At 50.3% G+C, this 70,081-nt stretch overlaps 2 protein-coding genes across 6 annotated transcripts; both read right to left on the bottom strand.

Annotated features, from left to right (window-relative positions):
* Positions 1 to 4,639: 4,639 nt before the first annotated feature.
* TAMALIN (trafficking regulator and scaffold protein tamalin) lies at positions 4,640 to 11,611 on the bottom strand. Of its 2 annotated transcripts, XM_028125603.2 has the most exons (8): positions 11,271 to 11,611; positions 9,126 to 9,175; positions 7,515 to 7,569; positions 7,298 to 7,400; positions 6,044 to 6,137; positions 5,873 to 5,939; positions 5,577 to 5,643; positions 4,640 to 5,133 (listed from the first exon to the last, which is right to left on the bottom strand). In XM_028125603.2, exons 1-8 carry the CDS (start codon positions 11,520 to 11,522, stop codon positions 4,640 to 4,642), a joined length of 1,182 nt encoding a protein of 393 aa, XP_027981404.2. In that variant the 5' UTR covers positions 11,523 to 11,611. The 2 variants fall into 2 exon arrangements, with proteins under 2 accessions (XP_027981404.2, XP_027981405.2); XM_028125604.2 differs by lacking the exons at positions 7,298 to 7,400; positions 7,515 to 7,569; positions 9,126 to 9,175; positions 11,271 to 11,611 and adding an exon at positions 7,232 to 7,256.
* Positions 11,612 to 21,883: 10,272 nt separating this feature from the next.
* ACVR1B (activin A receptor type 1B) lies at positions 21,884 to 54,565 on the bottom strand. Of its 4 annotated transcripts, XM_028125581.2 has the most exons (10): positions 54,425 to 54,504; positions 53,019 to 53,168; positions 38,019 to 38,258; positions 36,958 to 37,206; positions 33,534 to 33,764; positions 30,938 to 31,105; positions 29,749 to 29,905; positions 28,467 to 28,591; positions 24,630 to 24,760; positions 21,884 to 23,114 (listed from the first exon to the last, which is right to left on the bottom strand). In XM_028125581.2, exons 3-10 carry the CDS (start codon positions 38,191 to 38,193, stop codon positions 22,989 to 22,991), a joined length of 1,362 nt encoding a protein of 453 aa, XP_027981382.1. In that variant the 5' UTR covers positions 38,194 to 38,258; positions 53,019 to 53,168; positions 54,425 to 54,504; the 3' UTR covers positions 21,884 to 22,988. The 4 variants fall into 4 exon arrangements, with proteins under 4 accessions (XP_027981382.1, XP_027981381.1, XP_027981380.1 ...); XM_028125580.2 differs by lacking the exon at positions 53,019 to 53,168 and having other exon boundaries at positions 36,958 to 37,078; positions 37,978 to 38,258; positions 54,425 to 54,565; XM_028125579.2 differs by lacking the exon at positions 53,019 to 53,168 and having other exon boundaries at positions 54,425 to 54,564.
* Positions 54,566 to 70,081: the final 15,516 nt, after the last annotated feature.

Below are 70,081 nucleotides of genomic sequence, written 5' to 3'. Positions count from 1 at the left end.
TCTCCTGCAGCCATTCAGCTCAAGTTCTCTGGTTTTGTCTCCAAGCAAAATAGGAGTGTTTCTGAATTACTCCTTCTAACGTGTTTTCTCATGTGTGTCAACAAAGCTCTTCTCCAGGGGCGCCGGGGTGGCTCAGTCCTTAAGCGTCTGCCTTCAGCTCAGGTCCTGATCTCAGGGTCCTGGGATCGAGCCCCATGTCGGGCTCCCCGCTCCGCGGGAAGCTCCTGCTCCCCCTGCTTGTGTTCCCTCTCTCACTGTGTCTCTCTCTGTCAAATAAATAAACAAAATCTTTAATAAAAAAAAAAGCTCTTCTCCAAGCCCAAGCCCCTTTGTGGCCCCCAGAGCCCAGTTTCAAGAGCCCAATCCCTTGATGAGAATGTTCTCACCTCACTCCAGCACAGCACCCACATACATGGAGGCTTGATCCCTCTGGACCTGATCTCCATTTGCTCTCTGGCACATCTCAGACCCTGCTCCCTGCGGTCCCACCTTTCATCCACTGTCCATGCTCCCACTTTCCATCCCCACAGCCTTAGAGGCTCACTTCCTCTCAACAGTCCCTACCATCTTGACATCCCGTCCTCACACTCCTTCCTCCAGGAAGTCTTCCCTCTGCTCAATCCGGGCTCTAGACACAAACACATATGAGGGAATGCTGGCTCTGCCAGGTAGCAGCTACGCTACCTTAACCTCTCCAGTTCTTAGCTTCTCTTCATCTGCAAAATGGGGACAGTGGCACATGGCTCTCAGATCCGCTGTGAGGCCTAAGTGGTCGATGGCTCTGGAAGTGTTTCACCCAGTGCCGGTACGTAGAGGTGCTCTGGGAGATAGTCCCTGGTCCTTTCCTTCAGGTACAGCGCCCCCCGCAACTCCACCTCCTGATGCAAAACCTGCCCTTGTCTCTGTGCCCTGGCTACTTCTGCTCGCCACTCCACTCCTGAGCAGAGCTCAGGCCTGGGCAGAGGGGGGGAGAACCAGGGGGCTCAGGGGCGCGCGGCCATCACGCCAGGGAGAGGGCGGGAAGATGCAGGGCTCTGTAGGGACCTCAGACCAGAGCTCCATCTGCAAGGCTGTGTCCTCACTCTACCACGCACAAGACCTACAGTGGTGTCCCCTCTTCTCCCTGGAATTGTTCGGGGGTCCCTCCTGGCCTGGGGTGGGGAAGGGCTCCCACAGAGTCCCCTGGGGCACTGAGAGGACCAGAAGGCTGGTGGAAGATGAAAGAGGGGAGGCAGGGCAGGGGGAATACCAGCCACACACTCTTCCCTGTCCCTGCTCCCTTCCCATCCACCCCCACCCTCCACCAAACACGATCCCTGGGTTAATTTTTAGCATCGCAGCTCACACATTAGTCACTCCCTGTCACCCACCTACACGGCAGGAGGCTGCTGTGCCGGTGCCGTCATCCCATCATCTGGGAGGTGGGGTCCAGCCCCCACCCTCCTCGGTGTGCGCCCCGGGCCAGGAGCCCCCTTCCACCTGGGTGAGGGGGTCCGGGCAGCCCTCCCAAGACTAGCTGCAGGGGAGGAGGGGAGGAGGGGAGGAAGAGGCTGGTCAGGGAGGGGCTGGGTATCTGCTGGGCGGAGAAAGCCGGGCCGGCCCTTGCAGACCCCGCCCCCAGCAAGGCGCCGGGCTTTGCCCGCTTGGCCGGGCTCCCGGCAGTCCTGAGTCCTGGGCTCTGGGAACAAAGGTAGGAGAGCCCCCCCCCGCCCCCCCCCCGCGCCGAGACCCGAGCCTCCGGGAGCTGCTGTTTGTCGTGGCTGCAGAGCAGCTGTTCAAACAGGGAGCTTGGGGAAGCTCCATTTTCTTAATCAAATGTTCTCCTCCTCACCCCCACCCCCACCGGAACCAGGGAGCGCAAAGCGGCCAGGTGCAGGTGCCCGGGCTGGAACTGACACCTAGCCCCAAAGGGATATCATGAGAGGCGCCCACAGATGCCAGCAGCAGCTGGAGCAGGGGAGGGACCTCTTCACTGGGGGGGGGGCGGTGGAGAGGTGGTGGTCACCCCTCTGCTGGCCTGGCCCCATGGAAGCATTCCTGTTTATGGAGCACCTGCTGTGTTAGGCCCTGGAGGTACAATGTAACCAAGGCTGAGCTTCCTGCCTTAGGGAGGCAGAAGACCTGTCTATACAGAAGAAGCCATATAATTACCAATGGGGGGTAAGTGCTGTAAAGAAAAAAAAAAACCAAAAAACAAAAACTAGAGGGCTCAAGAGAAAGAGTAACGAGGACAGGGAACTACTGATCTGGGAAAGCTCTGTGAGGAAGTATTTAAGCTGAAGCTGCAGGATGGAGGAATCGGTCTTGTAAAGAAGAGTGTTCCAGGCAGAGCGCACAGCACAGGCAAAGGGCGGAGACAAGAAAGAGCTTGGCGTATTTGAGGAGTTAGACCAGGAAGACTAGTGTGGCTTAAGCTTGAGAAGTGACACGGAAGGAGAAACAATTTGAGCTTGAAGAGAGAGATAGAGACCTCACCCCGGAGGGCCTCCTGCAAGGCATCCCAGTACAATCGCAGATGTTGTGCACTGCACAAAGTCTCCCAGTTACCAAATTCTTGGGCCCCTGTGGCTGCTGTCAACTCAGAGGAAGGGATGTCTTTTTGTAATTTGTCTGCCCAGACGGACATGTTAGGATAAGCCATAGGCAATAGTTTGGATTTTATTCTTTTATTCCAGGGGAAGCCATAAGGGGTTTCAAGTGAGGAGGGTTATGATCTGATTTCCTTTTCAGAAAGATCACCCAAACTACTAGGGGGAGGGATGGTCTGGAGGCAAGAGAGGTAGCGGGGAGCCCATTCGGGAAAGCAAGTGCAGTACCGTGCAGGACAGAGAGGGTAGGAGATGGCCTGGCTGGGGGAAGGTGCCACTTAGACCCCTTAAAGCTGCTCCTTGTATGCTGGTCACTGCCAGCGAGCACTGGCACAGGAGTCTCAAGTTCCAGGCCTAGCTCTGCTACTTGCTTTCTGTGTGACCCTGGACAGGTCACTTGCCCTGGGTCACCTCAAAGAAAGGTGGAGATGCTGGGAGCACGCACTGTAGTTATTGGGGTTCTACTATGAGCTAGTATCAGGCAAGAACTAAAGCCGCAGAGAAGACAGGAAAGGTCCCTGGGCTCTACTGCAAGGAGTGTGCATCGTCCCACGGAGGGGGGGCCAGGCCAACACCAGACTCCACAAAAGTCAAGACAACTGCAGATGGTGATGAGTCGTATGGCAGAAAAAGCCAGGGCTTCACAGTGGAAGGTGTGACTGTATTTTAGACTGGGTGGGGAGTCCTTTGGGAGGCAGAGCTGAAGACTGAAGGGGCCAATTATGGGAAGAGTGAATGCAGAGCCTCGGGCGGATGGGATCTGAAGCATATCAGATTAACAGCAAAGGGGCCAGAGAAGGAAGACAGGAAAATGAGGCAGGCGGGGGTCAGATAACCCAGCCTGGGAGTTAGAAACTTATTCTAGGAGTACTGGGGAACCAGTGAGGAGTTCTGGACAAACAACAATGGGTGGTCAGTGGTTAGGCCTGTCACAGGTTGGGTGGCCAGTGGCTAAGGCCTCCTCTGTGGGAGACCCAGGCCCAGCCCCGAGAAGATTCCAAGCACGTTATTTGCACAGGGATAGTTAAGGACTTGAGACAAACCTTGGCCACCACCTGTTGTATTTGGGAAGGGAGGTTCAAAATGCACTTAAATAAGAGGCCCAAGTTCTGAAGAGGGTGTGGGGCCTCTTGCTCAGGTTCATACATGTAAGTCAAAATCCCCCAGACTATTCCCCTGGCTGCAGGCTCCAAGCAAATAAGATGTAAAATACAGTGTAGGGGTGTGTGTGTGTGTGTGTGTGCACGCGCGCTCACGCCCAAGTGTGTGTTGGGGGGGAGGGATGCGTGGTAGAGTCAGAGTTTGCTGGAGCCCAATCCTGCCCCCCACCAGGCAGTCAACACGCGGACAACAGATGCAAAAAAACGTCAATTTTATACAGTTTGTGGTTCAGAAGCAACAATATGCAAAACGGTGGAACAGTGTGCCGCCCCCACCCCACCTGGACATGCCCACTCCTGTCCCCCAAGAGGCAGGGAACCCAGGACCCCTGCCCGGCAGGACCCAACTTAGTTACAGGCCCCTGGAAGGGGCCAAGCCCTTAGGGTTCAAAGCCGGGAAGCAGGGGACCCAGCACCTTCGGCCCCTTCAGGGGCCCGCTGGTTAACTGGGACGGTGTATACGTGTGGAGAGTAGGGGGGACTACTGACCAGAAGCCATTTCTCCCCCAGGCCAAAGGTGAGGAGCAAGTAAAGCTGAGGAGAGGGCTTCGTGGGACAGGGTTCCTCCCCTCCAGAGGGGTTTTCCTGGACACCCCACAAGGCACTACTGACCCAGATGTAGGATGAACGCCCCCAAACCTCTCCCAACCCAAGCTTGCCTGGTTCTCCCTGCCCCACCTCCCACTGTGGTTTAGGGGAGGAGGAGTAAAAGGATCTGGGGCCCGCAGAGACAGCCAGGCACCAGCAGCCCAGCTGCGGCTGGCAAGGACCCTCTCCCGCTGCGCTGGGCTCCTGGGGTCCCCTCGGCCCGGGTACCCGCCCCCCCCCGCCCCCTTTCTGCACTGGCTGGATCGAATAAATAAATAAATACCTTCCCCGCCCGCCCCGCCCCTACAGCTGGCTCTCCTCCTCCTCCAGCGAGCGGTTGAGTCCGGGGATGAACTTGAGCAGCCGCCGGCGGAAGCTGCGGTACTTGGCTTTGCGCAGGCCCGGGCCGCACAGGGCCTGCTCGCGGGCCTCAGTCCAGAGCGCGCCCGGCGCCCCGCCGCCGCCGCCGCCGCCGCCGCCGGGGCCCGCGCACCGCACGCTGGCGCTGCGGCTCAGGGCGGCCCGGGGCGCGGACGCAGGAGCCTCGGCGGGGCCCGGGCCGGGCGCGCGGGCGGGGGGCGGCGGCGGCGCGGGCGGCTCCGCGCCCCCGAAGAAGCACGTGTGGTAGACGGCGTCGTCCGTGTCGCCCCCGGGCCGCCGTGCGGCCCCGCGGGGACCCCCGGGCGCGGCCAGCAGGGGCCCGAAGGGCAGCGAGCCCGGGAGCAGTCCGGCCCCGTACAGGCAGGAGCGCACCGACTCCAACGTGTCGTAAATGCTCGGGTCCTTCACCACCAGGCCTGCCAGGGCAGAGGACACAAGGGCGGGCGGTCAGAGGGCACGGGGAGGGGACCTCCGCTCCTTCCTGCTGACCATCCGTGTGGCCCCTGGCCTAAGCCCCACTTCCCTCCCCTGCACAACAGGATTCTACACTCAAGTCCTTAGGAGGACCACGGGAAACACAAGGGCCCCGGAAGGTGTCTGAAACTGGCTCATTGAGCCTTGCTGTTCCCATCTGTGAAATGGGATGATACTAATGCTTACTAGCAGAAGGCTATTGTGAGAATGAACTAAAAATGTGTGCGCAGTTAAGTAGCCCAGGGCAGTGTTGTGCCCGAAGTAGTAGCTCAACAAACCTTTCTTCACTTTGGCCAGGGAAGTAACCCCCTCGGCTCTGAGGGGGAAGCATGAAGAGGGGTATCAGTAGGGCAGAAGGGGCCCTTTGCAGCCCGAGTCCACTCACCATGCACCAGCCGCTGCTCTTGCACCATTAGGGACCTGTATTCTCCCCACTTCTCATACAGGGTTTGCTGCAAGAGACACCCCCCGCCTCACTGTCAGGAGCTAGCAAGAAACAAGCAGGAGGTGGGTATAGACAGACTGAGGGGTCAGGCAGTACACAGAAGAAATCTTAAGGTTAAAAGCAGGTTCAGACAGGTAAATGGGCCTCTACAAAAAAGAGTGAGGCCTGGGGGGGGGTGGCGGGCAGGGGCTTGGGAAGAAGAGGGTGGAGGCAGAACATTATCTGGGCTGCTTTACCTTCAGGTACTGCAGACGGGCCTCCAGTTCGGCCTTCCGAATGGACGTCCCATACAGAGTTTCCAGCCTGAGGAGGTTGGGGAACCAAAGGCTGAGTGAGCCCACAGGGCGTGGAGACACTGAGAGAAGCTGAGTTCGGGAATCCTCAGGGACTGCGGCCCCCGGACATACCTGAGGACGTTACCGGACGCCTTAATGATGTCAACGATCTCTCGATGCCGGATGCCTTCCACGTTCAGGCCATTGACACTGGCGATGGTGTCCCCTGCCAGGCAGAGAGGGGGGGTCAGCATCTGTTCCTTGTGGCATGATGGAAGAATTCCAGTCCCCTACCCGAGCCGGAAAGGGTCAGCGTAATAATCCCACAGGACACTCCTGAGCTCCCTCCCACCACTCCTCATGGTTGTGGGGAAACCTCCTCCTGGCCCAGCACCCCAGCGCAGGGGTCAGGCCCTCCTATACCTACACCTTCACCCCACCTTCAGGAAACTGTCCCCAAAGACTGAGCCCTCTCAGCAACCCTGGGCTGCCCCTGGAGCTGGTTACTTCTGTCTAGCCCACAGGCGGTCATGAGACCCAGCCAAGACAGGAAGGGGTCAGGATGAGTAGCACACAGCTGGGAACTGACACTGGCCCCCGGCATGCGAGGCCTCAGCTTCTGAGACCCTGTTCTGCCATCGCAGAACCTCCTGACTCCAGGCAGGGCAAGCCACCATCTCCGAGGGCCCATTTCCCATCTGTAAAAAAAGGGGTGTGGATCCCTACTGTGGCTACTTCGGGAATCAGGAGGGAGAGTGGATACGAAGGTATTTTGCAAAGTTGCGGTACACCACTTGGCTACCAGGGGCCCCCCGCGAGTGCGCATGGAGGTGGGGGCTTAGGGAAGAAAGTGGTGATAGAGTGGGGGAGGTGGTCAGTTCATACGGTCTCAATCCCCTTCCTGGGACCAGGGGGCTCTAGATTTGGCCAATCCCAAGGGTCCCCTACTGGAGGCACCATATCATTTCCTTGTTAGAGGAAGTAACACAGGTACGGTGCGGGATAGGCTCTGATCTCCAACATCAAGCAAATCGAATGGAATGTTGCGCCTTCCCCAGTTCCTGCCCTGGGCTGGATGGCCTGATTGCCAGGAGTCAAAACACCAGCAGCAACATCTGCCATTTATTTACAGGCCCTGGCTCTGTGCCTAGGGAACCCCTGGGCATGTTATTGCCCCCATTTTGCAGATGGGACTGCTCGATATCACACAGTAAATGGCAAATCTGCCTCGATCCAAAGCCTAGATTCTATCCACTCTTCTTTTTGGCTTTCTCAAAACAGGAGGAGGAAGGGGAATTGATTTCGGTAGAGATTTCTCACCCCCTCTGCTTGGGGGTAAGGTCATACCACCTTCCCGGAGCCCTGTGTCCTGGGCTCAGACCTCACCTGGTGTGAGCCCAGCCAGCTGGGCAGGGCTGGACTCATGAACCCGGCAGACAAAAGTCACCATTTCCACGCGCTGCTCCTCCCGGTGGTGAAGGCCGTAAGTCTGTAAGAGACAAGGGGACCATCGGCCAGGGGTGTGGCAGGGGCCAGCCATCCCTCAGACTGGCCCTCCCCCCGCCCCCGATCCCTCGCTCCCTCTGTACCCAGCTTCTCCCACCTGGATCTCAAAGCCGAAGGTCTGGTTCTCCTCCTTCTCCAAAGTCAGCACTTTCCTGCAAGGGGACACGGGGGCCATTTCAGGACGGTCAGGATTGAAAGGAGCTTGGTGGTCCCCTAGTGTGGCCTTCCACTGATGTTGGGGTCTGCTCTAGAACACCCAGGCAGGGCTCACGGTCTCCAGCGACAACTCACTCTCATCACAGGTTGTTGGAATGCCTGTCCCAATCCCCAGCCGAAATCAGCTTCATGGAGCCACAGAGAATCAATCTAGCCTCCAGTGCAGGGAGGCACTGCAAATGGCTGGCCCCCAGTGGGAATGGACTCTCAGAGCTTTTGAGCCACTCCTCCAGCTTTCTAGTGAGCCCTAGAGTACCACTCACTGACTTGCTGAGGCCCCAAATTCGGCCCCAGCCCTGAGCCTCTCTACTCCGCAGCCTTGGGGAGAGGGCTGGCCCCACCCTCGGAGGCCAGTCACGAGGCTCAGCCCAGACCACAGCTGCTCCTCCCAGCTGCAGCGGGCCAGCCCACCAGATGTGAGGCTGGGGGGAGGGGAGCCTCGAGGCCGCCCCTTCCCGCACTGAAGGCCTGCCCACTGGACACAATGGTCTGGAGCTGCTCCAGATCCTCGCCTGCTGGGGGAGCCCAGAGTTTCCTCTGCCCACCCCCACCCCCTTCCTTCCCGCCCCGCCAGAGGCAGAGTGAAAGCAGCCTCCAGAGGCCTCTTAAGTCTCACAGCCTCGGAAAGGCCTTTGAGACCCAGGCCCACAGGGCCCAGCCTGACCTAGATGCCCCCCAAATGCTGAGAAGCAACTCCCAGCCCTAACTTGAGCTCCTCCCCACTGTGAAGGGAGGACTTCCCCCCTCTGCGTGTGTTGTGCGTTGGGCTGGGGAGTAAGGTGACTGAAGTTATGTGTTACCCCAGTGTTCTCTGGGTTTCTTCAAGTGTTGGCAAACTTTTTTCTGCAAAGGGCCAGGATAGTACGTATTTTAGGCTTTCTTTGCGGGCTCCATTCGGCCTCTGTCATATATTGTTCTTTGTTGTTATTTTTACAACCCTTTGGAAATAGAAAAACAGCTCTTAGCTCGAGGGCTCAACGGGCCAATCTGGCCATCAGGCTGTAGTCTGCTGATCCATTTTAGAAGCCAGGCCCCAATCTGCATGAGACTGAGCAATGTGGGGCCTGAGGTCAGCGCCTACTTCTGCCCTCACCGCAGATGCTTCCGAAGAGGGACACCCCAGGATGGGAGCAGACTCCAGCAGCCGGGCTAGGGTCTGGACCCCGGGACTAGCTGGGGCCGGGAGAGTTCAGGGGAGCCCTGAAGACTTCCACTTCTCCACCTCCCAGATCCAGATCTCCTCAGGGAGGGGTAACTGGCAGGGACTGGGGGTGGCATGAGGAGCACCTGATGACTCAAAAGTCCCTACCTCCTTTCTCTGCCACCCCCTTAACACAGCCCACACCCCCACCTGCCCCTCACCCTTAGTGAGGGAAGCATGCTGAAAGAATGAGTCCCCCTGGGCTGAGAGCTCTGTCGTGCAGCCGTGCACACCCACCCCAGCACCTCACCCTTGTGGACCAGGGCAGGGGCTGCGGTGCTAGGGACTCACCGCTGCTGTTCAGGACTCTGGCCAAGATTCTTCCAGCGGAATCCTGAGCCCTGGGTAGGAAGACAGAGAGGAAGGAGCAGGTGAGAGGGGGACTGTCCTCGGGCAGAGGCTGAGAGTCCTACTCCGCGAAGTTCCTCCCCTGGGCTCCAGCCCTGGACCCAGCACCTCACTTCCTGTCGCCTGCCTGTCTGGTCCCAGTTCCATACCTGCTTTGGTGCCAGCGTAACTTTGCCAAATGCCCCTCCAGCATCACTGCACAGAGGTCTCCCTCAGGCTCTACCCCATAAGTGAGACTGAGGCTGTGGGGACACAACAGTCCTACTGGGTTCCAGATGCAGGAACTGGGTAAGCACTGGGCTAGCCCAGGCCGGGGGGGGGGGGGGGATGCTGGGGGGGGAACAAGGGGGACTCATTAATCTAGATAGAATAATCTCTACCCTCAGGGTGTATGTCTGCAGGACTCAGACCTTTCAGACTCTGAAAGCTGAGGCAGGGGCTCTTTCCAGATGTTCCCAAAGAAGGGCAGGGGAACCCTGGACTTACCTACCAAGGTACACCAGAGACTCCCGCCCCCGCCCCGCCCCACCGCCATTGGGCATCTCCTCCTATTTTCTCAGTCGTAGACAGTGACTTGGGGGAGCTGGGGTCAGAGACCCAGGTCTGGAGAGCCGGCAATCCCAGCCTGAACATGGAAAGTCAGGGGACAGTAGGGCCAACCCTCCTCCCCAAAACTACAGGCTGTTTCAGGGACCAACTGTGGATCCCTGCTGCAGGTGGCCCGCTGCGCCCAGCTCCACCTGGGTTTCTCCATGTTGCCATATATTTTGTTGCTCTCTGGGACAAAACAAACAAAACCAGACCTCAAACTTGTCCTTAAGTCTCACTATACTTAGGAGAGAGATTGGGAGGGTTTTTTTTGGGGGGGGGGTCAGAGCTGAGGGTTCCTGCCCCCTTGGGGCCCTGGAGCAACTAGTATCTCTCCTTCCCTAAATTATTGGTCCTTGGAAGAGGCCATGCCAGACCAGCTCCCTCCCATGGGCCCTAAACAGCCCAGGGCCTTCCTCGTCGATGCCCTAGTTAACCCTCCCCCCAGGCTGCCCCAAGACGAGGAAGAGAAGTGAGCCCTCTTTCTCCAGAACCAAATACTGGCCTCAGGGGTGGGGGCAGTTCCAAAATGGGCCAGGGTGGAAGGACTGGGCAGCATAGAGAGAGACCCCTTTGTCTTTCAACCCGATTTTCATAAAATGCAAATTCTCAACAAGCTGTTCATTGTATGGGGGGGAGCCAAGGGCGGGGGGGGGGGTTGCTGAGCGGGGAAAGGCCACCAGCTCCTTCTCCTTGACCTGGGTCTATGTCCCCACTTCTGAGTGCTCAGGTCCCCCCAGGCCAGAGGAAGAGCCCCGCGGAGGGGGAGACTCAGAGGGCGGGCGCGGCTCGCATCCTTCCTGCCCCGCGGGCGCCCTGCGACCCCTCCCACCGCGTCCGGTCCCGGAGAAGTCCCGGGAGCCGTGGCCTCGCGCCCCACACCTCCGACGCGGGGCAAGGCGGCAGGCCCGGAGCCCAGCAATCCGGGCGTCCCCTCGGAAGGGTGAACTCTCGGGAGTCCACCCGCCTCCCTCTGCCCCCGGGGCTCTGAGACCTCAGCGTGTCCCCGGCGAGCGGCGGGACCGCAGCCCTAGGCCTCCCCGCTCCAACTGGAACAGCCCAGGCGAGGGGTCCCGGGGGCCTCGAGACACCTGGGCACGGGGGGCGGGGCACAGGGGTGCTGAGGGCCAGATGGAGCGAGCAGGAGAAGGGGTGCTCGGGGAGGAGAGGAGCGAGACGCGACGGCGGCAAGTGGGGAGTGGAGTGGGGAGCCGCGGAGATCGGGGGCGGCGTGGAGGCGGGGGCCGCGGCGGGGGGAGGCTTGCGCCTTTGGAGGAGAGCGCCGAGGAGACTGACCGAGGGAGAGCAGGTTCTGAACGTGTGGGTGGGGAAAAGCGGGCTGGGGAATTAGGTGGGGGACGCGGTGGCCCCCGAGGAATATGTTGTGGGGTCAGCGGGCACAGATGCGGGATGTTGAGGGGCTGAGCAGGTCTCGGGGAAAGGACACCGGAGGGTACCGAGAGCTGGGGGGCCGTGGGAGCTGGGGGGGTGGGGACGCACCTTTCGGCGGGGCAGGGTGCCCCCGGACACGGCGAGCGCGCGGTACAGCTCGGCCGGGTGATAGTCCTCCAGCGCCGCGTACAGCTCGTCTCCGGGGGCCCCAGAGCTGGCGGCTGCAGCACGGGTGCCCGAGGCCGGGGTCGGGGCTGGAGTGGAGGGAGCGACTTCCGAGTCGGGAGCCCGAGCGGCGGGGTCCGGGGCGGCCGCCGCCTCCTCTTTCTGCTGCAGCTTCCTGAGTCGGCGGAGGGTCATGGCTCCAGCGCCCGGCGACCCTCGGCGGCGGCGCTCGCTCCACGCTGCGGGATTGCCAGGGGCTCGGGAATGCCAGCCCCGCCGGCCGCGGGTCGCTTCCCTTTATAGCATCGGCGAGCTGGGCGGGCTGGGGGGCGGGCGGGGAGCGGCCTCGGGTGGCCTCGCCCCTAGAGCGGCAGGCCCCGCCCCCCGGGGGGGGCGCTGCCCCGGAGCCCCGCCCACAGCGTCCGACGCTCCGCCAGGCTGGGAAAGTCTGGGGACCTGAGCACTCACTAGGGCAAACCTAGCCACCGAGGAGGGGAGCAGGACATCCTCGGGCGGGGCGGGGGTCTCCTGTGTGCGAGAGGAGACTAAATTTAGAGATGGATGGCTTTGGCTTTGGAGATTCATGGAGAATCTGGTGGTGGGGGTACAGAGGGGTCGTTGTAAGAAGGTTTGGACGCTCAGGGAAGATTCTAGGAGATCCAGGGGGCTGCAGGAGACTTTAGGCAAGGGGACAGTGGCTGCAGCGCAGTGCAGGGGCAGGGGTATGGACAAGGGGAGGGGTGAGGTCCCAAAGGAAGTTAGAGATAGCCCTGACTGTGCAGAAGCCCCCTGGGAGTGAGGGCCAAGGATTTTCCCTTTGCACAGCTGCCCCAGAAGAGGTGAGAGAGGCTCCCTGCCCTTCCCCGGCAAGGGGAAAGGGAAGCAGTGGAAACCCAGCAGCCGTGGGCGTGGGTGTAATTCTGGCCTGTCCCCTCAGAGGGTCAGGAGTTGTCCCTCCTGGATAAACCTTTCCCCAGCTCCTGATGTTGGAGCTCAGACACCCCTTTTCCCAGCAGAAAGATCTTAACTCTGTGTTGATTCATGGGGAGGGGAATGTGTCTGAGCTGAGTGGGAGCTTAGGGCTGGGGGGTGTGCTCCATCGTTCTCTGACCCTGTCTTTGGGACCATCCCCTCAGCATCCCCCCCCCCCCGCCGGCTGTGTTACCGTGGCTGCCAGGCAGTGGGAGAGACTGGGATGGCCCAGCTGAAGTCTCTGTCGTCAGAGGTGCCCAAATAAGAAGTGAGAGGAGGAAGTGGAAGGCCAGTCTTGGCGTCTAAAGAGCAGCTAGCCACCACAGGGCGTCAGCACTGCAAGTTGGGGGCCTCCGCATCCCACCATTGGCCACTAAGCAGAGGCTGGGGAGGTACTGTCCCCATCTGTCCCCTTCTCCTCCAGTCTTCACAAATCTGTATGATGCCTTTACAGCTGACATTTATCGAGCAGTTACCATGGGCTGTCCACGCTGCATGCTGTGTTACAGACATGTCTTAACTCATTTGGTCTTCCTAACAACGCTATGCAATCGGTACTTCACAGAGGAGGAAACTGAGGCCCAGAGAGGTTGAGTAACTCGCTCTAGGCCACCGAGTGGCAGAACTGAGACTCAAACTCAGGCAGCCTGGTTCCAGAGCCTGCGATCCTAACCCTATGTGATGCTGTCTCCTTCAGCTCCCCATTCACCCTACATTTCAGCCCTGCTCCGGGCCAGGTGCTGGCTGGGCACTGGGGTTACAGAGGCTCTGGGTCTGGTTACATGGTCACACGCTGTGTTTGAGGGCCAGCATGAGGAGTAAGGAGAGGCAAGTGGCCATATCTACCTGGAGAGGCCAGGAAAGGCTTTCTGCCCGCTGTCTGTCTCAGTCCATGGGTGGGTCTGTCTCAGTCTCTGTGCTTCCGTGTCTCCTTGACTCGTGTCCCTGCCCCAGCCCCAGGCCCCTGGGGCCCCAGCCCCTACAGGAAGTGTGGGTGGGAGCGGTCCTTCGCCACCCTTCAGTAATTAGCACAAGTCCAGATGGCAGGATGCTTGTTGGGTGGGGGTGGGGGGGGCAGAGGGTGGATTGGGGACTGCTGGGAGCCAAGAGCTAGCTCCCTTAGTACCTTCCCCTTCCTCCTCCCACCTCCCCCTTGGCACCACCAAGTGGCCATCAGCTGAGGGGCCGAGGGGGTGTCGGTGGGGAAACATGGGACTGTATTGTGAAGCATGAGCACAGATGGACCCCTGGACCGTCTGCTGCCTGCTCCTGACAGACGGCATCTGTGGTGCGGGTGGGGGTGCGGTGGGGGATGGGGAGGCGAGAGGCGATGGTTTCTATTCTCTTCACTCCTGTGGCTATCCCTGAAGGGACCAGCAAAAGCGCACCTTGCACAGTCTCTTGTGGGGAGAACCACTACCCCAGCTCTCGCAGAGGGTGACCTGACAGACACGGCCTTGTCTGAAAGCTGGACAGGTGGACGCCTCGGGAGTCACGGCACCTGTGTCTCAAGCCCTGTTAAAACATTCCTCCTTCAGGCTGACGCGCAGGCCGTCTGCAGGTCAGTCTGCCTTTCTGCCTCCGAGTGAGGGCACAGCACCAGAGAAGTGAAGGTCACACAAGTTTCCCCCTGTTCTAGGCAGAGCTCCAGAGAACCCCAGAGTAAGGGTGGGCCCAGGAGATGCAATTTCTGTGAGGCTCATTGCACGATTTCCTCAAATCCTGGAACTGGAGAGCTGGAAAGGAAGGGCCTCATGGCCCGGTGATGATACAAGGCGGTCCAAGCACTGATTGAATGGAGGAGGTAAACTGAGGCCAGGGAGGAAAGATGGCGGCAGGGCAGGCACTAGAACCCACTAGATCCAAGGTCTCCTGACTCCAAGGACTATTTAATTCAGCTGCTAGTAGCTCCCCTGAGCGCTCAGAGATCTGTGCCTGCTTCCTGCTCCCAATCTCATTCGTCTCTCCCGGGAGGGGATGGGGAGCCCAGGACGCCACACTACGGGGTGGTGATGCCCTCTGGTGGCCATGTGTCTCTTGCTGGAGAACCTTCAAATGAGAGAAGGGCTGTCTGGTTAGTGCCAGACTCCACCTGGAATCTGAGCAGGGTTTGCGGAGCTCCCACATCTTCTGTCCTGCACCAAGAGGGTCTGTGTCCCACTGAGATGCCACGCTGCACTTTGGTCGCCAAGTTCTGGAGTCTCGCCGCTCTCACAGTTCAGAAGTTATGTTTTTGCTCTCCCCCAGAGCTGCTGTGTCGCAGGTAAAATTCAACAGAGGGCAGACAGCTGGTGGGCCTCCTCTGTGCCCTAACCTTCACATGCCAGACACGCGGGGTCCCTGCAGCTTTGCCTTCTCCCACCCTCCGTGACTTCCTCCTAAGCCTGAGTCTCTTGTCTAGCATCTGTTCTCCCCATCCTATCTTCCGCAGCTCCTTAAAGTTCGGGGGCGGCAGGGAGGATGCGGAGGGGGGAGCATGCCGCACGCTGCCTGCAACTGCGAGTTAGGACACCTCCCTCCGGGAGGCCTCCTTGCAAAAGCCCCAGGCTCTGGCTCCTCAGACATCTGCACTCAATCTGCATCTTATCCCCGAGCCAGTCTGTCTTTCAGAATGAGCTCCCCAGCTTTGCTTACTTTCGTTCCAGCTGCCCTGGCTCTTAGCTCTCGGGCTAGGGCTTGCTGTCTGTGGCGGGGGCTCCGCTCATGGACAAGGCCCGAGGAAGACCCCTTCTCTTTGGGACAAGCCCCTGCCTGGATGCCTAACAGTCACCAGTGCCCGGTGGAGGAAGTGGGGAGAGCTGAATGCTGTCCCCACTGACGGGCTCAAGCTCTAGGGTACCATCAGGAAGTCAGGGCACTTGGGGCCAGAGCTCCAGCAGCTTGGGCCGCTCTGGAGTCTAACTCAATGTCAGCTCCGGCTTCATCATTTGATCCCAGAACTGGGAGGAAGAGTAAGAGGTCACTGAGACTCCTCTCTGGGTCTGATGCTGCTTCTGAGCCAGGGAGGTGGGAGAGAAAGGGCCTGGGACTCAGCCGGTGCTCTGATCAGGAATGAGGGCCCGGGCCCCCGCATGCATGACATGAGGGAGGCAGAGACAGCCGGTGGGCAGCTGACTGGGCAGGGAGTGGTGGTTTTTCTTAATGGCTCTTATTGCCCAACAGTTTCCACTGGATAGTGTCTGTGTGTGGTGCTGGGGCCCAGGGGAGCCCAGCAGCCGGGAGGATCCAGCACAGCCCAAAGAGCCGATTCTGGGGGGTCTGGGAATAAGGGCAAAGCAGATATGGCAGTTTATTTGTGTTGGATGTGGGTGGCCTCTGGGTCTCATCTGGCCAGAGGCCAGGGACCACCTTGGTGCAGGACCCACCCATGGGGAGGGCAAGGTGTCTCCGACTTAAACAGATGAGACTGACAGAAGAAGGGAGGGGTAATTCCCCAGCTTTCCTCACAGCATCCACACGCTGCTGTTAGGACACAGGGTACATGTTACTTTACCCCGCCTCATTTCGGAACGTGTAGACGGTGAGGGCAGAAAAACGGCCGTTCTTGGGGCCTCGGACACCCCGGCCCTCCTCCCTCTTGGCGCAAACAGCTGTCTGGTGGCTCATCCCCGGTTCCCTCTCCCAGGGGACGGTGTGGTGCATCCAACCCACCCCCACTCCAAACTGACTTTTTCCTCACCTGACTCCGAAGTCAGCCCCCCTCTTTCCCTCCCAGTCCGCATCTGGTTACGCCCCAAACCTGTGCGTTCTACCCATCGGCTCTCCCTTTCCTTCAGCTGTTCCCGCTCTCCGCGGTCCTCCTGGCGATCTTCCCCAGCACAAGCGGATCACCTCACTCCCCTGCTAAAACCTGTCCGTGGCCTGTTCCCTCCATCGGGACGCAGGAACCTCAGAGAGGTTTTAACTTATGGGCAACTCCACATAAGCATGCTACTGAGAAACATTCGGAGACCGAGCCAGACTCGAGAGGACAAACCGCTGATTCGCACAGTCTGAGGTATCTGTCACGGGTGATGGCCTTGGTGCCCCCCGGGATGAAGTCTTTTTTGCCTCAGCATGTGACACCCCAACAGGTTCCCTCGCTCTAGCCATAGCTGAGGACATCTGTAGTTCTTGAATGATGACACACTTTTTTTCTTTTAAGATTTTATTTATTTATTTGACAGAGAGAAAGAGAGACAGCGAGAGAGGGAACACAAGCAGGGGGAGTGGGAGAGGGAGAGGCAGGCTTCCCGCCGAGCAGGGAGCCCGATGCAGGGCTCGATCCCAGGACCCTGGGATCATGACCTGAGCCGAAGGCAGACGCTTAACGACTGAGCCACCCAGGTGCCCCAATGACACACTCTTTTTGACTAAAACCCTCTCCTCTCCTCAGTCAGCAGCCTAATGCCTACAACAGAATAGAGATGTCACCTCTCTTGACCCCAACTTACTGTCCTGTGCTTCTGGGAGATTCTGTATCAACCCCGATCCTAACATGCACCTCACTCCACTGTGGTTATCTGTCTGCTAGTCCAGTCCACCAGTTAGGGAGCCCTTGGAGGGCAGGGATGCACGGGGCTCCCTAGGCACCCCGTCTGTGCTTCCATGACACATTATATATAGTTCCGTAAGGGGACTTGCCAGAATCTGCCTTATTGTTCTCTCTGTACAAACCCTCTCTCTGCCTTGAAGGGCAAGGACCATAGACTGTTTGTCTTTGCATTCTCTCTGCGTTACACGTTAAGGTTCCTCAACAAATCAAAGAGAGCCTAGTCTATCCAATTGTTCAAGGAGCATTCCTAGGTGGACCCAAGGCTCTCGGCCATATTCCTTAAATCCCAGCCTGTCTGACCATGGGATGCTCAACGATTTCCAGAGTGGTGTGCCAGTTGTTTGGTTGAACCTGTCTAGATGTTGCTGTGAAGGTATGTTTTAGATGTGATTAACATTTAAGTCAGCAGATTTTGAATAAAGCAGATTACCCTCCATTACGTGGATGGGCCTCATCCAATCAGTTGAAAGCCTGAACAAACTGCAGTCCCCTGAGGAAGAAGGAATTCTGCCTCCAGAATGCCTTTGGATCCAAGACTGCAACAACAACTCTTCCCTGGATCTCTAGCTGTCACAGCCTGATTTCAAACAGGCCAGCCCCCATGGTCATGAGTCACTTCCTTAAAATATCCATCTATCCATCCCGCTGGTTTGGTTTCTCTGGAGAATCCTAGTACACCATTCCTGGCTTGATCCAAAGCCTTTTCTCCCTCCCGCCACCTTCCTTATGCATCCCTCACATGTTCCTGAGTGTCTCTTGAACTCTACTACTTTACTTTTAATTTTGTTTTGGTTGTATTTCGCAAGCATGTTCTCCAGACTGTAAAGATCAGAAGACAGGACCTGGCGGGGACAAAAATTCACAACGTGTGAAACAAAAACCTAAGTGATACACTATTCAAAATAATTCAGGTCTCCTGCGTCATGGGCCTTACAAAGGTGAAACGTCATGCCCTTAGTAACCTTCAAGGGCACACAAAGGGGTACCACAACGGTTGCCATTCTGATTTTCAAAATGGTAAAGTTGAAGCTGCAATCCACAGCCTAGGGCATTTTAGGTCCATGCCCAGAGAGACGACTGATTCTTCACAGGATGGCTTTTTAGCGGGGTTGAGATTCCCTACAAGCCACTTCACCTTTCTGTCAACAAAGAGATGCTACGGCCACAATACTACCTTGCCACTTCAGAAAGATATTAGGCCTTCCGCTGTTGTCTCTGTGCACAAATGAATTATGGCGAGGCCACAAGGACAATTTAATTAGCAGCTAATCCAGGTTACTGGAATATGTGCCAAACTTAAAGCCAACTTCTAGAGGTGAGTTACTTGATTTTCTCCAGCCCGACAGTCTCAGATGGGAGAACAATGGAAAACTCTAGATAGCAATCAGAATTTTTATTTTTTAGATTTTATTTTTAAGTAGTCTCTACACCCAACATGGGGTTTGCACTCAACCGGGAGATAAAGAGTCGCATGCTCTACTGACTGAGCCAGCCGGGCGCCCCAACCAGAATTTTTAAATACTGACAGGTTGGAGCCAGGAGCACATCCTTGGGTAAAATTCAACAGGGCAGGGGCGCCTGCATGGCTCAGTTGGTTAAGCGTCTGCCTTCGGCTCAGGTCATGATCCCAGGGTCCTGGGATGGAGCCCCGCATCGGACTCCCTGCTCAGCGGGAAGCCTGCTTCTCCCTCTCCCACTCCCCCTGCTTGTGTTCCCTCTCTTGCTGTGTCTGTCAAATAAATAAAATCTTTAAAAAAATAAAATAAAATTTAACAGGGCAAACATGTAAGGTCCTGCACTTGAGTTCAAAATACCAGCTTCCCGTGGACGGGAGGAAGGAGAAGGTGGCTGGGCTTCACTCAACCCATGAGATGCAGTCCTGGGGTCCTCAGATGTGACCCACCGGAGTCAGGCACGGTGTGATTCGTGTTCCAGCCTGCGCTTCAGTTAATGCCTGGATGGGATGCTATGTGTCTTTCCGGCCCCAGGCTCTTTCGAGGTTCAGTGGCATGGCGGAAGAATATGGAACCATGGGGGCGGGACCCCACACAGACGAAGGGGCCACAGTCTGTGATCAGACGCCCTGGACCCAAGGTCTTTTTCACCTCGTGAGCTACACGGACAACTTGCTGACTTCTCTAGCCCTCGGTTCCTCATCCACAAAGGAGGGTGGGGAGAGTAATGCCCACCTCATATGCTATTTGAGGATGAGGGCAGTGAATATACATAAAGCGAATTTTGCGGCACTGCTTAGCACAGAGTGTCAACTTTAGTCAACAACGCTAACTGATGTTAACTGAAGGGACCTCACAGGGACGAGAGAGTAACTGCTCTCAATCGTGTCGAAGTCACCTGGAGGCCGCCTGGCTCCACACAAGGAGGGCTTGCTACTGAGCAGATGGCCTGCAGGGGAAGGCGTGGGCCTCCAGCACGTGGCAGGGGGCTTCAGGGGAGGCCAGCGCCCAACACGGTGGACCAGGCGACCTCCAGGGCCCCAGCTACACTTGGGTGTCTGTGACCCCAAGGACTTGCCATCTTGGGTTCCTGTGGCCTAGAGAAAGGCATTCACCACCACCCACACACTGAAAAGCCGAGCAGCCAGAGAAGATTTCCATCTCAAAGTCACCTAAATGCCCCCAATTCACATTTATTCTCAATCGCCAAGGGGGAGAACAGGAACCCAGCAGAGCTCTTAGGCTGCCTTCAAGACTAGGTGGTGGATCGAGACCCTCTTTTGTGTAGAGGAAGAGGCTAAAAGGCAAAAGCAGATACAGACAAAGCCCAAAAAGAGATGTGTCGTTTGCCCCCTGCTCCCTCGCACAGGCCAGGCCAGGCTGTCCCCCGTGTGTCAGGGAGGGAAGACCCCCTGCATTCGGACCAGCTCCTCTTCCAAAGATGGGACCGGCCGTGGCAGGTGCAAGTGGGAGGGTTGCACCACCACCTTGGAACGTCTGCCCTCCCTGCCCTCGCCCCCGACAAGAGCTGGGCAGTCAGTCTACCCACACGCAAGGCAGCGGGCACCAGAAAAGCTCTGTGAATAAAACTTTAATAATGTACAGCAGAAATTGGACAGGCTCATTCTTATATTAAAACAAAAGATTTCCTATATTACAACTTATTTACATTTGCATACTGAAGAGGTAAAGTGTCTAAGTGGCTATTTTACAGTCCTTTCTAATAAAATGTACAAAAACAAACAGAAGTACCGAGAATGCCGTTCGGGGGCCTTGATGGCGACGTAAGAACGGGCTTGGACTTGGTCTGTGAATCCAGAATCCAGAGGTGCAGGTAGCCCTATGGATCAGGGTTAGCCCCAGGGGCCAAAAACCACGGCTTTAGGCTTCAGTTTCTCCCCAGCTCTCCAACTCCTAACTCTTGGTGTTCAGAGTGGTGGGGATGGGGGTGGGGGCTTCCCAAGAAACTGCTCAGTCTTCCCCAAGGTGTGGTGAGGCTGGAAGGGCCCCCTGGGGGACAGGCTAGTGGCTTGGGAGTCCCTGGGTCGAGGAGTGTTGGCAGATCCCAGAGGCTGGTTGTGACTGGGGCACAGGAGTCTAAGTTCCATCACCGCCTCTATCCTGCCAGGTTCTGCTGCAGGGCAGACGGCGGAGGGGGGGCGGGGGGGAATCAGCAGGGGTGGGGAAAGAAGGTCCCCCTAATGACACAATTGGTATTCAAGGGAAATTAGTCAGTAGCCAGTAAATTGGCCCAAAGGGTGAGGCAAAGATCTCCTTTAATGCAAGGAAAGAAGCAACACATCAAGAAAATAAATAGGAAGACCAGGAGCATTTGGGAGACCCATGTAAGCAGGGAGAGACTCGCCCCTCCTCCACAAGCTTTGGCAGAGAATCACTGGGCTGGAGGTGGGCATGCTCTCAGGCTGCATACATCATATGCCTCCCCTGGGGGCAGGAGGGGGGCTTAGAATGAATGCAGTGATTTAGGGTCTCACTGCCCACCACCAGGCTCTTTGGGGTGGGGAGGCATCCTGCTCCTCAGTGGTCTTCTCTAAGAGCAATCATTCCAGGCTCAAAAGGCTCTCAGAACCAACTATACAAACTTCTGGTCTTGAAACAGGCACCCACTAATTTGAATCAGCCCCTTCTTCAGTGCTCCAAGAGGGAGACGCACGTCTGTCTTGCTCACATTATGTATTCCAAGTGCCCAGCACAGTGCCTGGCACACAACAGACACTCAGCAAACATCTGTTAAATACATGCCTGGAGGAAAAGGGGCAACCAGCTGAACAATGCACAAAAGTCTAGGGTCCTGATGCAAAAACCACTCACAGAACTGGGGGCTGGGAGGGGGGCGCACAGTGCAAGAGAGACTAACCTCCAGGGCAAAGAGGGAGGAACTCTCGCTGCTCAGTGAGAACAGGCTCAGGTGCAAGGACAAACATTTCCAGTGTGATTGAGCTATGTGCATTTGATTGGATCTTTTTTTTTTTTTTGTCGTTGTTTTGTAGGAATTTCTTTAAAAACAAAGAGATTGAGAGGTAATCATCACATAGAGATGGTTTTCCTTTTATAAAAACTTAACAATATTAAAAAAAGTTAAAATTCAGATCCTTCCAATAAAATTAAGAAAGGAAGGAAGGAAGAAAGAAAAGAAAAAAGAAAAAGAAAGAAGGGAGGAAGGAAGGAAGGAAAGAAGGAAGAAAACAAACCAAAACACTCCAGTTTAAAAGTTATGGCTTCAAAGTTATTATATACCTAAGATATGCTGAGCAAACCACCACCCACAACCGTGCTTCTAGACGTCATTAAATACTATACTCAGGTTAAAAGAACAGATTTGGCTCGGGCTGTTCCCTTTCATAGGGCCCCTGAAGTGGGTGCAAGTCTCACATCTTCCCTCCACTGTGATCAGATAATCCAGTAAAAGACCCATGCAGATGCCTCCCTCCCACCCCCGACTCCCTCCCCACTCCTTGCCCCCCTCTCCCTTCCCCACCCTAAACCCATCACCACCAAAAATATACACTGCTGTTTCCAGAATCTGGGATATGAAAGACAGATGTGACATTCCAATCTGAGTCCCACGATGTGGGCTTCAAATCCCTTGGCCCTTCCTTGATGCCGTTGAGGATGATGCCCTTGGGCTGGCTCATTTCCCATGGTTGCCACTGACCACAACACCCGAGGCTTCTGCCAAGATTCTTTCTCCGCCCAGCCCCTCCCCCACCCCCGCCTCACATTTGGACCCAAAAGCCTCGCCTGACATGGACAACTGGGCCAGCTTTGGTTCCACAGTCTGAAATGCAGGTGTTGACACAGGGGTGGGCAGAGCAGCCTGCTGGGCAGGGAGCCCCACTGTGGCATGGGGGTTCTGGGGTTCATGGCCGGGAGAGAGACCTCTGGGAAGGGCACCAGGGAAACTGGATGCTGCTCACTACAGAACAGAGGCACCAGCACACAGACGGCATGACAACCACACCCCCGACCTGCACATGCACAGAAAGCTCAAGCAGGTAAGTGCGCACCTACAGACACACACATACACACACACCTGTGTAAGGGCGTGGCACGGACCAGGCACAACAGGGGACACACCTCGGCACATGCGTGTGCGCGCGCGCGCACACACACACACACACACACACACACACACACACACACACACACGGCTGGACAGACAGGCGGCAGACCCTGTCCCCACCGGCGGTCCCTCCAAATGTCCGCGGGAGGGAGGAGGGGAGCCCCGGGTCCAGAGCTGCCTGTGAGAGGGGGCGGTACTTTGCGGTGCCTCTGGGCCACCTCGGAGTGCTGGGGTTGGCTGGTCCCCGGAGGAAAACCCTCAGTGCTGCTGGGCACTGGCGACACTCGGCTTCTCCTGGGTCCTCCCGGCCGCCCGCCAGGTGCCCCGGGCTTTGCGGGACTTCCCACCACAGCCAGTTCGAGTTGTGGCATCGAGTTCTCCACACCGTTGGCTCTCAGGGTCTCCATGCCGTCAGGAGGTAAATATAAAAGGTGTCTGTGTCTCAAACCCAACATGGGAGTGAGGGAGTCTCCCGGGCTCGGTCCCTCTCTCGGGCCAGGGCTCCTGGCCACAGAGGGCTGGGCAGAAACGAGAGGTAGGCCTCCATCGTACGCTCAACAGGGCAGCTCTGTGTGTAGTTCCTGCCGCCCGGGGCTGCGTGCAAGGGAGGGAGAGGCTTAGATCTTCACATCTTCCTGCACGCTGAGCTGTGAGAGGGTCTTCTTAATGCGCAGAGCGGTGAGGCGGGCCGCACCGTTGGCGTACCAACACTCCCGCATCATCTTCCCCATCACCCGGAGCGCCTGCGCGGGGAGATCCAGACGGCGTCAGTCCGACCCTTGCCCCGGGAGGCCTTCCTGACCACCTCCTCGGAGCCCACGGAGTGCTTTGCAAGTTTCCCTCTCCGCCCGGCCCTCCCTTCCTCAGGGGGGCCAGGAGAATGCCGTGCCTGGCCAAGGGGAGGCCTGCCCTGCAAGTGCACTCAGCCGGCCCACCACCGGGGTGCTCTGGAAGGGGCTACCCGAAATAGCCAGGGGTCTGAAAACCACTTCTGTCAGGTTGGAGAATCCATTTGTATGGTTCTGTACTAACTGTGTTTTTTTAAAGGAGCCCAGGAACCAGGCACAACAGGGGCGCACCTCGGCACAAGCATGCGCATGGCTGCGACCCCACGCCTCATAGGCACAGACTGAGGGTGAGAAGCAGGAAAGCGGCCCCTGAAAAGCAATCCTGTCAGAGGCAGAAAGCTACACTGCCATTGCCTGGACTACACAGGCGCCCACTGCGGTCAGGTCAAGAGATGGACTTGGAAGGTCGCTTACAGACCTCTAACCCTGAGGGCCCCAGACGTCCCCAATTGCTAACCTGGGCCAATGGTTTTCAAAATTTCAAAGTTTCAAAAACTGACTGGAGGGCGTGTGGGACACGGGCAGCTAAAGACCAGCTTTTTCAGCCTCACCCTTATCCTCGGAAACCCTGTCCTGAGGGTTCCGAGGAACATTTTGGAAAATGCTGCTCTATTACGCAACAGGAAGACATCACCTCAAACGCGAACCAAGTGATTTTGTTCTTACATGCACAGATGCCCTCTAGTGGTTCTAGTCCCTAAAAGCAGAGCCACCAGGGCCAAGGAGCCCCGCGTGCACTTGGCTTGGTAAACCCTGCTCCCCCTGAAGACTCTAAGACCCCAGAATGCTGTGTTTATTAGCAACCTGTATCATAAGTTTGTCCTCATTTCAATTTCCCCCCCAAATGCTGTCCCCGCCCCACTTCAGCTGCCGTCTCTCCCAAATTCCAACCCTCCACACCCTCCTCCCTTCTGAGTTTTTAGAAAGGCCGCCTCCCTCACAGACATGCCTTCTCGCTAAGTCCCGTCCTGCCGTTTTTCTACACCCAGGCCGAGCGTCTTTCATGGATGACTCTTCTCGACTCTTCCACAGAGCTCGGCTCACCCCTGTGCTTCCAGAACCATTTTTCTAGTTAGACAGGTCTAACAGTTCCCGCTCTGTTTTTGTTTCTGTCTCTTGTTGACTACCTCTCTGGGCTTGATCCCCAAGACACAGCTTTTTCTTCTACTAGGCTGTCCATAGGCAAGGGGACCCTACAGTGCCCAGGACAAGGCACCATGGCCCCTCAGGGCTTAGTATACAACAGCACGTAGTAGTGTATAACTGACACACTCAGGGGTTACCTCTGGGCACAGCCTCCTTGTTGGGAAACCCCTTTCTTTTCTTTTTTTTTTAAATTAGGAAACCCTTTTTCTAAAGTAGAAAAACCCGGCAGATGGAAAAGCCACAGGAGGCTGGGAAGCTTCCTACCTCATAACTCTGCCACCAGTTGGGGATGTTGGGACGTAGCTTCTGGTCACATACGACCTTTCGCATTTCCTCAATGGAAGGGTCAGAGGGCACTAAGTCATAATATGGCAGCTGATATTCTTCATGGACTCCTGGGAGAAAAGAAAATACCCATGTGAGTTATCAACAGAAGGAGGGCAGTACTCAACAACCTATGACAACACTTACACTGTGATCTGTAAATACCACTTCCCACTAAGAGGAGCTAGGGCTCCTTGGAGAGGGGGGTGGGTTCCAGGAATGGGACTAGCCAGGAACATCTCCGTCATACCAAAAGCAAGCAAACTATCAAAGACTACTGAGGTCATGTCAAAAGGCACCGACTTGGAAAGCTCCCAAGTGGCCAAAGATGAGAACATTTAAGCAAAAGCAGGACTAATTAATCATTTCAGTGGAAGCAAATACTTTAAATCCACCAGTTCACGATACTAAAAAAAAGAAAAAGAAAAAGGGCACCAAAAACCTCAGTCACCTTTGCAGGGTGAGAGGGAACAAACTGACTGTTTTGAAAAACGGTACATAAATGGAAAGAATCAAGTGTTTTTCCTGCCTTCCCTATTCAAATTACATATCTTGGTAGCCAAACGATTAGGGGAAGTTTCTCTTTAAAGAAGAAATCTGGGGGCGCCTGGCCGGCTTAGTCAGGAGAGTATGCGACTTTTGGAGTTGTGAGTTTGAGCCCCATGTGTGGAGTAGAGTTTGTTTACTTAAGAAAAAATTATTGTTTAAACTTAAAAAAATAAAAAAGAAATCTAGATAATATTTGAGGATTGACAGTATCAGAATACTGGCATTTTTCAACCTCTAATGAATTTGGATTTGGACAATGATCACTAATGGCTGTTAACATCACAAAAAGACAAGGAGAGGCGCCTGGGTGGCTCAGATGGTTAAGCATCTGCCTTCGGCTCAGGTCATGATCCCAGGGTCCTGGGCTCGAGCCCCACATCGGGCTCCCTGCTCAGTGGGAAGCCTGCTTCTCCCTCTGCCTCTCTCTCTCTCTGTCTCTCATGAATAAATAAATAAAACATTTTTTAAAAATTAAATAAAAAAAGACACAGAAAGAGAAATAACCAGCATTATGTGCCTGGTAACGGAACAACTTTGGGAAAAAAAATTAGGGGTGTGTGTGTGAATCTAGTCATTAGATGTAACTGTCACAGGAAGTCCACAGGAATAGCAGGACACGTGAATGCCAAGAAAAGGTTACTGGCAACATCTAGAGAGGAAAACTACAGGGCAAATGACCTGGATTCTCCAATAAAATAAACTGCAGAAGAAAAAAAAGTGGAGGGGGAACCCGTAGATTATAAGAGACTTAAGATGTGTATCAATCGGGGCGCCTGGGTGGCGCAGTCGTTAGGCGTCTGCCTTCGGCTCGGGTCATGGTCCCCGGGTCCTGGGATCGAGTCCCACATCGGGCTCCCTGCTCCGCGGGGAGCCTGCTTCTCCCTCTCCCACTCCCCCTGCTTGTGCTCCCTCTCTCGCTGTGTCTCTCTCTGTCAGATAAATAAAATCTAAAAAAAAAAAAAGATGTGTATCAATCAACTGCAGTTGTTATTTGAACCCTAATTTGAACAAACTGTTCAAAAAAAATCTGGAGACAACTGGGGAAATCTCAATCCGGACTGGTTAAATGGTATTACTATTCACTTTTTAAAGTGACAGTGTTAGGGGCGCCTGGGTGGCTCAGTTGGTTAAGCGACTGCCTTCGGCTCAGGTCATGATCCTGGAGTCCCGGGATCGAGTCCCGCATCGGGCTCCCTGCTCAGCAGGGAGTCTGCTTCTCCCTCTGACCCTCTTCCCTCTCATGCTCTCTATCTCTCATTCTCTCTCTCTCAAATAAATAAATAAAATCTTTAAAAAAAAAATAAAGTGACAGTGTTATATTTTTTAAGTCCTTATCTTTTAGAGCTATAAACTAAAATACTTTCCATAATAAAAAGCTAATTTAAAAAATCCAATGTAACTTTCCCATGCCCTTTCCCAGGAAAAATTCTACTGTTCTGAGCTAATGGGACAGATTTGTAAATAGGGTCTGACTTGATAATTATCTAAGGGGTCGATGAGAACCTATGCTCTGGCCTCAGTCTGCCAGTGTTTGAATTCTAGTAATTTGGTGTGACCTTGGACAAATTACCTAATTTCACTGTGACTCATTCTCATCTGCAAAATTATGAAAATAACAGTACCCACCTCTTAGGTTTTACAGTACAGATGAAATGAGTTCATACACAGCGAGTAGCGAATAAATATTAGTATTGTTAGAATACTTAGCCCCAACTTCTGGATGGTGTGACCAGATTTTTCTTATGTTTTATCTGTATACAATGATCAAAATTTTAGGGGTGCCTGGCTGGCTCAGTCAAGAGAGCACACGACTCTTGATCTCAGGATCATGAGTTTGAGCCCCACACTGGGGGGTAGAGTTTACTTAAATAATAAATTTAAAAAAACGTTAGATGTGCAATTCCATGAATAATACCTGGGTGCCTGCTCCATAATGGGAATCTTCCCAAACATATGAGAGAGAGAAAAGGGCAGTAAAACAGAAGAGGGTTCTGCTGGAAGACTTACCAATTCATTTAATTTTAATTTATTTCATTTCCACTGACCTGGAATCTTTTACATCAGAGATAAACGGCTGAGAAAAAGGTTCTAGTGGTTCTTGAACTTGTTCACATGGCAGAACACTTAGAAGTCACTGTATAATACTGATGCACTAAGCTAATGATAAAAAATGTTTCCTGCTAGATCTGACACTACCTTTCACTGGATTCTGACATGGGTGAGCAGGTACAAATGCTAAAGGTGTAAGAAAAAATAACAGAACAAAAAAACTCATTTTGAAAAAATTTTATATGTTAATAAACTTTCTGTTCCAAATTCAGAAATTGCCACCATTATTTTATCAATGAAACCCCAGCACTGTGGCTTGAGACCTGGTGTCAGAACATACTGCCTCTCATGTAAAGGAGAGCCCCTGCACTGGTCCTGTGCTATTCCTGCCCAGGGCTTTCCCAACCTCCAAGGATCAATAAGGACAATGTGTTAAAACAGAACAACAAGCCAAACAAGCCTCTGGAATGGTTACCACAACGTAAAACAACTATTCAACAGGGGCACTTAGATGGCACAATTGGTTAAGTGTTCGACTCTTGATTTCGGCTCAGGTCATGATCTCAGGGTCCTGGGACTGAGTCCTGAGTCGGGCTCCGTGCTGGGCGTGGAGCCTGCTTGAGAGTCTCTCTCTCCCTCTGCCCCCCCCCCCCAACTCTCTCTCTCTCTCTTTCTCAAATTAAATAAATAAGTAAAAATATATTTTTTTAAGATTTTATTTATTTATCTGACAGAGAGAGACACAGCAAGAGAGGGAACACAAGCAGGGGGAGTGGAAGAGGGAGAAGCAGGCTTCCCGAGGAGCAGGGAGCCCGATGCGGGGCTCAATCCCAGGACCCTGGGGATCATGACCTGAGCCGAAGGCAGGTGCTTAACGGCTGAGCCACCCAGGTGTCCCAATAAATAAAAATAATTTAAAAAGATAAATACAATTTTTAAAAAAGCACTATTCAACAAATCAACACTCCTTTAGTACAACCACCTCCAGGATTCCCTCATCTTTGATGAGAACCCTAAGTGTGATGGGCTCTGGCACTAGACACCCAACAGGTTGTAAAGAGAAAGGAAGCATGGAAACACCAGCACCCTTGGGTGAGCACCCTCAGGTGAGCACCCTCACGTGACCCGAAAACCTGCACTGGGAGGTAGGAGCAAGAGAAGGCAAAAAAGAAAAGGTACCTCCGGAATTGCATCTTCGAGCAATCTCCCAGTATACAAGCCCGAGGGCATAGATATCAGCACATTTGAAGGAGTCGAAGTGCTTCATGTTTATGGTTTCATCGAGCACTTCGGGGGCCATGTATCTGCAATAGCAAAGGAAACAAGATCATGCCAAGAAAAGGGTGATTTCTTTGTTTAAATCCAAGTAGTGATTCAGGGGCCCTCTAAATGTGGAAAGGCATCACCCTAAGAATGCCCCTTGGGGAGGAGGAAGTGATCAATTCTCCTTATTGCAAACTCCCATGTTTTGGATTTGAATCTAAACACTTCAGCAGAGGCTGGGTGATACTAGGCTGCTCTTATTTGTACTTCTATTTTTTTAACCATCAAGATGTATTTTAAGCATGTTTTGATTTCTTGGCAGAAGTATTTGTACTGTGGATCACAGGGCCATCCATAATATCTGGTTGCTGCTGGTGTCTTGGACTTTATTAAATGTAGCCACAGTGATGAGCTGAATTTATATTTCACTCTGAATTTGTTATCTTACCTAATTACAAATAAAAATGAAAATTAGTTCTAGGTGATCATCAAGGTGCCCCTCAGTTAATTAGTACTATTCGAGCCACTCCCCACACCCTCCCAACCCCCGCCCCCAGGGTAGCTGCACCCATTCAGGTCAGAAGGAAGGGGGGAAAGCAGCAGCACACTTGAATGAAATTCACTGAAATTTGGCAGATAAATAGACCTCCTCTTCTGTCCCATTACAAGACATTTCCATTTCCAACTCATGAAGTCAATCTACAATCATAATTCCTTCTTACTTCACTTCTGTATGAAGGAGGAAGTAGGCCCATAATCTTAAATGTGCCCCCAATCTCCACCCTAGATCACCTCCGCTCGAGCTTGGCAAACCTGCTCTCTGACACACTCCCCGCCTCCGAACAAGTACCTGTTGGGACTGCACATTCTTCCTCTTTGTCCCAGCCAAGCCTGCAGCCTGTCCCCCTTCTGAATCTTTCTCCACATTCTCTCTCTGCTGCCTCCCCCTGCCCAATACTAAGAAGATCCACATGTCTGTAGTTCTCTAGAGCCGTGCTGACAGCACCCGTATCTGTTAGATGCAACCAGCTCAGCTTTCCAGTGTGTGGAGCGGGGCTTCAATTCAGCTTTCGGCTGTCGGAGAGCAAGGGCCACACCTCCTCCTCCACGCCTCTTTCTCCTTTAGAGACGGGAAAGGGTGCCCATGCGCTCCTCAGTACAAGGCTAGGGCAAAGGCAGAGGCCCAGGGCCTTCCTACCGCTTGGTCCCCACCCTCTGATTTGGGGCGATGTCGATGGTGTCCGTGACCGCATCATGGCGGACAGCCAGGCCCAGGTCTGCAATGGCGCACATGCCATTTTTTTTCACCAGGATGTTCTTTGATTTTAAGTCTCGATGAGCAATTCCAGGCTTCCCTGGCAGAGAAAAAAATAAGGATCTTTACAGACAGATAGCATAAATGTGAAAAGCACAGACTCTGCAGCCAGACTGTGTGGGTCCGAGTTCTGGCTTTGCCTCCCACTAACCCGGTAACCCTAAAAAAGCAACTTAACCCGTCTGCACCTCTGTCTTCTTATCCGTAAGATGCGGCTACCCCAGTCCTTACTTGATGGTGATGTGAGGATTAAACGCATTAATGTAGGTAAGTGAAGAGCTGAGAAGGGCATGCGTATTAGGGATTCTCACTCCTCCTCCTTGCCTTTCCCTGGACTGATATGCTCCAGGACAGAACTAAGGAATTCCAAGAAAAACTGCTATACTGGCTAGGTTTTTACTGTCAAAGAGGCGAAGATAAGGCCTGCTACTATCACACAGGGGTTAAGAACAGGATCAAACGTTAATGGTTTTCCGTCAAGGCCAGCAAGAGCCGTTGCCCTGGTCAACCAGAAATCAGGGAGCACAGCACACCTGCCGCCTGGACGAGAACCATGATCCCCCAAAGAGCTGATGTCACAGTCAACATACAAGGAAGCCTGAGGTCTGTTTCCTCCAGGAGAACCTTCCTAGGCTAGTAAAGCCCAGTGTCTTATGCAGCATGCAGTCCGTAAGCCACCTGTTGCCAAGAGCAAATGTGTGACGTGACATTAGCAAACTGTGCTCCTTTTCTCTCCTGGGCACCATTCTTTTACGTGTGTGTGGTGGACTTCTGGGATGACAGAATACTAGCTCACCACCCAACAATCATGCTGGGCCGACAGAGGACAAACAATGGAATCTTTATGTTCCAGAGCCCCTGAAGAAATTCTAAAGACGGAGGTCAAAAGACCCCACTGGAGACACCTTCTGTTCTCAAGAAAAACTCAAACCTCTCTCCCTTAGATTAGGCCACAGTTCCTGAGGCCCACCTCCAACTTCCTCAGTAAAAAGGAGTTCTGGGAACTAAACGAGGATGGTACCGGCTTTCAAAGGCTGCTCATCTTCCCTGCCCCTCGGCGGGGTCCACTCACCTTGGGTACCTACGATCTCCATGTGCAGGTGCGCTAGCCCGCTAGCCGCAGACAAGGCCAGCTTAATCATCCCCTCGACTGTCACCGTGTATCGGTTAAGATAATCAAACAGGGAGCCATGCTCATGGTAGTCTGAGACGAGCCACAGCTGTGTCCAGGTGCCATTATCTGCAGAGAACCACAGAGGAGTTCTGGAAGAGGCACAACTACCAGCAAAAAGGTTAAGGCAGGAAAGAATAGGTGAACAACACGAACTCCAACTAGACTCCTGAATTCACGCTTCTTGCCGCCATACCTCCTGAGGCTCCCCCTCTATACCTGTTTCGTCTACACTTGGTCACCAGTGTGGGGGGTCCAAGAAGGACAGAAGAACAACATTCTTCCTTAGACGTGCTCCCTTATTTCTTGCAGGTGGCTGTCGGAGTCTGAACAAGACCTACTCATCTACTCATTAAACCAAGACTGACTGCACCCACCGCTGCCAAGGAGGAAGGCTTCGCAGACCCTCCTCTGTGCTCCAAGATCCCGTGAGCACAGCCTAGCCCCAGCAGCTGGCTCATCCGTCATGTTCCCTTTCAGTCCACGGCTCCTACCAGGCCATGAGCTCGCTCTCTGGGAGAAGAGCAAAGAGCTCCTTCGTGCGTTTCTGTATTCCAGACCAAAAAAATGCTTTTCAGTGCACAAAGAGCACAATTCCAAGTATTCGAGAGAGGTCATCTTATCCTCGGAAGAGCAATGGAAGGTGGACAGCACGCACTTTTATACGGGGTGGGGGATGAGAGGCAGCATGTAGTAGGAAGGAGGAAGGAAAAAAAGAAAGACCCAAAGCTGGTAATCTAATTAGGTTATGCTGCTATCAATGGGAAGACTGGAAATTGGATTGAGACCTCCAAATTCTAGGCCGGTATTAGTTCCGGGACACTATACTATATATATATCATGCTAAAAAGGCAAAAACGAAGGAGTCCGATTTTTCTCCTCCCTTGGCCCTAATGTGCGTTTTGACAGCCAGATCCCTTTTCACACGAGCTGCCAGAATCAATACAGGGAGGGGCTCTTGGAACGGCCCCAATTTCAGCTTCCCTGATTGCGAACAAGGGGCCCGCCCAGCACAGCGCTCTTGCGCTCCAGCCAGCCCTGCAGTCGTGAGGACCCTGCCAGTAAGTCCAAGTTAAAAGGGAAGACATCTTCTGAGCCTTTAAACTGTATGTAAAATTGAAGTGTTCTCAAAAGATGCTGCTGTTTTAAAAAAAGCACAATTTACTCAAAGGGGGTAAACACTCTCTCTTCCCCTTCCTCCCTTGTGTTTGAGTCCGAGCCTCTTCAGCTTGGGGTAAGTTGAGGCCACGACAAACCCCCACAGTAATATGAGGAATCGGCAGTCTGCTGCTGTCTTAGGAAGGAAAAATAAACACTTAGCATCTTCCATAGGCTTTGGAGACACGAACTTCTAGAAACTGCCATGTCCTGGGAGCAGCCTCTGTCCCAGTTGCCAGGGCGACTCTTCTCCAGTGCGCACACGAAGGCCGCATAGTCCTTCCAACTCCCAGACTCTCCGCTACCTGCCCACGCACCTGCTGCCTCCGATTTCCGGGAGCTCCGAGGGCAAGGACCGCGGGGCCCCTGTGTGACCATCGGCGCAGTGGGCAGAGGTCTTGCCCCACAGTGGTCAAGGGATGTGAGTGCCTGAATGAGTCCAAGTCCAAGCACCACCCACTACCCCAGAATAAAAGGTAATGCTCTTGAGGAGGCCCTCCGTGGTCTGCCATCGGCTGCCTCTCCCCCCACGGAGCCATGCCTGTGAGCTGCAGGGTCCCAGGCACCCCTCACCTCTACGTGTGTGTCTGCAGTGCCCTTCCCACTGAGTCTTCTTCCTCACCGACTCCTGACACCCCAGCCTCAATCAAGCTCAGGTGTGACCTCCCCGACCCCCACCTCACCCCCAATCTGTGCAAACTAGAAGAGCTTGCGGTTTGATTACTTCCTGGAATTAACTATTCATTTACTTCTCGCTTTGCCGCTCAGTGAAGCCCTCGAAAACAAGGACGTGCCTGGCCACACAAGAGACTCAGAAACTAAAGAAAAATCAGAAGGGAGAGGAAGAAGGAACCAAGGGACCTCAGGTCCAAGCAGACCAAAAGCTGAGCCTGAACGATCATGAGGAGGTAACACTTGGGGGAACCACTACACGTGTGTATGATGCGGATTATGTCACACAGCGTGGACCACATACTTCTCTGGGCTACCCTGCCCTGGCAGGAGGTGAGGGCACAATTCTTCATTCCAGTGATTTGCAAGGTAAACTAAGTGAAGCCCGGGCGGGGACTACACTAGGGTAGACGGGAAGGGGTGTTACAAATGGGAAGTGAGCAGGTAGGATGAGGGGTTTATCTTGTTTATCTGCTTAATAGCCTGGGTTTCGGTATAAGCTTTTCATAGAAGAGAAGTTGGAAAGACTATCAGCTTATTCAGATTCTCCTTCTATGGGTAATAACTATGAAGGCGGTCCCAGAACTGTTCAACTTCCCCAGTCACCCCATCCATCTGGGGCTACTGTTGGCTTTGGGAGCCCCTATATCCAAATCCAGCTCGTTACCTTTATTGTCAGCAGCAATAAATCCAAGGATGTTCTCGTGGCGCAGCATGACTGTCTGGTATATCTCTGCTTCCCGGAACCAAGACCGTTCTTCACGAGAAGAGAAAATCTTCACAGCCACGTCCCCACCCCTCCAGCGGCCACGCCACACTTCCCCAAACCGGCCCTTGCCAATAATCTCCTGCAAAACGATGGTTCGGGCCACTGTGCGCTGGACAAAAAGGGGCAACCCTGTGGACCAAAGAATGGAAAGAAAGCGGACATTGTAAATTTGGTGAACTTTGCAACACCCGCTCTCATTGCCACACTGGAAAGGCCATTACCACACAGTGCCTCCAAGCCACCCCGGTCCCCTGACCAAGGAGAGCTGTGGCTGCCTCTGCACATGGCTAGGTGAGCCGGCAGAGGGCTAAGCCAGGCAGTGACTGGCAGTGAGCAAACACAGAAAGGGAAATGCATGAGATCAGCTGTGCCTTATCTAAGCAATTCTTCCTTTCAGTTAGTATGGGTGACAGATTCGCACACAACGTCTGACCAGATTCACCAGCTCTGCAGCCGGCCTCTCGTGGGCCAGTCCACCCACATCTGCTTTATGCCGGCCGACTGAAGAGGAAAGAGGGCAGAGAAGGTGAAAGACGGGGCTTGAGGGCTGGGGGGTGCTCTGCTCTGCGGCCACTAGAGGGCGGTGCTGCACGGCCCAAGAAAGCCAAACTGTGGTGGGCACACAAGGTTCCCACCACTCTCCAAAGCTCTGCTCAGGTCAAGCTCCTGATACGCAACGAGAGACTTCCCACGCTTATCCTAAGAGTGACTTTACTGTCTTCACAGGGCTCATTTACTGCTTCATTTGCCCCCTTCAGGAGTCCCCCTACCTACCCAATCACACTTACCATCAGACTGACTGGGAGCTCTCTCACTTCCTCTCCCAGACCAAATACACATGTTATTAATCCCTAAGTCCTGGGGATGTGAATACCATTTACTGGAGGCTTACTATGCACTGGAAACTATGATAAAGCTTTAAATTATCTCATTTCCTCACAACCACCTATAAGGTAGATGGTGTTATTATCCCCATTTTACAGACAAGAAAACTAAGGCTCAAAAGGGAAAGTTAAGTAACTCATTTGAACTCCTACAGGCAGCAAGTGGCAAAGAAGTGATTAAAGTCTAGAACTGTCTGACTCCCAAAGTTTTTGCTTTTAACTACAACACTACAGAACCCCCCAAATGTCTCTCACATCGGACCCCCCCCCCATGCCCCCTGTGCCCATCCAGGTTCTGGACCGTCTTTAAAAGACTCCCGACTGGTCTTTCCACCTCCCTCGTCGCCCTGTTCCTGCCCTGCACACCCACACACAGCCCTGCCTCACCCTGCCCTCGCTAACAGGAGGTTGGTGAATGAGTGAATTCAACCTCCACCCCACTGCCAGAATGCCTTCCACGGGAAAAAATGAACGTTTACTTTGCCACACGAAAACTTCCGGTAGATGCCTCTCGCCGTACTGGATAAAGCACAGCGCCCAAGGTCCTGCCCACCTGAGCTGTGCTGCCAGCCCCCACCCCCCAGCGTGGGCAGGGCATGCCGGCCTGTATATCGTCCCCTAAACACATGGTGAACTTTCATGCCTTTTTGTGCTTTTGCTCAAGGGGTTTTCCTTGGCCTGGAATGTCCCCTGTCCTCTTACCTCTCTTAAAACCTCCAACTCTGTCTTCAGGACCCTTTAAAAGCATCCTCCCCCATGAGACCCTTTCCCAGCAATCCCCATGTTTTCCATCCAATCCTGGGTCAGCCGTTTTCATCTTTGTTTACCTTGTGTCACCCAGAGGGTATTCAACATGTACTTGTTGAAGGGACTTGAAAGTCACATAAGCACTTATCACTTTAAAAACCACAGTATTGGGCGCCTGGGTGGCTCAGTCGGTTAAGCGACTGCCTTCAGCTCAGGTCATGATCCTGGAGTCCCGGGATCGAGTCCCGCATCGGGCTCCCTGCTCAGCAGGGAGTCTGCTTCTCCCTCTGACCCTCTTCCCTCTCATGCCATCTCTCATTCTCTCTCTCTCAAATAAATAAATAAAATCTTTAAAAATAAAAATAAAAAATAAAAACCACAGTATTAAAACTCCAACACCTTCAAAGCTCTGCATATTTGGAACTAAGAAGGGACTAGAACCTCCAAGGAGAAACAGTTATTAGTCATTTTACTCCAGATGACTAAATAACCACCATGGACCTTTGCTAGCCTCAGCTAGTTCTGATCTTAAAAAGGACTCCAGAAGACCTGAGCTACCCTCCTGTGACAGCAAATCAAGTCACAGAGTCAGTCAGGCAGTTCTAACCACTGCCCTACCTCTTTCAGCAAAGAACAAGACATATATTTTCTCTCTTCCTAAAAATATGCAGCTTTTAAATATATCCATCATTTTGGCACTCTCTACTGCAGAGCTTAATAAAGGCAAAACCACTGAAATTCAGGAGATGTCACAGCTCAAAGTATTCCTTGTGTTCAAGGAGGAACGTCTGGCCATGACTGATGGCATAATTTCCCTACAGAACAATAGTCTTTGTCACACGGCAAGGAAACATACATAAACACACACAAAATTCTCACAATATGATTCTGTATGTTTTAGCTAGAACGGCAATAGAGACCTTTGCAGATTATTATTTCTTTCTTACAAGGACAGAATATCACCATCACTAAAATAATTGCTAATCTTCATAAAAAGACTCTTTTGCAGTCATTTCACATCTAATAGCTAGCTGAGCTATGCCCTGAGACCTGAGCAGCCCCAGTCCCTTTATCCTGAATTCCAGGCTCACACAAAGGTCCAGGGTTCGGTTCAATTCCCTCGTCTAAGAAAGAGTCGGTTACCAACAGGCAGTGCAGGAAACGAATGGTAATGATCCCATGCCATAAGCCCAGGCTGCCTTTATGTAACCCGCACCAGAAAACCCTCGGGCAACTGGTACAAGTCAATGATTCACCAAACCCCAGCTCTTAGCTTTCCTCAGTGTCCTTAAACTCCCCTTGTGGTTGCTCGGAGATCAATGATTAGCTGTCACCACCTCACAGAAACCTGGCACACTCCTGTTTCTCCAAAGGGGACCTTCCACTGAGCACTCCACTGCTCAGGTGGAACCAGGTGAATTTTAATACACGTATAGTCGCAAGACTTGGAGAGGCGGGGTTTCTGGAATGGAGAGTTTTGTACTTGGCCTTTGGAATCCCAGGGAATGAAAGATTTTCTGTGGACCCATTATCTTATTACACATCAGACTCCAAAAGAAGGGGAATTAGGAAGCCAAACGCCTCAATGCTGGCAGAAACAAGTGCAAGGCCCAGCCTCCTTCACAAACGTTCTATCCTGCTGGGAACTGGTGACGAAGACCAACAGACACAGTCGCTAAAGGACTCGGTACCTGAGCCAGACCCCGATGTGGAGAGATCGTAGACAAGATCCTGGAGCGTCTTGTCTTTGGAGAGACACATCTCACATGAGGGATCTTCCATGTCCAGTCTCTGGCGGTTGTGATAGACACGCTGATGATAGTTAATGACAAGGAAAACAATGATGATGATGAGAAACAGGAGGAACACTGGGCCAGCAATAATGCCTACCAGCTCCACGGGGCCCCACATGGAAGGGTGCTCAGACTCCTTGAGATGACCTGGGTCAAGTGAGAGAGGAGAGGGAAAGAACACAGTAAAAACACGGGAAAGCTCTGGCCTTATCTGTCCCCAACACCTCCCTCCACGTGAAAATGCCCTTTCCCTCTGCCTGTGTTCAAGGTGCCCTTGACCTCCCTGGTCTTACCAGGCCGTGTGTCTGCCCGGTGCTCTTAGATGCAAACCTCGCCAACGGAGGAGCCCTTTTCAACAGTCCAACTCACAAGCCGCTCTGTCATCCGCAGCATTTCCTGGGACTCTCCCACCTCAGTGCCCCAGGCCAACTTCTGCTCTTCCACTCAGAACAGCTGCTTTAAGCCCCGGCAGATTTAAGTCCCTCCTCTTCTGCTCTCCCCAGTGCTGCCTTCTAAATGGTACGCTTGCAAAAGGGGTGCCAGCTAATCCTCTCAGCCTTGACTGCTCTCCTTCTTTTTCGACTCCGGCCTCTCGTCCCGCCTTGCCATCACCCTCACCCAGCAGCTGCCTTCACACAGCTCAGCGGTTGTCTCCATTCCCTCCCGTGGGGATACCTGCCTGATTCTCCCAGTCCTTACCAGCTGCCCATGGCGGCTCCGCCAGTGGCCAGAACACAGTTCTCAACCCTGGGACTACCTTGACCATCGGTCTCCTCCGACCTCTCGTCTACAAACCTGAGTGGGGAGGAATCCTATCCCCTTGTGACCTTGGGGAACATCAAAAAGGTACTTCTACATATCACCAAACAAAGGGATTGGGCAGGAGTAGAGAAGGATGAGATGACGGGGGTGCCCTACCTCCAGGATGAGCCAATAGTCCAACAAGGGTGTCCACTCACCACTGGGCACCCTCAGGTCAATCTTGTTGCAGAAGTCAGTATAGCAGCAGTGGGTGTTGCGGAGATCCTCGGAGCTCAGACAGTAGAAGGGCTTCCCGGCGGGGACCAGCTCCACTTTGGGGATGCAGGTGCGCACGTGGTGCTCCATCCCATCCAGGTTGAAAATGGAAACCATGCAGGCCCCATCTGTCTCACACGTGTAGTTGGCCTGGAGGCAGCTAGTACACGCACACTGCAGAGCTGCAGGAAATTTGGGAGTACACTGACATTAACGGTGAGATCTTCTCCTAGGTCCTTTTCCAGACTTAGAATATAATCCTTTAGCACACTGGATGTTCCCAAATAAGGAGCTTTTATAGAGATAGGGCCAGAAAGATGGCACTGTCAATGGGAGCACCAGCTTTTCGCCTGTTCAATTCAGCTTGGAAACCAGGCTTCCAAGCTCCACCATTTTCTTCTAAGTGGCCCTATCTAATGCCCATGAGAAACAGAGAAACCCCCTTTCAAACTTTGCCTTAGACTCATTACACATATATTTTGTGGCTGGGAATGAAGTTTTCCTTTAAATGTAGAGGAAGACACCTGCCCCTTGGAGGATACAGGACACCACCTCCTGCCCCACCCCTACATCCTCCCTCCAAAACTGCCCCGGCTTCCTCACTCAACGATGGCTCCTCAATCCCATCGCCGTTCTTGGGCACTAGGCATGCCATAGTTTGCTGAATGCAGTATGCATGCTCTCACACATTCTTTTGCTGCAATGCTTTTTTTCCTGGCTACTTCTCACAAATCCTTTAAAATTCAGCCTGACCATCACTTCCTTTGAAAAGCTTCCCGCCCACTAGTCCAACACCCTCCTCCTCCCTTTAAGTCCATGGCAGGTGCACCTCTCATGAGGCGCAAAAAGAATAACCTCCAACGAGGATAACATTAATGTTTACATCATAAAGTTACTGTGAGGATCAAATGAGCTGATGCATAAAAAGTGTTCAATAAATTTAAACTACTCTGGAAGGTCCCTGGATATCACTTTGAAAACATTATATACGCATATATAATATATACACATATAAAAATATACAAATATATATAAATATGCTTTATACATATATACACACATAGGCACGCGTTTTTTCTTTTCCCCCCAAATAGGCAGTGTGTGCAATCATGTCTGGGACGAATGAGTTCTGCTGGGTGTGTATTATACATAAGTGTGCACTGTTGACAGGAAATTACTGTAAATGAATTTGGTGCCTCTGAAAGCCAGTTCAGCAGCCCTGGAATCTGAAATCCTTTATTTATCCATCTAACAAGAATAGCACAGACAGCAGCAGTCGGTTCTCCCCAACACTGTCTCCCATGAGCCTAACCCAGCCCTGACCTCTCAGAACGGGCAGGAGTATGGCTGTGGCCACGAGGACACTTGGGTTGGGACTCGCTGCTGAATGAAGCATTTGCCTGTCGGGGAATGGAGGGGGCAGCCCACCCAAGTCCCATACTGGCCACTCAGTGAATACTATCTGGATACCAAGTGGGAATACATTCAAACCAAGGCCCCCAGAGAAGAGACGTTTATGACCAATCCCATGAAAAACTAGCCTGTTGAAACTCACCCCTTCAGGCTGTAAACAGTCTATCTTTGTCTCTTCCTGCAATACCCTGGAAGGCATCTCTCGGCTTTTCAGTTCCAAAGGCAGATTCTAAATATCTCCGGTGCCCAAGCCCCCTTCCTCAGGCTTATAAATGACGCACTCCGTAGCCATTCCCACCCACAGAAACAAAGGAGAGCGCACACGGACAGGTAAACGCCACTGTGGAGCTTCACTGTAAGGCCTTTGATCAGAGACAGCCCTTTCTTCTGGGAGAAATTCCAAAACACGCAGCTACCTGCTGAAGGGTGAGGGTAGTGTTCTATTTTAAGGGCAGGAAGTTTAAAGCAGGTACCCTTTAGACTAGAATCCACATCATAAAAGCAATTTTAAAAGTCAGTTCTTCCTAAACTTCGATTCCAGTCCTTTTTAGACACAAGAAAGGCGAAGAAACCTCTTCATTTCCCCCCAAATACCTCTTTTTGCTCCCTCTCTTATTCTTCTTGCTAACTCAAATTTACTTCTGCAACTCTCTGAATACTCGAGCCAAACCTTTTACTCACGCTGCAGTCCTGACCGGTAATCCAAGGAAGCTAATGCCCCCCCACCCGCCCTTTGCGTCAGGGAGGACATTCATGCACAAAGGGGTTCCCCGTGGAGCGCACACCTCTCAATACATGTGCCATGACATCCAGCAAAGAGAACAGCATTGGGGCTATTTTGGGAAGCAAGAAGGGAAAACGAGTAACTCTAAGAGGGCTATTCTGAGCACAGTGGGACACACAGGCCAGACCCGCAGCCGCCTTTTGAAAAAAAAAAGCTCACTTCAGAGTCTGTCAATTAGCAGACAGGAGAGCCAAGAGCCTCTGATTCCAGATACTTCTTCTCTCCCTTCGTTGGTTCATGGCCTCTTTCACAGTGATTCATTCTGGAGAACACACCCACACGTGGCTCATTATTTTTGGGAAGTACTTCAACAATCTTGGTGTAAGACAGGAAAGAACAAAAGTGGTGAAATCTATGTGAGACGGGGTGAAGAACGGAACTGGGAGCAGGGCCGTGCGTGTTTGTGATAAGGGGTTAGGCAAGTCCCTGAATCCATCTGGGCCTCAGCCGCCTAACCAGAAAATACCATTTATCTTACAGAGATGGTAGGAAGATTAGCCACACATCCGCTAAGCGCTGAGTATTCGGAGAAGGACTTGCTCTGCACACATCTGTGTACATCCATACAGTTTACAGAGTGAGGAAGAAGTCTGAAAAAGATAACCATCACTACTGCCCACACCCCTGAAAAGGCTTCAGTTACTTATTGCCAGAGCCACAGCAGGGTCACGGTGGCAGGAACAGGTCAGAAAGACCCAAGGCTCAAGTAGCAGCTCTAACACCAATCACATAGCCTTGCGCAAGTTAGTAACCTCCTGCACCCTGGTTTCCTAATCTGTAAAGTGGGACTGTTAATAATCACTTTACAGGACTATGTAAGAACCGTATGAAATCATGCATTTTAAAAGTGCTCGGCAAATAGGTGCTCAATAAACTTTAATCTCTTCTCTAAATGTAAGACTCAAACAAACACACACACACGGGCATGCACCCGCAAAACGTCTCTTTAACCACTAATTAGGAAGTAGCAAGTTACAGTAAGAAACTGCTATTCTAGTCTCAGCTCTGCCAGTAACTAGCCGTGTGGCATTGGGCAAGTCACTTAACCTCTCTGAGCCTCATTTTCCTCATGATTCATCAGAAAGAAGGCAATGAACTAGATGACCTCTAAAGTCCTCCAGCTGAAATTTGAATCCAGTTTGTTTTTAAATTCACATTGTTTGGATCACTGATCCAACACTGGGAAGTTCTGCTTTAAATTTTATATATTTTTTCCTGAACTTTAAAGACAGACATTAGGGCTAGTCTTCCGTTAATATTCATTTTTCAAAATAAGTAATAAAATTATAAAAACATCTGAATTTACTGTAAATGTACTAGTACACTAAATCATAAACCTAATCGCAATTTCTTTGAAAAGCTAAATCTGGACTAATGAATGCTAATAGCCCTTTATAATCTACTTCATAGTGACTCATCAGGTTAAATCAGTCTACACACACGCATATAAACAATATATACCTAAAACTCTCTGTATTCCACAACCAAGGAGTTATGTAGTAGAAATAACACAATTTGGAAAACCAATCACAGAGGAATAACAAAATCACTTGAGACACAACCAAGTTAAAAAGTGGTCAGAACCAGGGGGCACCTGGGTGGCTTAGTTAAGTGTCCGACTCTTGATTTCGGCTCAGGCCAAGATCTAGGGGTTGTAGGATCGAGTGCCACGTCAGGCTCCGTGCTGGGGGTGTGGAGTCTTCTTAGGATTCTCTCTCTTCCTCTCCCTCAGCCCCTCCCCCCCAAGAATGGTCAGAATGAAATTCCCACTAGCACAGCATTTTGTTATTAAAAGTCAGTCAAACCGGAACTAAAAACAAAACCACCTATGCAGGATTTGAGTGTGGCTCCAAAATACGATTAGAAGGTGGTATGTGGTAGGATGTAGATGCAAACTTGATTCATGAGAGAGGCTGTGTTTTGAGGAAGACCAACAAGTCCCAACTCGGGCAGCCTCTGTCTAGTTGCACGTTACGGAAGCACTAACACAGCTGGGCCTCGGCAGAGACAACCCCACCGTAGGCAGGGCGCTGGGGTTGGGTCCTCTCTCTGAGCCACTGGGAGGACACTCAGCAAGGGTGTGGCTCGTGGGAATTCCCAAGAGCCACCATACGGGCAGAGACTCACGGCCACTCAGCCCACTATTCTGCCCCAGACCACATCTCCAGGGGACAGGGTGTGGGAGAGCACAGGGTGGTGGGACCAACCTCAAAAGGTAAGAAGCAAGCCGCAAAACATCCACATTTGTCCTGGCAGATAAAGATCCACAGATGTTCTAAAACATATTAAAGCTCCAGTATTTATGACTTTTAGCTTATATTAATCGCTCCTTGAGGATAATAAGCTTCACTGATTTCATACCAGAATGGGGCACTGTCCTGTTCAGGTATACTAAACTTGCCTCTTCCAAACCTCACTGGGCAACCTTCTAACTTTATAGTATCCATGATGAGGTGCCCAAACCAGCTCGCGTAGCCCTTCTTCTTCACGACTTTACAATTTGATCATAAACTGCTTTTCAGCCCTCCTCCTTCCAGATGACAGCATCCATCAGAGAAGCCAAACTGATAAGAATAGCCTATTACAACGCATGATTATTTTAATTAGTCTTCCTTGGACCTTATCCAAACCCCCTACAGCTTCCTTAGGATAGAACACTTCAACTCTGAGTCTGAAGGGCCAAAATGATCTTGAGGGGGAAAAAAAAGAACAAAGTTGGACGACTCACCCTTCCTGATTTCAAAACTTACTACAAAGCTACAGCAATCAAAACAGTGTGGTACTAGCATTAAACACAGACACATAAATCAATGGAATAGAATCCAGAGTGCAGAAACCAACCTCTACATTTATGATCAACTGATTTTTGACAAGAATTTCTAGACCGTTCAGGGGGAAGGACTAGTTTTCAACAAATGTTGCTGGACAACTGGATCTCCACATGCAAAAGAATGAAGTTGACCCTTACTTCACACCATATATAAAAATTAACTCAAAATGGATCAATAACCTAAATATACAAGCTATAACTTATGTTCTAAAACTTCAAAAAAGAAAATAGGGGTAAAGCTTTATGGCTTTGGATTTAGCAGTGCTATCTTAGATAGCATACCAAAAGCACAAGTGATAAAAGAAAAATAGATAAACTGGCCTTCATCAAAATTAGAACCTGTGCATCAATGGACGATATCAAGAGAATACAAAGACAACCTATGGAATGGGAGAAAATACTTGCAAGTCATAGATCTAATAATGGCCTAGTATTCAGAATACATAAAGAACTCATAACTCAACAACACAAAACAATTAAAAAATGGGCAAAGGACTTGTATAGACATTTCTCCAAAAAAGATACACAAATGGCCAAAAAGCACATGAAAAGATGTCCAACATCATCTCAAATGCAAATGAATTTTAAATGCAGATGCAAATCAAAACCACGAGACACCACTTCACACCCACTAGGGAAGGCCATAAGAAAATGAAAAAGAAAAATACCCAGTGATAGTGAAGATGCGGAGAAACTGGAACCCTCATACATTGCCAGCAGGATCATAAAATGGTGTAGCTGCTGCGAAAAACAGCTGATGGTTCCTCCATAAATTTTTTTTTTTTTTAAAGATTTCATTTAGTTATTTGAGAGGGAGAGAGTGAGAGAGAGCATGAGAGGGGAGAAGGTCAGAGGGAGAAGCAGACTCCCCACAGACTCCTCCCGATGCAGGACTCAATCTTGGGACTCCAGGATCATGACCTGAGCTGAAGGCAGTCGCTTAACCAACTGAGCCACCCAGGCGCCCAGTTCCTCCATAAATTAAATGTTGAATTACCATATAACCCAAAAATTCCACTTGTAGGTATACATCCAAAAGACTGAAAACAAATGTTCAAACAAAAACTAGTACACGAAAGTTCATAATAGCACTATGTATATAGTCAAAAGGTGGAAACAACCCAAATGTCTATCAAATAATGAGTGGAAAAACAAAATGTGGTATATTCATACAATGGAGTATTATTCAGCCATAAAAATGAATAAACTATTGATATACACTACAATATGAATGAACTTTGAAAACACTATGTTAAGTGAAAGCAGCCATATACTATATGATTCCATTTATATTAAATATCCAGAAAGCACATTAGTGGTTGTCAGGGGCTGGGGAGTGGAGTGGGAAGGAGGATGGAACGTTACTGCTTAATGGGTTACTAGGTTTCCTCTGGGGTAAAGAAAAAGTTCTAGAACGAGATAGTGGTGATAACGTTATGAAGGTACTTAACACCACTGAATTGTACATTTTAAAATGGTTAAAAATGGTAAATTCTTTGTTGTCTGTGTTTTACCACAATTTTAAAAAATTAAACATCTTTGGAAAACAATATGTATAATATAATCTCCATTATGAAACAAAAACATTTAAACACCTCACGCATGCATGGGGAAAAAAAAACTCAGGGTGCCTGGCTCAGGTGGTAGCGCATGCAACTCTTGACCTCAGGGTCATCAGTCTGAGCCCCACGTTGGGTGCAGAGATCACTTATTTATATACATACATACATACATAAATAACAAGGAAAAAAATCCTTGGAAGTCTAGCGTTCTTCAGATTGTATTCTTCCTGAATCCCTGTGCTCTCCAAGATGTCCCAGGAACCCTTAAGCTCCACCAGGGGGGAGCCACTGCCCTGCGTTGCTTCACCATTTTCTCAGTGGTGTCTAGTGCCTAGCAAATAGTACTATGTTTAATAAATCTCAGCCTAATAACTTGAGAGGGAAGGGGGCTCTGCCAGAGTGGATTTTATCTGCTGTACATACGTTTCTACATTTGTACATTTAAAGGGTTGCACTGCTTTAAAAAGACAAAGAAAAAAGAAAAATATTGTTCAGTAACTACTGATCTAGACAACTGCCAAAATGTTTAGGAAAATCCTGAATCAGGTTAAAAAATGGCATCTGGTACTAAAGTGTCACAAAACAAAGGTAATGTTTGGTTCCCCTGGTAGGGGCGAGGGGAGACAGTAACTGGGAACTGACAATGCGTCAGCAGCCAAGCCTCTTAATCTAAGTAGAAGCACGTTAACGTTAAAGTAAAGCAATTAGATGCTACTGGTTCATAAAAAAGACCCAAGTTACATTTTCACCCTTCACAATCATCAAAATTAGATTTTAAAAATACATTAAAACAAAACCAAACCAAACCTCTCAAGTATCCAAGTGCCAAAATAAAGTCAAATTTTACACGTGCAGCTGGGTGGTACCTAAAAAACCAAAAAAATGTACTGGTAAAAAGCACTTATGAAAAAAATGTAACCGACTTAATAAAGGAAGCTATTTGTATGAGGAGGGGAAAAAAAGCCCAGAGATTTAACAATAAGACACTTGATAAGCTTGGTATTTTATTTCAATCTGGGAAAAGGTCTTGGAATGGGGTTTGCATAAGAGAAAGGTGTTTGAAAAGCCAGCTCCACACTCTATCTATCCTACCAACTGCCTTTCTGACATTCTACTTGGAGACAAACCCAACCCTAGAGAGCTGTTTAAACAAGTTCACCCTTAAGCCTCAGGTCTGGAGAATGAAAGCTTTGTTCTCACTCAAAAGAGACGTTTGATGTTTATGCTAAGGAGACCTGTCACTGCAACTTAATTTATGGCTGACTGTAAATACCTGAATATCTCAGCAAGGGCCCACCTGCTGCCCAGGAGAATGTCAAGGTAAAACTAGAATGAGCGGCGTCTTACTACGGAGCGTGCCTGGTGTTCCTAGGACCCAAGTGTATGGACTCAGCAGTCCTATTCAGACTATCTAGGAGTATCTTGGTACTTCTCCTTTACTTACAGTTTATAATGAACATGTAAAACCATTCTGCTTTCTCTCTTTGTTGTATTTAAATAGACGTATTTGTGGCTCATTAGGGCAGGGGAGGATGTTTATGAGTGGCATTTTGTATTTGCTTCCTGACCTATTTACTATACTATGGATGAGTGGAGAGGAGACAGTGTATGTCACAGTTTTGAGTGAGAAGAGGAATAGGAATGGTTTCAGGCAACTGGGACAAAGAAGGAGAAAAAAATCAGCCAGGGCTGAGAATAAAACTAATGAGGCTGAGATCAAGTGCATTTGGCTGGAATAAAATGGGTAGGTGGTAGAATAAAACAAAGATGAAAGCGGTGAGGTAGGAAGAGAGCTTATCATGTTCCAAGTAACTGAGAAATGTTTGTAGCATTTTTGAGTGACTAGGATAAAAACTGCATAAAGAGGAGATACTAAAAGTACAGCAGGGACAGAACTGGAATTATTTACCTAGGATATTGCTGAGAGGATGGAAAAGAACTGAATGAATTCAATTAAACAAACTTATTAAGTACTTAAAATGTGCAAGGCTCTGTGACAGGACAAAGCCACAGAAAGAAGAATAAGCCAGTTCTGAGCATCCATTTTTAGAGGGCAGAGGCTGGGAGAGTGGGAGGAGCAGATGGACCAAAGAGAAGAGCAGAGAGGATGGAACCATGGACCAGGGGAAGGCAGGACAAAGACGGTCCCACATTGGAGGATGGTCACTTTGGTTAAGAAGAGAAGGCCGAGGCCAAGCAAAACACAAGGCATATTAGGTTCACGGCGAACGGACAGGTGCAAGGTTCCAGCCAGAGGCAAGGACGGTAGGGAAGACGAGACCAAATCAGATGCACCATGATGCCAGGCTAAGGGGTCTGGGGTTGATCCTGGAGGCCACATGAAAGCAGTGGAATCATGAGACACAGAGGCCATGCTCTCCAAAGTTAAATCCAGCAATAGAATGGACAACAAGTGGGGGCCTGGAAGCAGAGACTGGTTAGAAAATTACTTTCACAGTCCTCGTAGAATATGGTAGAGTACAGGATTTAGAGCACATGCTTTGGAGTCCGACAGACCTTGAGCCCACCACTGAACCTCACCATGCCCCAGGCGCCTCATCTGTAAAATGGGGATAAGAGTGCTCAGAGCAGCTGCAGAGAGTAACAGACATAACCCAAGTCCTTAGCATCACACCTGAGTAGACAGTAAGCATTCAGTTAACCAGGTGCCTTTATTACTACTGCCATCCCACTGCATGAGAAGGGTCTTGTGGTTGTTCCAAAAAGAAGAAAAAAAGTCAATTTGTGTGTAAACTTCTTAAGGGCAAGGACAGACTCTTTCCTCAGTATCCCTCTCACCATTCAGCTTGGTCCTGGATGTTAGAAATGAACACTGATGACAATTCAATCTTATCGACCACAATTATAAAATGTAATACACAAATGTACACCAAGACAACACATGAAGATCTAGGGCAAGGCAGGTTCACAACTACTTAATAAAAAAATATACGCTTCAGTTCAAATTCCTCAACTCAAACATTGTTACCACCTAAAAAACTTATCTCCAAAGTACGCACAATCTGCTCTCTCCTCCACTCAGTCACAACTCTCTAGGTAACTGGCAGAGTAGGTGAAGGCCACATGTGGTCAAAGAACTTTTCACATGGGAGGTCCATCACTAGCATGGCTGGGTACCCTATCTTGGGTAGTTAGTTCCCTTCTTGCTTTCCTTCTCACATATCCATCTGAGCCGCCGCCACACACACACACACACACACACACACACTCTCTCTCTCTCTCTCTCTCTCTTTAAAAAACACCACTTATTTACTATCTCAGTTTCTGTAGGTCAGAAGTCCAGGCACAGCGTGACTGGTGTTGGCCAGGGCTGCCTTCTCCTCCAGGGCTGGGACCTCTTTCAAGCTCACTGGTTGTTGGCAAACTCCACTGCCTTGTGGATGGAAGCCTGAGGTCCCCTTTTACCTCCTTGCCGACAGCCAGGGACCACTCTCAGCTCTGAGATATTTACTTTCTTCCAAACTAGCTGGAGCATTTCTGACTTCCTCTTCTGCAATCAGCTGTGAAAACTGCTTTCATAGGGCTAGCATAGTCAGGTCAGGTCTATCACAACAGTCCCCTTAGCTGAAGATCAACTGATTTGGGACCTTAATCACATCTGCATAATCCCTCCAAGGCGTACCTAGATTCATGTTTAACAACTGGAAGTCGGTATATTCCAAAGGCAGGAAATCTTGGGGGGAGGGGGCAGAGGGTGGACTGCGGTAGGCAGAATCACCTTATATTTTATTTATTATCTATCTCACCTGCCAGAAAGTAAGCTTCATGAAGGAAGGCATCTTTTTTTTTTTTTTTAAAGATTTTATTTATTTATTTGACAGAGAGAGACACAGCAAGAGAGGGAACACAAGCAGGGGGAGTGGGAGAGGGAGAAGCAGGCTTCCCGCGGAGCAGGGAGCCCGATGCGGGGCTCGATCCCAGGACCCTGGGATCACGACCTGAGCCACCCAGGTGCCCTGAAGGAAGGCATTTGTATGTCTTTTTGCTTACTGTTGTATCTCTAGAACCTAGGTGCTCAATAAATGTGTTAAAGGAATCTTCAGATCACTATATATTTACTTAGAGCACTACATAACTATATATCACTATATATATATATAGATCACTATATATAGATATCTATATATATTTACTTCAGATAACTACATATTTACAGACTGGAAATGGGACTTCTCTCTATATTCAAATTCTGGTTCAGTGAAACCATTTAGGAATCCTTGGAATTCCATATAATTTTATCTCTGCCACAATGATCTGTGTATGGCTTTAACAAAATACAGGTGATCCTCATCTTTCATAGATTCCATATTCATTAAAATTTATCTGTAGCCCCAAAATCAGTACCCTGTGCCTTCATGGTCATTCACAGACATGTGCAGTGGTAAAAAACGGGAGTCACCCAATGCACATGTCCCCAGCTGATGGTGAACAAGGTGACAATGCTCTGCCTTCCTGTGTCAGCTTTCATACTGTAAATATGTATTCTTTTCATAGTATACTACTCTGTGCCTTGCTTTTCACCTTTTTGCATTTTTGTGTTGGTGCTGGGGATTTCACTGTTTAAAATGGCCCCCAAGAGTAGGGCTAAAATGCTCTCCGGTGTTCCCAAGCTCAAAGAGACAGTGATGTACCTTGCAGAGAAAATATGTCCATCAGTCAAGTGTCGTTCAGGCTTTCACTACAGTGCTGTTGGCCTTAAGTCCAAGGTTAATTAACCAATATATATTAAATAAGGTGTCTTTAACCAGAAACACACACATAGCAAGGTTATGTACTGACTGGTCGATGAAGAGGTGGTGACCAGTGGCTCATAGGAACCTAACCCCATCTTCCCCCTAGGAGCAGTGGTTCAGTATTTGCTAATCCAGTGTTCCAGTCGACTTTATAGAACATTAAGTACCACGAATAATGACACTTGACTATATTAGCCTTATTTTACAGATGAAAAAATAAAGTTGAGACAGATGTGAAAAGGTAGCTCTCAGCACACTCTAGCACATCATTCTGTTTTATTTTCTCCAGAACACTTAAGACTGAGAATTGTGTTTACTTATCTTCAGTCTCAGCCACTGCTATTGTAAGTTTGTCCATCTTGTTCTCTCGGGGTTATTTCCCCAAGCCAAGAACCATTCCAGGCATATACCCAACCTAATGAATAAAGAAATCTCCTATATGTAATTGTGTAAATATCAGGGGTGATTGACACTTTAAAGAGAAGGGCAGTTACTTTCATTATGTTAAATTCAAAACATTTGGTAAGACAAATGCAGGCTTAGGATGAAGTGGAGAGAGAAGAAAGAAAACCAAAAAGAACCCCAGAGCTGCCTGAGGTGGCACTGTCTCTGAAACACAGAGAGCAGGTCAGATTGTCTGGGATGCAAACACCATGGCTCAACCAAATGCTGGCAGCTCTACCGAGTAAGGGAAAGAGAGATACATTCTGAAATAGTATTTCTGCTTGGTGTTACAGGTGTCCTTGATGGAGAAGCCAGCAGGCAGAGGGAACAGGCAAGAGCAGGGATGGTGCCTCCGGGAGCCCAAGCTCAGGTCAAACCACATGTGCGAGAGACACTGAGGAGAGCAAAAACCCGGAGCAGGCAGGTAGGTATTGGAACTTGGCCACGAGGCGGTGCCTACAGAGGGGGAGAAATGCAGAGGAGACTGCGGGTCTGAGGAGCTGATTCCTTCAGAGGCCTCAGCATTCCCAGCCCAGGCGGAACTGATGGGCCACGGATGCCAGCAGCACTTCCAGCGTCAGAGGGATAGCTGAGAAAGAGGGCTCTAGGATTTTCTTTTTATAAACACAGAGAGGAAAATGAGATAAGACCCTCTTACATCAACTCCTACAGTAACGGACAAATAACACAAGACAAAGAGGCGGGATTCCAGAATTAATGTTCACTGCTGCTCTGAGCAAAAACTGAACAGTAAACAATAAGGATTTCAAAATTAAAACAAAAGAGCCACATCAGTATTCTAATTTAACCTTCAAAAATAAAGAAGATCTAAAGCACCATGAACTGAGAATTCCATTCCACCTCAACACCCTGTACTCCTGAGTTATGAGAGCAGACTGCAACGCAACTCATGTTCCAAAATGCAACAAGCAGCTTCGACAGGACATGCTGAAAGAAGCAGCACGGCTCCTCGTCTCCTCGTTTACTGATTCATATTTTGGTAGCAAGGTTACAATTAGCTCACCAGTGGAGAATAAACCTATTTATAACACAGCAGTCCACCTGAAAGACACAATCATCTAAAAAGGTTTTTAGAGGAAAATGAAGTGCAGCTTCTTCCTGTGCTGATTGCAGCTTCCCAAGGTCCTTTCGGATGAAGTCCTCAGTCTAACCTTCCTGTGTTCACAGGCACCATTCCAGCCACCTCTCAGCCTCCATGTTCTTATGTAACATTTACATAGTGCCATAAACATACCCAGAGTTGCGTAAGAATTAAAACGTTGCCAAACCAATAAAGCCTAAAGCAGGTCACTCCCTCCAGACTGTCTTTGATTAGCACAGGTACGCTGCCCGGTCTACGATGTAAGAGCCTGTCAAAAGACAGAAATTAACTTGAGGAAATCTGAAAAGGTCTACAAAAAAAAATGCACAAATCAGAAGAAATTAACCACGCTGTGGCCTGTGGTGCTTCTATCAATCCCAAGAGTATGTTATTCTGTTCCATAAGATAAAAAGTAACCCAACATTGCTTGTTCCCTGAAGTCAGAAACTGTGTCTAAAAATACCTCCCAGCCAACTGGCTATCAGTAAGTTAGTCTCACAAATGTCCCAATAAGAACTACATGGGCTGTTTCCTTACTTTACAGAGAGAAAACTGAGGCAGTCACAGAAAGGTTAAGCAAGTGACTTGTTCAAGGACAACCTGTAAGGGAGCAAAGTTCTGGGGCTGAGATCTGGCCTCCTCCCTCCATCTGGCTCCAACCTTTAACCAGAGTAGCCATTTTATTATGTTTTAATCACATCTGTTCCAGGAGCTCTTTTAACAAAATCAACCAGAGATTCTCTTTTTCTCTACAAGAGTTCACTTTCCCTGTACTTCAAATCCATGTGCACTCAACAAAATTACAAGACTTGGCCTGAAATTAGATTTTTAAGTCTGTTCACAAAAATCCAAAATGTTCCTATCAGAACCTCAAACGTCTCCCTTGTTGCTTTTGTCTTAAGAAATGTATGTCATGTTCTCCCATTACTAATGCAAGTTTACATTTTTAAATACTGATGTGAAAATTCCAAAGCGAGGCCTTAAAACCTGTTACACCTATCAAGTGGATGCTGTTTATAACCTAGAACTCATTCTCCTTGTCACTGGCCTTTTACTAAGTCGCAGTTAATGCACTAATAGAACACCTATCCCTTGCTGCCCTCATGTCATGTCCAAGTACCAACCATTAGGGCTGCCTGGCTCAGCCACTCCTCCAGCTCACCTAGGGGAACACACAGAGGAAGTGCAGGGGAGGAAAGCAATCAACTTCTTGTTAATCCCACAGCCTCTATTTTCCCAGAACTGACGTTTTACTTTAAGCCTTTTGCAACAGTGGTCTCTGTAGCATGCACTATTGGCAACTACATGTGTCCCGGAAAAAACTGTAGTGTCTGGCCAAGAAGTTTAAAGGCCTTCGAGAATGTTTGCTGGACACACAACCTAATTTCCAATTTACCAAAAAAAGAAACTAACTCCCTATTATGCCCACCCATCCTCACCCTAACAAACATCCATTTTAGGAAGGTTACAAAAAAATGAACTCTGCCCTATTCAGAACCAGCTGGATTACCAATTAAACATTTTTAACTAGGCTCACCACAACAAAAACCCCACAGACACTACACCAAATCAACAGGGAAATGGCTGTTAAAAATCTTAACTATATTAGGGACAGCATAAAAAATTTTATGGAAAGAATGTAAAGATTTATTCAGACACATACAAAATGACAAACCTGATGGCTGAGTCTCCTTATTTACTATCCTACTAGAGAAATAACATTGTTGCACATTCCAAAAACATGGCCCATAATAAGGCCCAGCAAACATTATTCACGAAAACCATTATTTTACAACCGTCAGCCCATGTTCATAGACCTTCACCATGTTTATCAGACCCCATGGCATATTACCCATGCACAGAGCAGCGAGACCCAGGAACACACACGAGGTGCTTAACAGAAGCATTAGCCAGTGAACAAAGACCCCACTGCACAGACTACACCACTGGGAACAAATATCAAAGCTGGAGATAATGAACTTGTTTTGGAGACTCCAAAGTAGGATGATGTCTTTTCTTGTTTGTCTGGTTTATTAAAGAAGCCTGAACCCACCTGAGAATCATTATTTTTAGTAGAGAGGAGAGCCACAGAACACACACTTGATCTCCCATAGCTGGAAGGTTAAGGGCTGCTGAGAAGTCAAAGCCCAGGCTTTGTACATCGGGGAGCGAATACAATCCTGATCGTCTCTCCCAGATCCATCTGTGGGTCAATAATCACTTCAATATAACTGCCAAATATAACCTTCATCTGCTACCCCAATGCCAAAACACATTTCAGACGAGTCTCTTAAATTAAATATTTTAGGGTTTCATCTGCTCGTCTTAGCCCCCAAAGCCTCATAAACAACACACCCAGTCGAGTGTCCCACAGAAAGGTACCCACCTCTATACTGAGAAGGGTGGGGGTGGTGTCAGGGAGCAGAAGGCTGTGGGGGTTGGAAGGTAAGGGGTGTGTGAGGGTGGGGGAGTGCGTGGGGGGCAGGGCTGGGAAAAGGGATTGTGTGGGAAGGTAAATAAGTACTGACCAAGGGCCGGGGAGTCGGTCCAGTGGTGGGATCTTTAGATAATCTTGGGGGTTGGAGGGAGGTTCTAGGATTTCACCCGAAAGGCATCCACAAAGTGATTAACTGAATGGGCCCCCTGGGGTGGGGTGGGGGAAGCGAGGTGGAAAGCAAATACACCTAGATGCAGATTAACCGTTCTGGAACCAGGTTTCCTAGGGTTAGAGAGATTTCAAAGCCAAGCTCCAAAAACGTTTAGGGGCCTGTTGGTCTCCCTTCCTCCAAACAGCTTCCACAGGGCATGTGTATGTGGGGGGTTTTGCCCCCCTGAACTCAAGGGGGCTGCACGTAGGGGAAATGTGACTCCCTTTCCCAGAACATTAGGGAGGAAGCAGAGGGAAGGGAAGAGACACCCCAAGTGCAGGTCCTGAAGGAAAGGTTAGAGACCCCTTCCCCTGTCATCTGAGGTGCGCAAGGGCTCGCCACATCAGGATACCTCGGAGAAGCAAAGACCCATCGTCTGAGCCCCTCAATCTTGGCGGGAGAAAAGGCGCCCCCCAAGAGCATCTGGAGGGAGGGAATGGAGACCCCCGCCCCTAGACATGCTGAGAGGCAGAAGCACGGACCTCCAAATCTCGGGAAAGGGAGCCTGCCCTCCCCTCTATGGAACAAGGGGGTGCTGGGAGCGCGACCCTGAGAGCTCCCCGAATCCAGTTCCGCCTGGAAGAGGGCTCGGGTCCCCAGGGGCCCTGCGTGAGCTCGGTCCCGGCTGGGCAGCTGCGCCTCGGAAGTCTGGGGACGCCGACCACGGGTCACCCCGACTCCTCCGCGCCCCCCACCCGGCCATATTGTGCGCGTGGGGAGGGGGCGCGCTGTAGCCAGGGGCCGCGGCGCGGGGCCTCGCCCTCGCCCGGCCCTCTCCATCCCGGCCCACGCCCCCCGGCCCGGGACTCACCCTCGATCCCCCGGGGCCCGGACCCGCAGCTGCCGGCAAGCAGGAGGACTACAAGGGGGAAGAAGGAGGAGGCTCCGGCCGACTCCGCCATAGTAACCGCCGCCGCCGCCGCCGCCGCCGCCGCCGCCGCCGCAGCCCAGCAGCGCCCAGCGCGCGCGCGCGCGCCCCCGGCGCCTCCCCTCCTCCCTCGGCCCCGCTCCCGCCTCCCTCTCCTCCGCCCGGCGCCGGCACGTGCGCTCCCGGCCGAGCCGGCGCCGCGGCCGCCGCGCGCGCCCCCGAAGGGCGGGGCCGGGTGCGCGCGGGCGCCCGCCTTAAAGGGGAGTGTCCCTGTTAAAGGGGTGGGAGGGGCTCGCGCCTCGGCCACCTCACGGGTGGGTGCCGAGCGCTCCGCGGAGAGGCCCGAGTCTGACACGCGGCCTCCACCCTGGCCAGCACCCCGCCCGGCGCACAGTTATCAGCACCGACCCCCTCCTCCGCATCGAATGTTCTACTGGTCGCGTGCGTGTGTTCCTGTTTCCTCCATCCCCACTGCCTCGTCTCAAGCCCCCATCACGTCTCATGTCCCGCCGGGGTCCTCGCAATCCGCCTCCCTGTCCCGCGCGGCCGCCTGCGGTCCGGTGGACGCAGGCAACCTGTGTGATCGCATCCTGGGGTGCCCCTTTGCAGAACAGAGCCAGGTTTTCAGTGCTAGCGCTCAGTCTTGGTGAGGGTGCTGCGGGAAGCACTCCCATTCTGCTGCGAGATAGAACCCTTTTGGTAAACAGTTTGACATTATATATCAAATGCCTTAAAATATCCATACCCATGGACTGGTATTATTCCTTATCTGTCTTCAAGAAATAATAGAGATGAGGACCAATATGTATGAAAAATGTTAACAGTTGCATGTTTATCATTATAAAAAGCTGGACGCTCACGCAGTAAATGATGGCCCATCCATGTGATGGAGCATTATTTAGTAATTACAAATTATATTTATAAAAACCAATAAGGTAAGATGTTTGTGAGATAACGTTAAATGAGCAAGCAAAATACCAAACTATTTGCAGTATTCTTCTAATTTTGTTGATAATATATAACTGTATGGGGAAAAGACTGGAAAGGAATTGCCCAATATTAGCAGTTAGTTATTGCCAGGATATAGTTTTTTTTTTTTTACTTTTTCTTGAAACACTCAATGTTTTCTAAATATTTTACAAATAAACAAGTGTTACTTTCAAATTTAGAAACAAAGTACTTAAAGAAGGTTAACTGAATCGCCCATATCTTTTTGAAAAGAGTTTGCTTTCTTTAGCTTGAGAAACTAGTTTGAGCTCTTGAAGAGGGCAGGGTCTTTGGAACCAGAGTTCTGGATCTGAATTTTCCTTTTCTTACTAACTGGCATGAAAACTTGGGCAAGTTTCTTAACCTCTCTAAGCACAGTGCATCATCATCCAAGATCTAGGGGTGGAGAGGATGACTGGAGGTGGGGGGCAACGTTTCCCAAAGGGAATCCTCATCTTATAAGTTGCTACCAATGGAGAACGCCCAACCTCACATCCAGAAAAAAAAAAAAGATGGCAGCCACACCCCCCAGACACAACTCACATACAAACATACACGTGCAAAGTCACGCAGAGACGCTGTCTAGGAGTTGGCCAGTAGGTGGATGAGTAATACTGCTCTCCCTCATCACCCCAAAATGGGCACACACACCCCAGTCCATCTAACTGGTCTCTCAAACTCTGCTCCATCCATACGTAGGGCGCCCAGCTGTGATGTGCACAGCACTGGGTAACTGTGTTAGTTTCCTAGGGCTGCCTTAACAAAGTACCACAAACTGGGTGGCTTAAAATAACAGAAATTTATTCTCTCACAGTTCTGGAGGCTAGAAATCTGAAACCAGGGTGTCAGCAGGCCCATGCTCTCTCTCAAGCCTCTAGGGAAGAATCCTTCCTTGTCTCTTCTGGCTTCTGGTGATTCCCAGAATCCTTGGTGTTCCCTGGCTTGCAGAAGCATAATTTCATTCTCTGCCTCCATCTTCACATGGCCATCTTTTCTTTGCGTATCTCTGTGTCCAAATTTCTCTCTTCCTATAAAGACACCAGTAACTGAATCAAGGCCAACCCTAATCCACTATGAGTTCAAGTAATTTTAACTTGATTATATCTGCAAAGATCCTATTTCTAAATAAGATCGCATGCATAGATTCTGGGTGGACATGAATTCAGGGGAGACACTATTCAATACAGTTACATTCACCAACCCCCGTGGCTGGGAAGAGAAAGCTGACCCCTCAGGAGCACGTTGCTGAGGCCAAGGAGAAGGAACGGTCCTTCCCCTAAACCTTGCTACGTGTGGCCACTGCGGCTACAGATCCAGAAGCAACCTGTGGTTGCTTTACTCCTAGACTGCAAGGTCAGCTACGCACCGGAATATACAGCCTGGGGAACCAGAACACTGGGTCAACAACCCAAAAGCCAGCTCCACTGTCTCACTTCATAAGCATTTGACTTTGGGCAAGGTATTTTACCTCCCTAAACCTCTCGATTCACTCATCTGTAAAATGGAGCTGATAATAGTTCTATCTCAGGGCGCCTGGGTGGCTCAGTGTGTTAAGCATCAGACTCCTGGTTTCGGCTGGGGTCATGATCAGCCTATGTCAGGCTCCAAGCTCAGCAGGGAGTCTGCTTGAAGTTCTCTCTCTCTCCATCTCCCTCTGCCCCTCCCCTAGTGCTCTCTCTCTCTGAAGTAAATGAATCTTAAAAAAAAAAAAATAGTTCTAGGGGCACCTGGGTGGCTCAGTCGTTAAGTGTCTGCCTTCAGCTCAGGTCATGATCTCAGGGTCCTGGGATCGAGCCCCACGTCGGGCTCCTTGCTCGGCAGGAAGCCTGCTTCTCCCTCTCCCGCGCCCCCCCCCCCCGCTTGTGTTCCCTCTCTCGCTGTGTCTTTCTCTGTCAAATAGATAAATAAAATCTTTAAAAAATAAAAATAAATTAAAAAATAAAAAATTAGTTCTATCTCACAGAGATGTTGTCAGGATATCATATGTGAAGCACTTAGCATAGCCTCTGACACATAGGAAGTGATATAAAAAGAATAGCTATTATTATGACGACGATTTGACCTTTACTGCAATCCTGTGAAGTGGTTGAGGCATGTCAGTGTGTGTGCAATTTACAGGTGAGGCAGTTGAGACCTAAAGAAGGTAAGCAACTTGCCCAAGCTCACGTATAATTAAGTGTTTAAGGCACAGCCTGCTGGTTCCTGCGTTCCTTCAACATCATAGCATCTCATGCTTTCCCAGGGACTGGTCTCCAAGAGCCAGCTGAAGGTGGGGAAATTAGACTGGATGGGGTCTAGTTATATCCTCACATCTGATTCCTGAGAGTTTGGCACATCCTCTCACATCAGGGCTTTCCTATGTAATGTGCCTACCTTCCCTTTTAGGTCCTGAGCTAAGCCCTACGGAGCCCAATCTATCTGTGTCCCACCCACAGCTTAGCTCTCTGACCATCCCTGAAGGCTTCAACAAAGTGTCCATTTCTGTAAACCTCCTTTATCTTAGGACTGGACCCACATCACAATCTATAAACTTCCTCTCTGCCCTGCTCTGTCCCTTTGTCATGGAATTCCCCAGAGCTTACTCCCCAGGTTCCACTGACTAGACCATCCAGTGTTACAGCTGCCATCTTAGTCACAATGCACCAAGACATTGTCATCTTAGGGGATCTGGCACAGTTTGCCTTGGTGAGCAGCAGGCTCATTAAACTCAAGAAGGTTAATAGCTCATCTTCATTCACCCATTCTATAAGTATGCGTGGAGCACCTATGGTATACCAGATGCACCATGTAAACATAGATAAGTCATGGTCTTGCCCTCATGGAACTTACAATAGTAGAGACAAGCATTTTAAAAAAGGCAACAACAGGGACACCTGGGTGGCTCAGTCGGTTAAGCGGCTGACTCTTGATTCAGCTCAGGTCATGATCTCAGAGTTCTGAGATCAAGTCCCGCATCAGGCCCTGCTCTGGGCATGGAGCCTGCTTAAGACTCTCTCTCTCCCTCCCTCTCCCTCTGCCTCTCCCCTTCTCTCCCCCTCCCTAAAAAAAAAAAAAAAGGCAACAACATGTTGTATATGCTACAACACACACCAGTAAAGGGTCAGTGGGGGCACTCAGGAGGGTTATGGATGTCTCAACTCTGCAGGGACAAGCTGAGGATGTGGGAAAGCTCTCTTGGAGCTTGCTATAGCTGACTCTTAGAAGATCAAAGAAGGTCCCCCAGACAGGCCGGTGTGGGGCAAGGGAAAGCGGGAGGTCTTTCCCAGCAGAGAGAGAAGTATGAGCAAGATGCTGAGGTAAAATCGCCTGGCATTTAGGGGAAGTGCTAGCGGCATATGGCAGCTCACCCTGAGGGCGGGGGGTGAAGGGGGCTGGTGGCAGGGCGAACAGGTCATGTTGAAGAGATAGACAGATGTGGAAGTATACTTGGAAATGTACTTTTCTCCAGTTTTCTTGGCAGGGTTCTAAGCAGGCAGGTTTTTGTTTTGTCTTGTTTATTTAAATTCAATTAATTAACATATAGCGGGTTACTAGTTTCAAAGGTAGAGTTCAGTGATTCATCAGTTGCATACAACACCCAGGGTTTCAAGAGATCAGTGGTTTCTAATGTTGGGAAAGGGCCAGGTAAGATGAAGAACAACGAATGTCTAGGATTTGAGGACTTGAAGCCTGATGCTTCAAGGTGATGCTTACCTGAGTAGGTTTAGTGCAACATGGGGTAGAGGCCTAACCTCACGGGGCTACAAGTGAATGGCAAGTGGAGGCTTAGAAAGACTGAGAGTCATCTGTTCTTTAAAAGAACTTGGCTGAGGGGCACCTGGGTGGCTCAGTCAGTTAAGCGTCCACCTCTTGATTTCGGATCAGGTCACGATCTCAGGGTTGTGAGTCGAGCCCCGCATCTCAAGGCTCTGCGCTGGATGCTGAGCATGGAGCATGGAGCCTGCTTAAGATTCTCTCTCTCCAAAAAAAAAAAAAAAAAAAAAAAAGATTCTCTCTCTCCTGGGGCATCTGGGTGGCTCAGCCAGTTAAGCATCTGCCTTTGGCTCAGGTCATGATCCCGGGGTCCTGGGATGGAGCCTGGCATCGGGCGCCCTGCTCAGCGGGGAGTCTGCCTCTCTCTCTCCATCTGCCTCTCCCCCAACTCATGCTTTCTCTCTCTCTCTCAAAAATAAATAAAATCTTTAAAAAAAAAGATTCTCTCTCTCCCTCTGCCCCTCCCCCCTTTCAAAAATACATACATACATACATAAATAAATAAAAGAACATGGCTGTGATGTGAGAGGGAGGTTTGGATTTCCTTCAGAATGATGGACCAGTTTCCCTGAGCAAACCTTCTGCTGAAGAAGCAACTCAAAATGCTTAGTAAACTACCAAGGAAGTGAAGAATATTCAAGTCAAAAACTAAGGAACAGGGGCGCCTGGGTGGCTCGGATGGTTGGGCGTCTGCCTTCGGTTCAGGTCGTGATCCCAGGGTCCTGGGATCGAGTCCCGCATCGGGCTCCCTGCTCCTTGGGAGCCTGCTTCTCCCTCTGCCTCTCTCTCTCTCTGTCTCTCATGAATAAATAAATAAAATCTTTAAAAAAAATAGCAGCATTATAAAAAAAAAAAAAAAACTAAGGAACAAAAGAGAGGAAAGCAAAGCCGCAAAGCTGGCTTTCACCTTGAGACCATTTGCATACCAGGTGAACTTGAACTTTGGTTTTTCAAAGGCAAGCAGGACAGGGAACAGAAAACAAAGCCCAGGCCTGCCCAAGGTGAGGAGACTAATAAGCAACCATCTGCACAGATCTGTGACCCATAATGGGTAATAACATACTAGGCTGAATGATGGACTAGAAATAATTCACTCCTCCAGGAGATAGGCAAGGAAAATTGCCAGACTTAAACCTTGGCTCTGAGTTAGAATGGGCAAAAATCTTCCCTGAGAATTCACAACCACACGCTGGCTTGCATGATTTAATTTCATTACAAATTCACCCTACCATTGTTGATCTGAAAAACTATACATTATTTAAATGCAAATGGTCCTGGGCTGGTGGTACCTCCTGATAGTACCCGGAAGAAAGAAGAGTAGATCATCTCTAGATGAGTCCAACTTCAACTCAGTCTACAAGGAATTGTCACAGACAAAATTCCAAGAAATATAATCTCTGTTGTCAAAAATCCGAAAACAATTAAATAGGGCCAAGAGAAAAATAACAATTAACTTAGAATATTGTATACAATAGTTCCCCCTATCCACAGGGGATATGTTCCAAGACCCCCAGTGGATGCCTGAAACTGTAGATAGTACCAAACCCTTTATATACTATGTTTTTTCCTATACATACATACATACATACATACATACCTATGATAAAGTAACTTATAAATTAGGCACAGTAAGGGGTTAACAACAATAACAATAAAATAGAGCGATTATAACAATATACTGTAATAAAAGTTTTGTAAATGTGATCTCTCAAAATATCCTATTGTACTGTACTCACCCTTCTCCTTGTGATAATGTGTGATCATAAAATGCTTACAAGAGGCAATGAATGAGGTGAATGATGTAGACATTGTAATGTAATGTTAGGCTACTATTGACTTTCTGACAATATGTCAGAAGGAGCATCATCTGCTTCTGGACCATGGTCAACCACAGGGAACTAAAAGGAAAGGGAAGCCACAGATAAGGTGGGCTACTGTACTCAAAGAAAATGTCTATGAAAAATAAAGCCTTGAGGTGCCTTGGTGGCTCAGCCGGTTAAGTGTCTGCCTTCAGCACAGATCATGATCCCAGAATCCTGGGATCAAGCCCCGCATCAAGTTCCCTGCTCAGTGGGGAGTCTGCTTCTCCCTCTCCCCCTGCTCATGCTTCTCTCTCTCTCTCTCTCTCTCTCAAATAGATAGGTAAAATCTTAAAAAAAAAAAAAAAAAAGGCTAGGGCACCTGGGTGGCTCAGTCGGTTAAGTGTCTACCTTCAGCTCAGGTCATGATCCCAGGGTCCTGGAATCGAGTCCCGCATGGGGCTCCCTGCTCAGTGGGGGGCCTGCTTCTCCCTCTCCCTCTGCCTGCCGCTCTGCCTACTTGTGCTCTCTCGCGCACTGTCAAATAAATAGATAAAATCTAAAAAAATTAAAAAGGCTAAATAAAAAATGTATAAGTTATGTATGAATTCATGCGTACTTTATTAATTGTCAGATATTTGCTAATAAAAGAGAAACAGATTACATAACTTCCAGATTAAGAGAAGGAAGAAAATAGAATGAGAAAAAATAACCCATCCAAAATGAGGCAAGAAAGGAAAGGAAAGAAATATTAAGGTAGGATGAATAGAAAGCATAAACAAAATGGTGAAGGGCGCCTGGGTGGCTCAGTTGGTTAAGCGACTGCCTTCGGCTCAGGTCATGATCCTGGAGTCCCGGGATCGAGTCCCGCATCGGGCTCCCTGCTTGGCGGGGAGTCTGCTTCTCCCTCTGACCCTCTTCCCTCTCGTGCTCTCTGTCTCTCATTCTCTCTCTCTCAAATAAATAAATAAAATCTTTAAAAAAAATGGTGAAAATAAATTCAAATATGTCTGTGATTACAATAAATGTGAATGGGCTAAATAGTCCAATATTCAGATTTCCAGACTGGACAAGAGACAGAGAGAAAAGGAGATTTCTAGAAAGATACACCAGGTCACAGAAGTGTTTGCTGTGTTTTGTTGCTTTAGTAGGAAGGGAGAGATTGCAACTTGGGCTGCGGTAAAGGAGCCAAGAGGAGTTCAGAGATACAGGACGAAGAAGGAATAAGTGGTGGAGCCAGAAGCTGGAGTGGCCAGGGAACACAGAATCAGGATCCAGAGGTGCAGGCAGTAGCCTTGGCCAGAGGCTGGAGGAAGGTCAACCAAGGGAGTTTATAGGCATGAGAGGGCCACCTGGGTGTTCTCAGTCAAACTGCAGTCAGGGCCCTCTGCTGTGAATCAATATGGTCAGGAGGCAGGACGGCATATGATGGTAAATCTGCTGGAAAAGAGTAGGGGGCGTTTGGAGAAGCCACTGTGGAGAATGGGAGTGGTGTGCAGGGACATGGAAAAGCAGAAAGGGATCGCCAACGTGGCACCGGGGCCCAGCCAGGGTCGCAGAACATAAAGCTGAGGTCCTAACAAGCTTTGGTACAGTTTCCTTTGGAAATACTTAGCAGCCCCGGGTGCGAGCAGAAGAGGGGACTTTTGGTGGATGAAGGGGTAGGGAGCGGGGTGGTAGGGGCTGGTAGGTGAACAGGCGGGACAGGGAGGTAAGGGAAGCAGAGGGAGGGCAGCGTAGGAATGGAAGGTAATTGAACGTGATGTGGCTGGTGGCTGGGGATGGGAGGCTGGCCAGAGGAGCTGCCGCGGCCCTTCGAAGCCCGAAGACCCCAGACAGCGTCAGAGACCCGACACTGTCAGCCGTGCGCTGTCTGTGCTCAGGGGTCCCAGGGGATGGTGCTGAGCTCTGGTGTCCTTGAGGAAAACCCTCCTCTGGCTTTTCTCACCCTGTTGTTGCTCCAGAGGCCACTGCATGATTTTAGAGTTGTTCTTTAACCCTCACACTGACCTCGTTCCATCCCAGTGCCTCCTCGGTAAACAGGCCTGGTGCCCTCAGCCTTGATGATTCATACTTCAGTTTCTATCTTAGCATGCCCGATGGCCACACAGGATGGCTCTCCTGGTCATTGGCCTTTTGTCGTGGACCTCTGAGCTTTTGCCTGTCTGGCCCCTTCTTCTCCATGCCCTTCGTGAGGGCCCAACGCGGAGCCTCAGACCACACATCTCTGGTACTACTCCTGCTGCAACCTCTCTACCACCTGGCCACACTCCCTGCTGTCCCCAGCCACACGGCTGCACACCCATGTCCACGAGAGCCCCTTTCCTTGTGTCACATCCGCCGTCCGGACAGCACACAGGCTCCCTATTGCCCAAAACCAAGCCCATGATATTCTAAATCTGGAGGAGATTTGAGAAATTATTTTAGTCTTATCTCATTTTACAGATGGAAAAATTGAGGCTCAGAGAAGATCAATGACTTGTCCAGGGTAGAACTAAACAGGCAGTCGAGACTTCCACGTGAGGAGAACTTAATAGCCATCCAAGGAGAACTTGGTTAAAAAATAGCGTACAGGAACTGACCATTTACTCTCCTAAAAGCTTTCTATGGATTATTTATTTAATCTTCACAACAACTCCTTTGTAGAGATGAGGAACTGAGGCATACCGAGATTAAATAAATTGCAAAAGGTCACCCAACTAATCTTGGCCCTTGATAGCTCTCCTGGTTTCTCTCTCCCTCTCCCTCTTACACACACACACACACACACACACACACACACACACACACACACACACACCCCAAATCCTCACTCAGGTTGTTCCCCCTGCTTGGTCAGCCCTCGTCCCCTCTTTTCCATCGGAATTAGGAGAGTCAATGCCCCCTTCTCCTGGGTGAGTGCATAGTCTGCCCTCTGTCCACAGATGACTGACCAGCGTTGGGCATCTGAACCCAGGAAAAGCAGTAAGTAGACTGGCTGAGCTATTCAGTTTCTCTCTTGTGGGCATTTTGCACTCAGGAGGCATAGTAACTGAGTTACTTAGATGGTGACAGGAGCTACAGAGCTGAACCTGGAAGCCACTCTGGGCCGTGTGGCATCAGGCTGAGTCAGGAGAGGAGAGTGGAGTGGAACCGAGGCAGAGAGAGACAGAGAGAGAGAGAGAGAGAGAGAGATTACTGAGCTGTGCCTGTGGGTGCGTGCATGTGCACACACGCCCTCCAGACTCACCCACGCAGTCAAATTGCCCTCCACACATCCCCAGCCCAGTGTCTTCTCAGATGCCAGGAGATCTAGCTGTATTTCCCAGCACCAGTTTCTCTGAGATTCCCACGTTGTTCCAGGAAATCCTCTTTCCACTTCCATCAGTTTGAGTGTACTTGTCCTCAGAGCCTGCAAACCTCAGCTAGAACACCAGCTCAAGGAATTGCACCCATCCTTCAGAAGGAGCTCAGGGCCTGACTCCTCCTGGAAGCCTTCCCCTTCCTGGGTGTGTTCCTCTCTCCTTCCCCACACAGACCATAAACCCCACCACTTCCGTTTTCCTCCCGATGTTCAGTAAGTACATATTGATTGGTCGAACCTTCTAACTTTGGGACACTCATTTCTGATCTTGCTGTCTGAAGTTGGACTATCTTTATTGCTATCATTTTATGTTCTAGAAAATCCACGCATCCATCCATCGTTTATTTATCCTGGGAACGTGCACTGAGTGTCTATGTGCCAGGCACCAGGCTAGGCCTTGGGGATGGTTAAGATGAAGTTCATAGTCCAGGAGGGAAATTCAGAGTCTCCTCACCAAACCAATCACACCAACACAGCCTCTGGTTTCATGATCCCAGACACACACACACACACACACACACACACAAATACCAGACATGACTATCAGCCCTGTCACTGTGTCACTCACACCCAGACATGGGGTCTGCCTTGTTTTCTCCTCACTGTTCCTCCATTCCCATCCTCACACCGAGTGCCCACCCCGTTTCCTGCCTGGCCCCACACTCACACTGCTCGCTGCTCAGGAAGATGCCCTGGAGTTCTCTACCCTCCACTGTCCTTCCTTTCTGATCATTCTGTGGTCCGGGAATTGACACTATAGTCTAGAGTGTGTGTGTCTTTATGCTATTTTAAGACCCCAGCACTTTGCAAAACCTGGTGGAGAGTACTGCTAAAGCCAAAGAGTGGGGGAGGGGGCTGAGCAACCTGAGCCTGGGGCTGACTGGGTGTCTGCGAGGCAGGTTAGCAGAGCCAGCTGCAGAGACTCGGCTCCAACCTACCGGTTAACTGCTGGTATCCCGGCCACCCCACTGGCCCAGCCCAACTCGGGCTCTACGTTCTCATGCTGTGCCGGCCCTCATCCCTCCCCAGGAGTTGCTTAGGAGTTTGCACACCAGGCAGCATGTAAAATTGTTGTGTTTCTAGAAACACACACACACACACGTGCACGCGCACAGAGAAGCCTTGAAATTCTTCTTGGAACAGGGCCAGGGATTTATTTATGAAATTCCCAGGGGGTGGGAGAGACAGAAGTCTGGACTTTGCAGACTGAGTGTTGTGCGGCCATCCCATCGACATCACCACCAGCTCTGGTGTGCACTTACTAAATGCCCACCGCATGCCTGGGCCAGCCTGCAGGGAGCTGTGGGGGATGGGAGGCAGGCTCAGGCGCACCATACTCAAGACAGCGGGCATGCTCTCCCCCGTCCTCCCCACGAGAGGAAAAAACAAACATGATATTGACATATTTTGGCCATAGTACCCTGCGCTGCCGCCTCTCTCCCCCTTTCCCACTCCACTTTGGAGTCCATCCTGTCCTGTGGATGGACATCACGGTCCTCTAGAAAAAGGCTTCATGGCCAATTTCTACACAAGTGAGAACCTGGGAGCTGTAGTGTGCTAAATCTTGTACTCCCATCCTTGGCAGTTCGGTATGGAACAGAAATGGGGTTTATACCTAAGCAGGGCAGGGTCTGCTGGAAGCCAGAGAAAACCACTTAGGATGGTTTCCAGGTCATCCCCAAGGATGTCTTGTGGGTGCTTCAGAGGGGAACGGGATAGAGGCAGATAGGCTGATAGGGCTGGGGAGAGAACCTTAACTCTGCTTCCATTGGAAAAGTGTGTAGATGCTTCCTGCTATAAAACAGGCTTTCAGGTCTCTGCCCCTCATCTAGCCCACTACCTAAGAGGACACTTGGCAGAAGAGGCTTCTGGTGCCTCCCTTGACTCTATAGAGGTAAGAAGGGGTGCACCTAAATGTGTCTTTAGTTTCCCATATATACCCTGTCTTTCAAGGGAAAGGCATAGGATCAATATCTGTGCAATGACTGATCTTATGCAAATGTCATGATTTTACTCAAGAACTTTGAGGTAAGGTCCCAGGTGAAGATATAGAATAGTCCTCCAGAGATAAGGTAGAATGAGAATTAAAGACCTCAATGTAAGACCCAAAACCATGGGGCGCCTGGGTGGCTCAGTTGGTTAAGCGACTGCCTTCGGCTCAGGTCATGGTCCTGGAGTCCCGGGATCGAGTCCCGCATCGGGCTCCCTGCTCGGCAGGGAGTCTGCTTCTCCCTCTGACCCTCTTCCCTCTCGTGCTCTCTATCTCTCATTCTCTCTCTCTCAAATAAATAAATAAAATCTTAAAAAAAAAAAAGACCCAAAACCATAAGAGTCCTAAAAGACAGGACAGGTAGGGGTGCCTGGGGGGTTCAGTTGGTTGAACGTCCAACTTTTGGTTTCAGCTCAGGTCATGATCTCAGGATCTTGAGATCAAGCCCCATGTCAGGCTCCACAGTCAGCAGGGAGTCTGCTGGAGACGCCCCTGCTCTGCTCTCGCTCTCTTTCTATAAATCAATCAATCGATCAATCTTAAAAAAAACAAAGAGCGCACAGGCAGTAATCTCTCTGACATCAGCTGTAGCAACATTTTTCTAAATATGTCTCCTGAAGCGAGGGAAATAAAAGCAAAAATAAACTATTGGGAGTTCATCAAAATAAAAACCTTCAGCACAGTGAAGGAAACAATCAACAAAACTGAAAGACAACCTATGGAATGGGAGATGTTTGCAAATGACATATCCGATAAGGGGTTAGTATCCATACTGTATAAAGAACTTACACAACTCAACACCCCAAAACCAAATAATCGAATTTAAAAATGGGCTGAAGAGGGGTGCCTGGGTGGCTCAGTCGTTAAGCGGCTGCCTTCGGCTCAGGTCATGATCCCACGGTCCTGGGATCGAGCCCCGCTTCGGGCTCCCTGCTCGGCGGGAAGCCTGCTTCTCCTTCTCCCACTCCCCCTGCTTGTGTTCCTTCTCTTGCTGTGTGTCTCTCTCTGTCAAATAAGTAAAAAAAATGTTTTAAAAAAATAAAAGTAAAAGATAAAAATGGGCAAAAGACCTGAACGCACATTTCTCTAAAAAAGACATACAAATGGCCAACAGACACGTGAAAAGACATCACTCATCATCAGGGAAATGCGAATTAAAACCACAATGAGCTATCACCTCACACCTCACATTGTCAGAATGGCTAACATCAAAAACACAAGAAACAACAAGTGTTGGTGAGGATGTGGAGAAAAGGAACCCTCGTGAACTGTTGGTGGGAATGTAAACTGGTGCAGCCTCTGTGGAAGACAGTATGGAGGTTCCTCAAAAAAATTAAAAATAGAACTACCCTATGACCCAGTAATTGCACTACTAGGTATTTACCCAAAGAATACAAAAACACTAATTCAAAGGGATACATGCACCCCTATGTTTATTGCAGCATTATTTATAATGGCCAAACTATGGAAGCAGCCCAAGTGTCCATGGACTGATGAATAGATAAAGGAGAGGTGATACACACACACACACACACACACACACACACACACACACACACTGGAATATTACTCAGCCATAAAAAAGAATGAAATCTTGCCATTTGCAACAACATGGGTGGAGCTAGAGGGTATAATGCTAAGCAAAATAAGTCAGAGAGACAAATACCATATGATTTCACTCATATGGGGAACTTAAGAAACAAAACAAATGAGCAAAGAAAAACAGAGACAGAGAAAGGGAGAAATCAAGAAACAGTCTTAACCATAGAGAACAAACTGCTGGTTACTAGAGGGGAGGTGGGTGGGGGTTGGTGAAATAGGTGATGGGGATTAAAAGTATACTAATGATGAGCACTGAATGATGTACAGAATAGTTGAATCACTATATTGTACACCTGAACTTAAGCAAATGTCTTGATTTTACTAATTTTACTAATATACTAATTTTTACTAATATAACACTGTAGGGGGCCTGGGTGGCTCAGCGTCTGCCTTCGGCTCAGGTCATGATCCCCCAGTCCTGGGATCGAGCCCCGCATCGGGCTCCGTGCTCCGCAGGGAGCCTGCTTCTCCCTCTCCCACTCCCCCTGCTTGTGTGCCCTCTCTCACTGTGTCTCTCTCTGTCAAATAAATAAATAAAATCTTAAAAAAATAAAAACCTAATATAACACTGTATGTTAGCTACACTGGAATAAAAAAAAAAAAACTTTAAAAAGAGATAGAATGACAGAAGACCACTGCACTTACCACAGGGATTGTAGAACTTTTAAAAATCAAAGGCCACATCCAGAAAAGAATTAGATCAGGGTACAGGTAATTAAATACATTAAGTAAAAAATTGACACTGGAAGAACAATAGGGACAGTTTTCCGTTTGGAATGCCAGAACCTTCCCTATCCTAACCTTGGAGCAACTCCCAAGGCTCCAAGCTCTGAAGTTTAGGCTCCCCATTCTATGTAGAAAAAAATCCCCCCCCAAAGTCCCGGGGGCCTCCCAGACCTCCGGAAGTTCCTCCCTCCCTTGGGAAGCCCCAGCCTGGTTACACAGAATGAGTTGGGGTGGGGAGATGTGCCTTCCAGCAGCCTCTCCCAGGTGAGGCGAGCAGGTGTGGGCAGGCTCACCTGCCTGGGAAGCCTGTTGTGAGTAGGCGGGCCTATTCCTGGCTGGGAGGAAGACAGCATCAGCCTGCCAGGGCCTGTGTGTACATGTGTGCGTGCGTGCGTGTGTGTGTGTGTGTGTGTGTATATGTGTGTTGGGAAAGAGTTGGCACAGTGCTAAAGGCACAGAAACACTCCCTACACACACTCCTAAAGCTATACTAAGCAACCATGACTTGCCTCTTCAGGCTGACAAGCAAGTGTACCTATGGGCAGATAGGAAGTTCCAGATTTACTTCTAGGCACCTCGGTAGAAGAAAGACCGTGGGCTTTGGGTTCAGACAGATCTGAGTTCAAATCCCAGCTCTATTACTTCCTTGCTGTGTGGTTTGGGACCCTTCACTTAACCTCTCTGACCTTTGGGTTCCTCATCTGTAAAATGGGAATAATAATTTTTCTCTTGCAACATTTTGGTGAGGAGAGAAGGAAGCTGCACTTTATCAGTTGCCAAAGGCTGCAGACAGAAGAGTTATGACTTCCTAGAGGTCCATAATACAAGCACTGAAGTCAGACTGCCGGTTTTTAACCTCCCTGTACGGGTCTTGTCACCTGTAAAACAGGGCTAGTAATGTCCTACCTCACAGGTTAGTCGGGAGAATCCAGCAAGTCAATATACATATACAGCACATTTAATGGTGTCTGGCCAGAGTAAGTGCTCAAAACATGTCAGGTACTGTCCTGCATGGAGCCCATACTCACACCCCTGTGGTCTTTTTCCCGAGGACCCCGCCCCACTAGTTCTTGTCTCAGCTTGCCCTGCCTGTGGCTGCTGGCCACTTTTTCTTACAGTAAAATCTGTTTATTTTTTTCCCCCCAGGCTTGTCCTTCCCAGGCGTGCTGTTGTCATGGGAACCTACAGGGGCTGTCTGGGTTTGGGGGAGGAAGGGGTTGTGGATTAGAGCCAAAGAATCCCACCACTCTGTTGGAGCCACTACCGCAGGAGACTGGCCCCCATCCTGGCCCCATAGAATAGATCCAGACAGTGGGGGCCAGACGGAGGAGTTTATGGGGCTTATCCCCTGCCCCTCCTGCCGCCGGCCAGGTAGGTAAAATCCCATGATTCAATACTCT

The sequence above is a fragment of the Eumetopias jubatus genome, unplaced genomic scaffold (assembly GCF_037043125.1).
Source record: "Eumetopias jubatus isolate StellerSeaLion01/CBP00866 unplaced genomic scaffold, mEumJub1_p1.0 scaffold_8, whole genome shotgun sequence".
NCBI classification, from domain to species: Eukaryota; Metazoa; Chordata; class Mammalia; order Carnivora; family Otariidae; genus Eumetopias; species Eumetopias jubatus.
The sequence above is the reverse complement of the archived record's forward strand: the minus strand, read 5'-3'. Positions and strand labels throughout refer to the sequence as shown.

Excerpts from the sequence above, each read along its gene's own strand:
- TAMALIN (XM_028125603.2), bottom strand. The coding sequence starts at position 11,522 with ATGACCCTCCGCCGACTCAGGAAGCTGCAGCAGAAAGAGGAGGCGGCG. Across the intron at positions 7,401-7,514 it reads CCTTCGGCTTTGAGATCCAG|ACTTACGGCCTTCACCACCG; the intron begins GTGGGAGAAGCT and ends TGTCTCTTACAG. Across the intron at positions 5,940-6,043 it reads GCGTCCGGTAACGTCCTCAG|GCTGGAAACTCTGTATGGGA; the intron begins GTATGTCCGGGG and ends CAACCTCCTCAG.
- ACVR1B (XM_028125579.2), bottom strand. The coding sequence starts at position 54,515 with ATGGCGGAGTCGGCCGGAGCCTCCTCCTTCTTCCCCCTTGTAGTCCTC. Across the intron at positions 37,207-38,018 it reads TGACCTGAGGGTGCCCAGTG|GTCATCTCAAGGAGTCTGAG; the intron begins GTGAGTGGACAC and ends CACTTGACCCAG. Across the intron at positions 23,115-24,629 it reads ACTGGTGGCAGAGTTATGAG|GCGCTCCGGGTGATGGGGAA; the intron begins GTAGGAAGCTTC and ends CTCCCCGCGCAG.